We start from the raw sequence: 72,089 nt of genomic DNA, 5'->3' as shown, positions 1-72,089 counted from the left end.
AAATTTCATAAGTTGGGTTTTGTCATATATTTGGCGTCTATCTTCACTTGTCTGGCATTTCCAATTTTTAGTAGCTTCTTGATGCTCTCCCATGCATCAAATAAATCTATGATCAATCATGCTACACTATTTTGTATACATTCAATGTCTGCCATTAGCCTTATTTGTTATGGGTCATACTTAAGCAATATTCTAGAATGGGCCACACAAGTATTTTGTAAGCTATGTCCTCTATAGACTGATTACATTTTCCAGTATCTTACCAATGAATTGAAGTCTGCATTCTGCTTTGCCTACAAGTGAGTCTATGTCACCATTTCATTTCATCCAGATATTTGTATGAGTTGACTAATTAAAACTGTGATTATTTGATAATGTAGTCATACAATACTGTCTTTTATTTGTTTTGTGATGTGCTCCAATTTACATTTCTGAAAACTTAAACTCAGTTGCCTATCTTTGGACCAATTTGAAATGTTATGATCTGACTCAAATTTGTGCAGATTTTTTTCAGGCAATAATTCATTATAGACAACTCTATCATCCAGGAAAAGTATGAGGCTCCTTATAATATCATCTTCCAGAACATTAAGGTACAACATTAATGTAATGGTATAAATTACTATAACTGTATAAATAAGTTTATAAGTGTGTAAAATACATTGAACTATTTGTTACAACAAAACATTGTACTGGTATACTCAGCAAGATGTTAAATCAGCAGATAGCTACATTTTATGTTCAACATTTTGTGTACAGCATATATGCTGGAAAGGATTTATACCCAAATTAAATAAATCTGAAGAAATGGTAGGGTGTCTCTGGAAAAAAAATCCATAAAAACTCATACAGTCCAATTTGCTATTATGTCACTGTTACTGAAATATAATACAAAGTAACTGAATTCGATGAACATTCTCAGAGTGCAATATGCCTCAGAGTGAAATGCACAGTAATGTCAACATTATTTTTCATGGCTATGTTTGTGAAAATGGATGAAAGCAAACCACACATTTTGTTCTCAATCTGCAGAAGCATTATGCACTGTGAAACACTGTACTGCTGTTCTACATAAAAGCTGTCTCATTGCCAACATCTTTCCCCTGCTGGCTGTTCTACACTTCTCATCACTGATTCAACATGTTGTAAGATATTTTATGCTGTATGACACCACAGTCCAATCTGGTTAGGATAGCATAAAAATAATATATGAATTTCAGTATTGAAACTGGAACAGCAGAACAGCTCTCATCACACTGGATATCAAATCGAGGTTGGATTACAGCCATGGGTACATCATTTCATGCTACTCAACTGTATGTCATATGTCAGAGTTCATCAACTGTAGTGGCTGGCGACTGGTGGCATAGCCATCTCTTGGCATCCAGTGAACAGACGTTCCACACAGGTGACAGATTTGAAGAAAATGCTGGATACGGCAACAGTGGAACACTCTCTGTATCGAGGTAGCTCAGTACAGCTCAGGTGATGTGTAGTCTTGCATTATCTTGTTAAAAGATAACGTCACGGAGCCCTTGAGAATAGGGCACAGCGATAGGCCTTAACAAAACACAAATGCAATGGCTGCTGTCCAAATTACTGGCTATGTGAACCAGAGGTTGTGACATGTATCCAGTTGCACCCCATACCATCACATCACATGCTGGACCCGCATGGGAATGACAGGTACAATCTGGCCAGGTCTGTTGGCATCAGAGCCTCCACACACGAGTACATCAATTGTGACGATGTTGCAGAACCGAGACTCATCTGATACGATGACACAGTGCCATTCCTGTGTCTGGCATTGTTGTCAGTTGCACCGCTGTCAGTTCACCTCTCTCTAGAGCTGCATTAAGGGCTTGACAGTCTGTGCTGCTCCAGATGCCATCACATTGTCTGTGTGGATACTTGTCTCACTGTATACAAGCCCACTTCCTGACTAAATGTACACAACTTCACTGCAGGATCACGTATGCATGAGCGAACACTTGTCTGCCCTCTCAGGTGCTAGTTGGGTGGCACTACTGAGGCCCTGCAAGGCATTTAGCATGGCCCTCCTGAACCTACCAATTTTATGTTCGCACAAAATGAGATTCTGAGCAATGCAAGCAGCAATATAGTGAAACAATAAACCAGAGTCTCAGCAGACCATGAGCCTGCCACTGCCAAATCTGGAATGCTTATAAACATTTCTCCTTCTTCCATTATGCTTAACACGGTCTTCGTGTAAACAACCAACACTGAAATAGAATTTCTGAATGAGAAACCTGCTCCATAAGCTTTTCTTGCATACAGAATATGCATGGGAGTGCTGAAAAGTAATGCCTCTGAATTTTTATTCTGTTCTCAATATCAGTCGAGGTATGACACGTCACGCATATTACTTGGTCAACTTTCCCACTTCACTGACTCGTGGCACATCCCCCTCCCGCAAACAGATGGAGTCACAATAGGCAGCCAACTCTGACCAGAGATTGTGAATACGTTTACGGTGCACTTCGAGGAAGAGGCCCTGATGTCATCCAAATGGAAATCCATCTTCTTCTTCTTTTTCTTCTTCTTCTGTTATGTGGATAACACACTTGTCATCTGACCTCATGGAAGAGACAAACTTCTTGACTTCTTTGTACATCTGAACTCCACACGCCACAAAATCAAATTCACTATGGAGACCAAAGAAGAAGGAAGACTACCATTCCTGCACATCATAGTCAGGAGAATAACGGACAGCACCCTGTGCCACAGCGTGTATCTGACTCTATAAAACACATAAACTCAGTTCTCCCTATGGCACTGTGAATAATTTCAATAACAAAAAGTGAGATGAATGTTGCAGCGTACATTTAATTTCCACTTTGGCTTTGCATTCAAGATTAGTCTTACCTCAGAGTGCAACATTACATCTTTGGTTAATTTAATTATATGTTCATTAGATTTTGGTTATAAGGCACGTTTTGCTGCCTAATGTTTCATCTCCAAATACTGGAAACAATCCATATAGGAAGAGGAGTATGTAAGACATTGGTGGACCAGGTTGGAAGAATCTGTGAATTTCAATACTCTGTAGAAGAGCTCAATCATTTGAAATTAACTTTCAGACCTTGTGGCTATTCTAACAGATATACATAAGGCACTACATTCTAAAATATTTGCATCTTTCACTGAAAAACAAGCAACTAGAGGAAAAGTTCTCTTGCCATTTGTAAAAACAGTCGCAGATCGCGACCTCCGAGTGCTATGAAGAGAAGGTATTGACGCAGTGCTTAAACCAAACTGAAGACCACAACAGCAGCCATACTCAAGTAAATTGCTATGTAGTAGTTTCAGTGAATTTGACAATGATGTGGCTGCTTTCATGGTGGCCCAGTCATATTGTGGGGTAGGGAATGCCAGTGACAGGGCTGGAATTGTAGGTGACAGATGGATTTTTGGCAAAGCCTTGTATCAATACCTCCTTAATTATTGAGCTGAAAAACTGTAAAAAACATTCATACAGCAAAATCACACAAAAAAAATTCCTATTTCTGCAGGTATTGTGCCTTCTGTTTCTTTTTCATTACAAAAACATATTGATTCAAGTTTATAAAGTCACAACTATGTCACTGTGATTTGTGTAACACACATTCTGGAACATGTTCCAGGAATGTCATGAAACAGATAGCTTTAAATACTTACTCTAGCTCATCTTTCAAGACTTGCATGCCAACAACAACACCATCTATCCAATCTGTTTTTATTTCACTTTCATGTAAAGATTTCTCCACAAAGGATATCATCTGCCATGTAGGCAGTGCAAGAGGAAATTCCACACTCACATTTGGGTAATCAAGTGGATTCTGTGTCTTGTCAGAACCAAGTACAATCAACCCAATTTCATCTTTACCACTGGTAAATATCTGGAAACATATTAAATAGTAAAAATAAGTTTTGTTTATAACAAGTTGTATACCAATAAAAACATCACACACAGATACTCTTTATAAAATTATTTAATTGGATAAATAAAAAATCTACTCACCAAACAGTGGCAGAACACACACATAAAAGACTGTTGTGATAGGCAAGCGTTTGGAGCCAGTGACTCCTTCTTCAGGCTGAAGGGTTGCAGGGGAAGCAAGAAGGGTGAAGGAAAAGGACTGGAGAGGTCTAAGAAAAGGGGTAGATTTCGAGAAAGTTACCCACAACCGTGGGTCATGGGTGACTTACAGTACAGGATGATAAGGAAAGACTAATTGTTGGGTACTGCATCGGGCAAGATTCGGAAACCTGAGAGCTTAAAGGTGGAAGACAGGGTAATATGCAAGACAGAGATTACTACTAAAACTGTACATGAGTTAATAAGAGTGAGAAGCTAAGTGTATTGTATGCAACAGCTGTGGGAGGGGGCAGTGAAAATAGACGGGAAAGACAATGAAAGATGTAGAAAGCTAAAACGAAGTGAAGCAAAGAGTAATTACAGTGAAGAAAAGCTGAGACAGGAGAAATTAACGTAAATTAAGGCAAGGTGGGTGGTGAGAACCAAGGACACGTTGTAGTGCTAGTTCCCACCTGCGGAGTTCTGAGAAACTGGTGTCTGGCGGAAGAATCCAGGTGGCATGTGTGGTGAAACAAGTGCCGAGGTCACGTATGCCATGTTGTAGAGCATGCTCTGCAACAGGATATTGCGAGTTTCCAGTATATACACTATGCCTATGCCCATTTATCCTAACTGATAATTTGGTGGTAGTCATGCAGATGTAGAAAGCTGAACAGTGTTTACATAATAGCTGGTATATGACATGTGTCGTTTCTATTTTTTGCCTGATCCGCAGTTCTGGGTGACTTTCCCAAAATCTACACTTTTTCCTGGAACTCTCCAGGCCTTTTCCTTTACCCTTCTTCCTTCCCCTTCAACGCTTCTGTCTGGAGGAGCCACAGGCTCCGAAAGCTTGCCAATCACAACAGTCTTTTATGTGTATGTTCTGCTGCCGCTTGGTGAGTAGATTTTTTATCGATTCAATTACATAATTTTATCAATAATTTATTGTTTATGTTGTTATAGTTACTCTTTATAACCTACTTAAAATACATCACGTACCCTCCTCTCCACAATTCTTCGAACACATAGTTTTGCCTTTTGTAAAAAATCACTGCGTTTCTGTATAACATACTTGGAGTCAAAGTGTCCAACATCTATTACAATTATAAACAGAAGAAAGAAAGCCATTGTATTTATTGGCAGTATTACGCAATCAAATATTTTGAAAGAGTTCCAGTGGTATAAATTTACAGTATCTTACAAATAAATATATACGTTTATTCTCTAAATCAATTCTTAGCAATATCATAATAGTATAAATTGCAGAATCAATATAGCCAATTTTAATGTAATGACTGCAATACAAATACAAAATAACAGCGGTAAGTTATAACAAATGAGAGAGAGAGAGAGAGAGAGAGAGAGAGAGAGAGAGGCATTTAGACAATGTTTCATTACAGTGTGAAACTTATTAGAATTAAAATGAAGCCATAGTGAATTATTACATTCCAAAAATAATAATTATTCTGTTCTTTCACCCCAAAATAATACTTTCATTAGGTAATATATACTTTTAATTTCAGAAATTTTTACAACAGCTCTGGACTTCACTGCCTCGATGAATTTATTACATGTGTCAATGAATGAGGGTTGATAACACTGCTTTAGTCATTCAATTGTTCGTCATGTGATATTCGCAATGTTCTTAATAACTTCTTATGTAAAGTTCCATCACAAAAAGATAATCTACGTAAGTTTTAAAAGTCACGAATCTTTAAACAACAACTTGAAAATGGGTATATCAGTATTTTGTATACATTCTAGCATTGCTAGATTTACTTTTAAATTTTAAAGTATATGAGCAGATTGAGCGACTTTCCATCCAGAAAATTTGCTGTTGGCAAGGCCTCACTACAAAGAAAAATGGTCTTTCCGGAGTCAAATGCAAAAAAAATTCATAAATTGTAAGTGATACAAACAGGTATTAAGCAACGGGCATATATATCGTTCTGCTTGACGAGAAAAAAAGTAGGTAGATGAAAGAGTAAATTGGGTGCAAGGATTGAACATAAACTCACCCAAATTGCAAAGGTTAAAAAAAAAAAAAAAAAAAAAAAAAAAAAAAACAACAAGAGGGTCACTGCTCAAGAATTGAGAACTGCCCCCCCCCCCCCCTTCTTTTACAGGCTTGCTTTCACTTTTCAGATGAGACCATGTCCCGCATATGTGAAGAAAATAGCCAATATGTAAAGAGAATTACAGATAAAGAGTTTTCTAGAATGAGATTTTCGCTCTGCAGCATAGTGTGCACTGATATGAAACTTCCTGGCAGATTAAAACTGTGTGCTGGACCAAGACTCAAACTTGGTGATCGTAACCCCAGACCTGTGTTGCCGTTTTGGGAGGTAGATCTCGTATCTGGAAAGAGGAGATGACAGTTAGGGTACAATGGGCGAGCAGCTGCCATCAATTTTTGATGGTGCAGAACCCACAATAGTGGAACTGCTGCCTAGTCCAGAGGCACCTGTTACCAGTCTTACCCCACAATAGTGTATCGAATCCAGACGTAATGTCGAAGCTGATAAAAAGTCATATGAGAGATTCCTGTAATCTAGGTGTGACTGCACCAATGCTGCATACAGCCGTATCAAAGTAGAGTGGACCACACCGCGGTCGGTGTCGCTGAGGCATAGAAGAGCATTCAGGTGCGACCTACATGTCTGCTTCAGTTGACAAAGACGGGGAAGCCATGTCAACTAGGCATCAAAGACCGGTCCTAAAAAACACAATGACAGAAATGCATAACGTAGGTCATGGCAGCCAAAAAATGGATGCTATGAGTGAAAGCCCAGGATTGTGCTTGGTGTATTGCTCCCTGCATTCTGCCTCCAGCAATAGCCATCGCGGACGAACAAAAAAGATGGGGACACCATATGTCATGCAGCTGCCGCCAGATCATTGATAGCCACAAAAAGGAGAGCGACACTCAAAACAGAACCTTGTGCAAGCCCCTTCTCCTGCAGGGGGGGATGCTACAGGAGGCACCAACCTGTACCCAAAAAGTGTGACATGGAAGAAAGTTCTGGATAAAAATCAGGAGTGGGCCATGGAGGCCCCACTCCTTTAAGGTGGCAAGGACGTTATGGCACCATGTGGTATCATAAGATATATACGCAGATCAATGAAAACTGCAACAAGGAACTGATGTTGAGCAAAAGCTGTTCAGATAGCACACTTCAAGTGGACTAAATTATCTTCAGTAGAGCGCCCTTGGCGAAAAGCACCCTGGATCGAAGCCAAAGATCCGGGGATTCAAGGACACAATACAGCCGTCGACTAACCATATGTTCAAGTAACTTGCAGGACACTGAGTAAACAATCTGGACGACAGCTGTCCGTTTGAAGAGGCAATTTATCTGATTTCAAAATTGGAATAACGGCATTTTCTCGCTACTGGGAAGAGACTTCTGCATTGCACCAGGGATGGTTAAAGAAAGGCCAGGTACACTGCTGGAAAAATTTGCAACACCAAAAAATAATTAATGTAGAGTAATGAAATACCAGGAATATATTTGTTGAGACAACGTATGTAAAGTGATTAATGTTGCAGGATCAGAGATCAATGTTGTCTTGTGACAGCCAGAGCGAGAGCACCAGCAGCAGCGAGTACTGTGTGTATAAAGCATTTATTTTGCATTTTGTTTACGACCTTCCACTAAGGAAGGGATTCTATTTGTGTTTATCTGCTCTGCATAGTAACTAACAGTTCTTGATAAAACTTTACGTAGTTTTCGTGTTAGATTTCTTAGTGTTTTCTTGATCGTTTAGAACAGAAAGCGCCCTAAAACCGTCTTTTGTTTGTTTCGCGGCCGTTAGCCACTAGTCACTTGAATCAGCAGTTGTCTTGTGACAGCCAGAGCGAGAGCACCAGCAGCAGCGAGTACTGTTTGTATAAAGTGTTTTTGTACTTATTTGCTGCGCTTAGCTTTTAAATAGTTTTTCTGGGAAAACCTAGCGTAGTTTTCGCGTCTCGTATTTCAGTGAGTGTTTCTTGATTATCAGAGTAGCTCATCAGAAGATTATCTTGGGAATTTGTCACCGTATAGAGTAGGGTAAACATAGTCATGTGTAGGGACTGTGGTTGTTGTGAGCGGACGCAAGGAGAATTGGCCACTCTTCGGGGGCAGGTGGAGGCTTTGTCTGTTAGGCTCATCGAACTCGAGGCGCAGGCGACGGCTCGTAGTGGCGTTGGGGCAACTGTGGTGAGACCTATGCCTACTTCGGTGGCCTTGGAATCACGTGGAACCCCTGATGTCGCTGCGTCTTCCGGCAGTGAGCATCTTACCGGTCAGCCATCACTCCAGGGTGAATGGCGGACAGTGGTGGGCTCGCGCGTGCCTGGCCGAAAGGCGAAGGTGGGATCTGGCCGCGTGGGAGCTGCCTTACCCCTTTCCAACAGGTACGGGGTGCTTCCTAGTGGTGATGACATCGTTTCCGAGCCACCACAGGATGCCTCGCCTGTTGGGCCAGTGGCCGATTCTCCGGCAAGGTCCCGACAGTCACAGAGGGCGGGCCTATTAGTTATAGGGAGCTCCAACGTTAGGCGGGTTATGGAGCCCCTCAGGAAAATAGCGGGTAGGTCGGGGAAGAATGCCAGTGTGCAGTCGGTGTGCTTGCCGGGGGGTCTCGTCCGTAATGTGGAGGAGGCCCTTCCGGCAGCTATTGAACGCACTGGGTGTGACCGGCTGCAGATAGTAGCACATGTCGGAACGAATGACGCCTGCCGCTTGGGTTCTGAGGCCATCCTTGGTTCCTTCCGGCGGCTGGGTGATTTGGTGAAGACAACCAGCATCGCACGCGGAGTGCAAGCTGAGCTTAATATCTGCAGCATAGTGCCCAGAGTCGATCGCGGTCCTCTGGTTTGGAGCCGTGTGGAGGGTCTAAACCAGAGGCTCAGACGACTCTGCGACTATAATGGTTGCAAATTCATCGACCTCCGTTATTGGGTGGAGAACTGTAGGGCCCCCCTAGACAGGTCAGGCGTGCACTACGCACCGGAAGCAGCTACTAGGGTAGTAGAGTACGTGTGGCGTGCACACGGGGGTTTTTTAGGTTAGAGGGACCCCCCCTTGGGCGAAACGATAAAATACCTGACGGCTTACCAGAGAGGACATTATCATCGTTGATAAAGAACGTCTGTCCTCAGAGACCAAAAACAGGAAAAGTTAACGTAATATTGGTAAACTGCAGGAGTATCCAGGGCAAGGTTCCTGAATTAGTATCTCTTATTGAAGGAAATAGTGCGCGTATAGTATTAGGAACGGAAAGTTGGTTAAAACCGGAAGTGAACAGTAACGAAATCCTAGACACAGAATGGAATATATACCGCAAGGATAGGATAAACGCCAATGGTGGAGGAGTATTTACAGCAGTAAAGAATTCAATAATATCCAGTGAAGTTATTAGCGAATGCGAATGTGAAATAATCTGGTTTAAGCTAAGTATCAAAGGTGGGTCAGATATGATAGTCGGATGCTTCTATAGACCACCTGCATCAGCAACCGTAGTAGTTGAGCGCCTCAGAGAGAACCTGCAGAACGTCGTGAAGAAGTTTCGTGATCATACTATTGTAATAGGGGGAGACTTCAATCTACCAGGTATAGAATGGGATAGTCACACAATCAGAACTGGAGCCAGGGACAGAGACTCTTGTGACATTATCCTGACTGCCTTGTCCGAGAATTACTTCGAGCAGATAGTTAGAGAACCAACTCGTGAAGCTAACGTTTTAGACCTCATAGCAGCAAATAGACCGGAACTTTTCGACCCCGTGAATGTAGAAGAGGGTATCAGTGATCATAAGTCAGTGGTTGCATCAATGACTACAAGTGTAATAAGAAATGCCAAGAAAGGAAGGAAAATATATTTGCTTAACAAGAGTGATAGGGCACAAATCGCAGAATATCTGAGTGACCACCATCAAACGTTCATTTCTGAGGAAGAGGATGTGGAACAAAAATGGAAAAAATTCAGAAACATCGTCCAGTACGCCTTAGATAAGTTCGTACCAACTAAGGTCCAAAGCGAGGGGAAAGATCCACCGTGGTATAACAATCATGTACAAAAGGTACTACGGAAACAAAGAAAGCTTCATCATAGGTTTAAGAGTAGTCGAATCATAGCTGATAAGGAAAAGCTGAACGAAGCGAAAAAGAGCGTAAAGAGAGCAATGAGAGAAGCATTCAACGAATTCGAACATAAAAATTGGCAAACAATCTAAACAAGAACCCTAAAAAGTTTTGGTCATATGTAAAATCGGTAAGCGGATCTAAATCCCCTATTCAGTCACTCGTTGACCACGATGGCACCGAAACAGAGGACGACCGAAGAAAGGCAGAAATACTGAATTCAGTGTTCCGAAACTGTTTCACTGCAGAAAATCGTAACACGGTCCCTGACTTCAGCCGTCGCACGGACGCCAAAATGGAAAATATTGAAATAAACGATATCGGAATTGAAAAACAACTGCTATCACTTAGTAGCGGAAAAGCATCCGGACCAGACGAGATACCCTTAAGATTCTACAGTGATTATGCTAAAGAACTTGCCCCCTTTCTATCAGCAATTTATCGTAGATCGCTGGAAGAACGTAAAGTACCGAGCGACTGGAAGAAAGCGCAGGTCGTTCCCATTTTCAAGAAGGGTCATAAATCAGATGCGAATAATTATAGGCCTATTTTGCTTACGTCAATCTGTTGTAGAATAATGGAACATGTTTTGTGTTCTCGTATTATGACGTTCTTAGATAATACAAATCTCCTTCATCATAACCAACATGGATTCCGCAAACAGAGATCATGTGAAACTCAGCTCGCCCTATTTGCCCAAGAAATTCACAGTGCCGTAGACACTGGCGAGCAGATTGATGCCGTATTTCTGGACTTCAGGAAGGCATTTGATACGGTTCCGCACTTACGTTTAGTGAAAAAAATACGAGCTTACGGAATATCGGACCAGGTTTGTGATTGGATTCAGGATTTCCTAGAAGAAAGAACACAACATGTCATTCTTAACGGTTCAAAATCTGCAGATGTAGAGGTAATTTCGGGAGTACCGCAAGGAAGCGTGATAGGACCTTTATTGTTTACAATATACATAAATGACTTAGTTGACAACATCGGTAGCTCCGTGAGGCTATTTGCAGATGACACGGTTGTCTACAAGAAAGTAGCAACATCAGAAGACTCGTACGTACTCCAGGAAGACCTGCAGAGGATTAATGCATGGTGCGATAGCTGGCAGCTTTCCCTAAACGTAGATAAATGTAATATAATGCGCATACATAGGGGCAGAAATCCATTCCAGTACGATTATGCCATAGGTGGTAAATCATTGGAAGCGGTAACGACCGTAAAATACTTAGGAGTTACTATCCGGAGTGATCTGAAGTGGAATGATCACATAAAACAAATAGTGGGAAAAGCAGGCGCCAGGTTGAGATTCATAGGAAGAATTCTAAGAAAATGTGACTCATCGATGAAAGAAGTAGCTTACAAAACGCTTGTTCGTCCGATTCTTGAGTATTGCTCATCAGTATGGGACCCTTACCAGGTTGGATTAATAGAAGAGATAGACATGATCCAGCGAAAAGCAGCGCGATTCGTCATGGGGACATTTAGTCAGCGCGAGAGCGTTACGGAGATGCTGAACAAGCTCCAGTGGCGGACACTTCAAGAAAGGCGTTACGCAATACGGAGAGGTTTATTATCGAAATTACGAGAGAGCACATTCCGGGAAGAGATGGGCAACATATTACTACCGCCCACATATATCTCGCGTAATGATCACAACGAAAAGATCCGAGAAATTAGAGCAAATACGGAGACTTACAAGCAGTCGTTCTTCCCACGCACAATTCGTGAATGGAACAGGGAAGGGGGGATCAGATAGTGGTACAATAAGTACCCTCCGCCACACACCGTAAGGTGGCTCGCGGAGTATAGATGTAGATGTAGAATGTGAGTGTGAGATAAGCCACTGCAAATGTAAATGTTAATGCTGGTACGCTGTTGTACATGTGTCATGTGTCAGTTTGTGGGATGGAGTTCCATGCCTGTTGCACTTGGTTGGCCAATATAAGGACAGTTAATGATGTTTGTGGATGGGTTGAAGCTGTCATCAGATGATGTCCAATATGTGCTCGATTGGAGGTAGAGCTGGTTATCGAGCAAGCCAAGGCAATATGTTGACACAGTATAGCATGTTGGCTTACAACAGCAGTATGTGAGCAAGTGTTATCCTGTAGGAAAACACCTCCTGGAATGCTGTTTGTGAATGGCAGCACAACAGGTCAAATAACCAGATGGACATACAAATTTGCAGTCAGCGTTCGTGGGATTCAGACAGACAGTTTTGTCAGTGGAAAAGCGAAAGCCATTGTCGATGCTCCAGGAGTAAAGACAATCAAGACATTGCTGAAGATGCCACTAAGTGAGACAGGTTCATAGAGAACTGCAATAGAAGGCAATATCGTCAAAAAGAAGGGATCCGGAGATGCCCAGTGGGATACAGGCCATTATAGGGTTAATGGCGATAGCAATGAGAATGACACTCAGAATGGAACCCTGAGACACACCATTTTCCTGGATAAAGGTGTCCGACAAGGCAGACCCTTCATGCACCTCGAAAACTCAGTCTTTTAAAAATGTCTGAAGGAAACAGGGTAGGTGGCCACGGAAGCCCCACATGTGAAGAGTATGGAGGGTACTAGCTCTCTAGCAGGTGTCATAGGCCTTCTCCAAATCGAAAAACACGGCGACAGTCTGGGATTTCTGCAGAAAACCATTCTTGACATGGGTGGGCAAAATAATGAGACGGTCAACTGCAGAATGCTGTGTTGAAAGCCACACTGTGCATCCATCAAAAATTGTGAGACTCGAGCCACCATATCATCCGGGCATGAATCATATGTCCCATCACCTTGCGAACACACTGGTAAGAGAGATGGAGTGGTAGCTAGAAGGAAGAGAGAGAGAGAGAGAGTGTGTGTGTGTGTGTGTGTGTGTGTGTGTGTGTGTGTGTGTGTGTGTGTGTGTGTGCGTGTGTGTGTGTGTGTGTGTTTTTGTGTGTGTGTGTGTGTGGGTGGGTGTCAGAGAGAGAGAGAGAGAGAGAGAGAGAGAGAGAGAGCTAATTTCGGCAAGAGCTGGATTTCCATCAATAAACTGAGTTGAAGTCTGCTGTTGTGGTCTTCATCCAACTACTGCTTTGGTGCATCTCACCAGCCTATTCCAGCCTTTGTAAGCCTCTTCATCTCTGCATAGTATTTCAACCTAAATCCACTTAGAATGGTGAACCACCATTCAGAGAATAACTTTTTAACAACACAGTTTGACTTCTGTAAAGCTCTACCTCCAATCGAGCACATATTGGACATCATCTGATGACAGCTTCAACCCATCCACAAACATCATTAACTGTCCTTATATTGGCCAACCAAGTGCAACAGGAACTCCATCCCACAAACTGACACATGACACATGTACAACAGCGTACCAGCATTTACATTTACATTTGCAGTGGCTTATCTCACACTCACATTGATCTCTGATCCTGCAACATTAATCACTTTACATACGTTGTCTCAACAAATATATTCCTGGTATTTCATTACTCTACATTAATTATTTTTTGGTGTTGCAAATTTTTCCAGCAGTGTACCTGGCCTTTCTTTAACCATCCCTGGTGCAATGCAGAATTCTCTTCCCAGTAGCGAGAAAATGCCGTTATTCCAATTTTGAAATCAGATAAATTGCCTCTTCAAACGGACAGCTGTCGTCCAGATTGTTTACTCAGTGTCCTGCAAGTTACTTGAACATATGGTTAGTCGAAGGCTGTATTGTGTCCTTGAATCCCCGGATCTTTGGCTCCGATCCAGGGTGCTTTTCGCCAAGGGCGCTCTACTGAAGATAATTTAGTCCACTTGAAGTGTGCTATCTGAACAGCTTTTGCTCAACATCAGTTCCTTGTTGCAGTTTTCATTGATCTGCGTATATATCTTATGATACCACATGGTGCCATAACGTCCTTGCCACCTTAAAGGAGTGGGGCCTCCATGGCCCACTCCTGATTTTTATCCAGAACTTTCTTCCATGTCACACTTTTTGGGTACAGGTTGGTGCCTCCTGTAGCATCCCCCCCTGCAGGAGAAGGGGCTTGCACAAGGTTCTGTTTTGAGTGTCGCTCTCCTTTTTGTGGCTATCAATGATCTGGCGGCAGCTGCATGACATATGGTGTCCCCATCTTTTTTGTTCGTCCGCGACGGCTATTGCTGGAGGCAGAATGCAGGGAGCAATACACCAAGCACAATCCTGGGCTTTCACTCATAGCATCCATTTTTTTAATGCCGTGACCTACGTTATGCATTTCTGTCATTGTGTTTTTTAGGACCGGTCTTTGATGATTAGTTGACATGGCATCCCCGTCTTTGTCAACTAAAGCAGACATGTAGGTCGCACCTGAATGCTCTTCTATGCCTCAGCGACACCGACCGCGGTGTGGTCCACTCTACTTTGATATGGCTGTATGCAGCATTGGTGCAGTCACACCTAGATTACAGGAATCTCTCATATGACTTTTTATCAGCTTCGACATTACGTCTGGATTCGATATACTATTGTGGGGTAAGACTGGTAACAGGTGCCTCTGGACTAGGCAGCAGTTCCACTATTGTGGGTTCTGCACCATCAAAAATTGATGGCAGCTGCTCGCCCATTGTACCCTAACTGTCATCTCCTCTTTCCAGATACGAGATCTACCTCCCAAAACGGCAACACAGGTCTGGGGTTACGATAACCAAGTTTGAGTCTTGGTCCAGCACACAGTTTTAATCTGCCAGGAAGTTTCATATCAGTGCACACTACGCTGCATAGTGAAAATCTCATTCTAGAAAACTTTTTATCTGTAATTCTCTTTACATATTGGCTATTTTCTTCACATATGGGGGACATGATCTCATCTGAAAAGTGAACACCCAATTTACTCTTTCATCTACCTACTTTTTTTCTCGTCAAGCAGAACGATATTTATGCCCGTTGCTTAATACCTGTTTGTATCACTTACAATGCTGGTATTTATGTATTTTTTAGCATTTGACTCCGGAAAGACCATTTTTCTTTGTAGTGAGGTCTTGCCAACAGCAAATTTTCTGGATGGAAAGTCGCTCAATCTGCTCATATACTTTAAAATTTAAAAGTAAATCTAGCAATGCTAGAATCTACAAAATACTGATATACCCATTTTCAAGTTTTTGTTTAAAGATTCGTGAGTTTCAAAACTTACGTAGATTATCTTTTTGATGATAGAACTTCACATAAGAAGTTATTAAGAACATTGCGAATATCACATGACGAACAATTGAATGACTGAAGCAGTGTTATCAACCCTCATTCATTGACACATGTAATAATTTCGTCGAAGCAGTGAAGTTCAGAGCTGTTGTAAAAATTTCTGAAATTAAAAGTATATATTACCTAATGAAAGTATTATTTTGGGGTGAAAGAACAGAATAATTATTATTTTTGGAATGTAATAATTCACTATGGCTTCATTTTAATTCTAATAAGTTTCACACTGTAATGAAACATTGTCTAAATGCCTCTCTCTCTCTCTCTCTCTCTCTCTCTCTCTCTCTCTCATTTGTTATAACTTACCGCTGTTATTTTGTATTTGTATTGCAGTCATTACATTAAAATTGGCTATATTGATTCTGCAATTTATACTATTATGATATTGCTAAGAATTGATTTAGAGAATAAACGTATATATTTATTTGTAAGATACTGTAAATTTATACCACTGGAACTCTTTCAAAATATTTGATTGCGTAATACTGCCAATAAATACAATGGCTTTCTTTCTTCTGTTTATAATTGTAATAGATGTTGGACACTTTGACTCCAAGTATGTTATACAGAAACGCAGTGATTTTTTACAAAAGGCAAAACTATGTGTTCGAAGAATTGTGGAGAGGAGGGTACGTGATGTATTTTAAGTAGGTTATAAAGAGTAACTATAACAACATAAACAATAAATTATTGATAAAATTATGTAATTGAATCGATAAAAAATCTACTCACCAAGCGGCAGCAGAACATACACATAAAAGACTGTTGTGATTGGCAAGCTTTCAGAGCCTGTGGCTCCTCCAGACAGAAGCGTTGAAGGGGAAGGAAGAAGGGTAAAGGAAAAGGCCTGGAGAGTTCCAGGAAAAAGTGTAGATTTTGGGAAAGTCACCCAGAACTGCGGATCAGGCAAAAAATAGAAACGACACATGTCATATACCAGCTATTATGTAAACACTGTTCAGCTTTCTACATCTGCATGACTACCACCAAATTATCAGTTAGGATAAATGGGCATAGGCATAGTGTATATACTGGAAACTCGCAATATCCTGTTGCAGAGCATGCTCTACAACATGGCATACGTGACCTCGGCACTTGTTTCACCACACATGCCACCTGGATTCTTCCGCCAGACACCAGTTTCTCAGAACTCCGCAGGTGGGAACTAGCACTACAACGTGTCCTTGGTTCTCACCACCCACCTTGCCTTAATTTACGTTAATTTCTCCTGTCTCAGCTTTTCTTCACTGTAATTACTCTTTGCTTCACTTCGTTTTAGCTTTCTACATCTTTCATTGTCTTTCCCGTCTATTTTCACTGCCCCCTCCCACAGCTGTTGCATACAATACACTTAGCTTCTCACTCTTATTAACTCATGTACAGTTTTAGTAGTAATCTCTGTCTTGCATATTACCCTGTCTTCCACCTTTAAGCTCTCAGGTTTCCGAATCTTGCCTGATGCAGTCCCCAACAATTAGTCTTTCCTTATCATCCTGTACGGTAAGTCACCCATGACCCACAGTTGTGGGTAGCTTTCTCAAAATCTACCCCTTTTCTTAGACCTCTCCAGTCCTTTTCCTTCACCCTTCTTGCTTCCCCTGCAACCCTTCAGCCTGAAGAAGGAGTCACTGGCTCCAAACGCTTGCCTATCACAACAGTCTTTTATGTGTCTGTTCTGCCACTGCTTGGTGAGTAGATTTTTTATCTATCCAATTAAATAATTTTATAAAGAGTATCTGTGTGTGATGTTTTTATTGGTATACAACTTGTTATAAACAAAACTTATTTTTACCATTTAATATGTTTCCAGATATTTACCAGTGGTAAAGATGAAATTGGGTTGGTTGTGCTTGGTTCTGACAAGACACAGAATCCACTTGATTACCCAAATGTGAGTGTGGAATTCCTCTTGCACTGCCTACATGGCAGATGATATCCTTTGTGGAGAAATCATGGCAGATGATATCCTTTGTGGAGAAATCTTTACATGAAAGTGAAATAAAAACAGATTGGATAGATGGTGTTGTTGTTGGCATGCAAGTCTTGAAAGATGAGCTAGAGTAAGTATTTAAAGCTATCTGTTTCATGACATTCCTGGAACATGTTCCAGAATGTGTGTTACACAAATCACAGTGACATAGTTGTGACTTTATAAACTTGAATCAATATGTTTTTGTAATGAAAAAGAAACAGAAGGCACAATACCTGCAGAAATAGGAATTTTTTTTGTGTGATTTTGCTGTATGAATGTTTTTTACAGTTTTTCAGCTCAATAATTAAGGAGGTATTGATACAAGGCTTTGCCAAAAATCCATCTGTCACCTACAATTCCAGCCCTGTCACTGGCATTCCCTACCCCACAATATGACTGGGCCACCATGAAAGCAGCCACATCATTGTCAAATTCACTGAAACTACTACATAGCAATTTACTTGAGTATGGCTGCTGTTGTGGTCTTCAGTTTGGTTTAAGCACTGCGTCAATACCTTCTCTTCATAGCACTCGGAGGTCGCGATCTGCGACTGTTTTTACAAATGGCAAGAGAACTTTTCCTCTAGTTGCTTGTTTTTCAGTGAAAGATGCAAATATTTTAGAATGTAGTGCCTTATGTATATCTGTTAGAATAGCCACAAGGTCTGAAAGTTAATTTCAAATGATTGAGCTCTTCTACAGAGTATTGAAATTCACAGATTCTTCCAACCTGGTCCACCAATGTCTTACATACTCCTCTTCCTATATGGATTGTTTCCAGTATTTGGAGATGAAACATTAGGCAGCAAAACGTGCCTTATAACCAAAATCTAATGAACATATAATTAAATTAACCAAAGATGTAATGTTGCACTCTGAGGTAAGACTAATCTTGAATGCAAAGCCAAAGTGGAAATTAAATGTACGCTGCAACATTCATCTCACTTTTTGTTATTGAAATTATTCACAGTGCCATAGGGAGAACTGAGTTTATGTGTTTTATGGAGTCAGATACACGCTGTGGCACAGGGTGCTGTCCGTTATTCTCCTGACTATGATGTGCAGGAATGGTAGTCTTCCTTCTTCTTTGGTCTCCATAGTGAATTTGATTTTGTGGCGTGTGGAGTTCAGATGTACAAAGAAGTCAAGAAGTTTGTCTCTTCCATGAGGCCAGATGACAAGTGTGTTATCCACATAACAGAAGAAGAAGAAAAAGAAGAAGAAGATGGATTTCCATTTGGATGACATCAGGGCCTCTTCCTCGAAGTGCACCGTAAACGTATTCACAATCTCTGGTCAGAGTTGGCTGCCTATTGTGACTCCATCTGTTTGCGGGAGGGGGATGTGCCACGAGTCAGTGAAGTGGGAAAGTTGACCAAGTAATATGCGTGACGTGTCATACCTCGACCGATATTGAGAACAGAATAAAAATTCAGAGGCATTACTTTTCAGCACTCCCATGCATATTCTGTATGCAAGAAAAGCTTATGGAGCAGGTTTCTCATTCAGAAATTCTATTTCAGTGTTGGTTGTTTACACGAAGACCGTGTTAAGCATAATGGAAGAAGGAGAAATGTTTATAAGCATTCCAGATTTGGCAGTGGCAGGCTCATGGTCTGCTGAGACTCTGGTTTATTGTTTCACTATATTGCTGCTTGCATTGCTCAGAATCTCATTTTGTGCGAACATAAAATTGGTAGGTTCAGGAGGGCCATGCTAAATGCCTTGCAGGGCCTCAGTAGTGCCACCCAACTAGCACCTGAGAGGGCAGACAAGTGTTCGCTCATGCATACGTGATCCTGCAGTGAAGTTGTGTACATTTAGTCAGGAAGTGGGCTTGTATACAGTGAGACAAGTATCCACACAGACAATGTGATGGCATCTGGAGCAGCACAGACTGTCAAGCCCTTAATGCAGCTCTAGAGAGAGGTGAACTGACAGCGGTGCAACTGACAACAATGCCAGACACAGGAATGGCACTGTGTCATCGTATCAGATGAGTCTCGGTTCTGCAACATCGTCACAATTGATGTACTCGTGTGTGGAGGCTCTGATGCCAACAGACCTGGCCAGATTGTACCTGTCATTCCCATGCGGGTCCAGCATGTGATGTGATGGTATGGGGTGCAACTGGATACATGTCACAACCTCTGGTTCACATAGCCAGTAATTTGGACAGCAGCCACTGCATTTGTGTTTTGTTAAGGCCTATCGCTGTGCCCTATTCTCAAGGGCTCCGTGACGTTATCTTTTAACAAGATAATGCAAGACTACACATCACCTGAGCTGTACTGAGCTACCTCGATACAGAGAGTGTTCCACTGTTGCCGTATCCAGCATTTTCTTCAAATCTGTCACCTGTGTGGAACGTCTGTTCACTGGATGCCAAGAGATGGCTATGCCACCAGTCGCCAGCCACTACAGTTGATGAACTCTGACATATGACATACAGTTGAGTAGCATGAAATGATGTACCCATGGCTGTAATCCAACCTCGATTTGATATCCAGTGTGATGAGAGCTGTTCTGCTGTTCCAGTTTCAATACTGAAATTCATATATTATTTTTATGCTATCCTAACCAGATTGGACTGTGGTGTCATACAGCATAAAATATCTTACAACATGTTGAATCAGTGATGAGAAGTGTAGAACAGCCAGCAGGGGAAAGATGTTGGCAATGAGACAGCTTTTATGTAGAACAGCAGTACAGTGTTTCACAGTGCATAATGCTTCCACAGATTGAGAACAAAATGTGTGGTTTGCTTTCATCCATTTTCACAAACATAGCCTTGAAAAATAATGTTGACATTACTGTGCATTTCACTCTGAGGCATATTGCACTCTGAGAATGTTCATCGAATTCAGTTACTTTGTATTATATTTCAGTAACAGTGACATAATAGCAAATTGGACTGTATGAGTTTTTATGGATTTTTTTTCCAGAGACACCCTACTATTTCTTCAGATTTATTTAATTTGGGTATAAATCCTTTCCAGCATATATGCTGTACACAAAATGTTGAACATAAAATGTAGCTATCTGCTGATTTAACATCTTGCTGAGTATACCAGTACAATGTTTTGTTGTAACAAATAGTTCAATGTATTTTACACACTTATAAACTTATTTATACAGTTATAGTAATTTATACCATTACATTAATGTTGTACCTTAATGTTCTGGAAGATGATATTATAAGGAGCCTCATACTTTTCCTGGATGATAGAGTTGTCTATAATGAATTATTGCCTGAAAAAAATCTGCACAAATTTGAGTCAGATCATAACATTTCAAATTGGTCCAAAGATAGGCAACTGAGTTTAAGTTTTCAGAAATGTAAATTGGAGCACATCACAAAACAAATAAAAGACAGTATTGTATGACTACATTATCAAATAATCACAGTTTTAATTGGTCAACTCATACAAATATCTGGATGAAATGAAATGGTGACATAGACTCACTTGTAGGCAAAGCAGAATGCAGACTTCAATTCATTGGTAAGATACTGGAAAATGTAATCAGTCTGTAGAGGACATTGCTTACAAAATACTTGTGTGGCCCATTCTAGAATATTGCTTAAGTATGGCCCATAACAAATAAGGCTAATGGCAGACATTGAATGTATACAAAATAGTGTAGCATGATTGATCATAGATTTATTTGATGCATGGGAGAGCATCAAGAAGCTACTAAAATTGGAAATGCCAGACAAGTGAAGATAGACGCCAAATATATGACAAAACCCAACTTATGAAATTTCAAGAACCTGTATTAAGTGAGGTATTTAGGGATTATACAATAACCGCATATGTATCACTCCTATAGGGACCATGAAGGCAAGATTAATTACAGCATGCACAGAACCATTTAAAGAATCATTCTTCCCACAATCCACATGAGCATTGAATGGGGAAAAACCATAATGTGTGGTACAACAATGTACTTTGTCGTACAACCCACAGTGGTTTATACAGTGTGCATGGAGACATGGAATCAGTTGACAGTAGCTGGGTAATGGTTCATATTGATTCCCATTTCCCTGTTGCAGTAGGTGATCTCATGCCTCTAATTATTTTTTCATTGCTATCTTAACTTGCATTCTTCAATTCAGTTTATTAACCCTTCTCATCTCTTTGTATTAGGGCAAATGTACAGTTAACTTTTAAGGAATTTGTATTTTCAATTTATCAACTGGAGGTTTGTTTTATATGCAGCAGCAATGTTACAAATTATTTGTTTCAGTTTCTTTAGAATAATTTGCTGTTTCACAGGTGCCTCGCCCCCATCCCCGCTCCCACCCTCACCCCTGTCTCCACACTGCAGCTGTAAGTGAAGGAAGGTATATTAAGACAGAAGAAGTAAATTTTAGCTGACGATGCTAACAGTATCATAGTTTATACAACATAAAAAAGTATGCCTTGCAAGTTTACCAATTAAATATCTTATATTTTCCTCCCAAGAGAGTCTTATGAGACTCAAGATCTTTACAGTTTCTCTTTTTTTTTCTTTTGTGTCTTTAGTTTAAAATAAGTTTCCCCTATTGTGGTGTTGTTTTGAAAAAATACTCGATTGTTTGGAAAAATTATTCTTAATTTTGTAGTCACACTTTTGTTGTGTCTAAGTACTACTGGTTTCAGTAGCAAGTACCAGCATCAGTTCATCTTATTATCAAAAATTTCTTTGCAAAATAAAAGCTGACCACTGTGGCCAAGCGGTTCTAGGTACTTCAGTCTGGAACCGTGCTGCTGCTACGGTCGCGGGTTCGAATCCTCCCTTAGGCATGGATGTCCTTAGGTTAGTTAGGTTTAAGTAGTTCTAAGTCTGGGGGACTGAATACCTCAGACGTTAAGTCCCATACTGCTTACAGCCATTTGAACCATTTTGCAAAATAAGAAGCTTCTGTACAACTGCAAACTAGACATACCATTTTCAGGGTGCAGTTCACATCTATTGAAAGCACAACAGTGACCTTTACTTTTAGTAGATAAGACACCTACTGGGGTAAGTGACTTGATGACTGCACACAAGAAGTTGTCATTTATTCCATATGTAGCTACCATGCAGACTCATATTTTGTATTAGAGTGTCCTTACTCTTCCAAAATGTTAAACCTTGTCTCTGCAGCCACAGCTTCCTCTCTTCAGCAGTTGTCTTCATCTCCATGTGTGAAGAAAATCCCATTCATTGATCATATTGTTTAAGTAGGATGTTCTCAGTCATCCCCTTGTTTTCTTACCTACGATCTTGCCTTCAGAAATGTTTTTTAAAAGATTATCGTCTCCAGTTAAGTGTCCAGTGTATTTTGCTTTGCCCTGGCCTATAACTTTCAGTGGTTCTTTCTTCTCTCCTATCATGCTCCAAAAACCACTTAACTGTGTGTGGCAGGGGGTACGTCTCATGCCACCAACTGATCCCCTCTGCCTTGTTCCACTTGTGAACAGTGCTTGGGAAGAATGACTGTCAGTACGCTTCTATATTATCTCTTAATTTCAAATTTTCTTCTCGTGATCATTTCGTGAATTGTATATGAGAGAAACTATTATGTTGTCAGACTCTTCTCGGAAACTACTCTCTCGAAATTTGGGTAGTAAATCTTTCCGTGATGCACAACTGCTCTCTTATGGCATCTACCACTGGAGTTGCTGAGCATATCTGTAATGATGTCACAGCGACTAAATGATCCTGTGACAAAACACTCCGCACTTCATTGGATCTTCTTTCTCTCTTCTGTCAGTCCTACTGGGTAAGGACACAGAGGTAATTTACATTCGCTTAAGATTCTTCCTGTGAATCTTAGTCTGGCATCTGCTTTTCTATTGCTGTTTTATGTGGTCATTCCTCTTTAAGGTTGCTCTGGATAGTTACTTCTAGATATTTTATGGTAGATTCTGTTTCCAGCAATTTGTCATTAATAGTGTAGTTGTACAGTATTGACAGTATTGGATTTCTTTTCCTGTGTGTGTGTGTGTGTGTGTGTGTGTGTGTGATATGTTACATTTATTTATGTGCAGGGTCAACTGCCAGAGCCTGCATCATTCACTAATCCTCTGCAGGTCATTGTGCAAATTGATACTGTCTTCTGTTGTTGCTACTTTCTGATGGACAAGTGTAGTACCTGTGAACAATATTAAGGAGCCTCTGACACTTTCTACTGGATCATTTATATACATTGTAAATGTAATGGTCCTATCGCATTTCCTTGGAGTATTCCAGAAATTACCTTTTGATTCTTGTCATCTTTTCTTTGTTGTTGTTATTACTTCCTTGATGAACATATTAAGGAAGTAAGGTGATAGAAGGCACCCGTCTCTCACTGCCCTTCTGGTTTTCCTTCTTTCATATCCGGTTCAGTACTCTGACTTTTGTATATACTCAAAATTAATCATCTGGCCTTCCACTTTGGACATTACTTTAAGGAATGATGATATAATGGTAATCTGTTTATTAAACAATATTTTAACGATACACTATGCTTTCTGATCATATAGTGGCTTGATGATGGAATTTGATACTGAAATTAGTAATCATTAGACAAAATAAAAGTGAAGCTATAATTAAAGAAAGTAATATTTTGGATCATGTCAGTTGTTGTTCCAAACAACAGCACGTCAGGAATAGGTTCAAATGGCTCTGAGCACTATGCGACTTAACTTCTGAGGTCATCAGTCACCTAGAACTTAGAACTAATCAAACCTAACTAACCTAAGGACATCACACACATCCATGCCCGAGGCAGGATTCGAACCTGCGAACGTAGCGGTCATTCGGTTCCAGACTGTAGCGCCTAGAACCGCACGGCCACTCCGGCTGTCCAGGAATAGGTACTAAATTATTTGTCCGCTGATGACCTCACAGCTTAGAACACTAAAACACAAATGTTAATTGTTTGTTATATGCCCTGGTAGAGTTTACAACTGTTTACAGTTCACGATTGGCTGTTGGAGATTGGGCGTTAATCACATAGTGTATTTAGTGCACAGTGCAGAAAAAGGCAGAGTCCAGAAAAGTAAACAAGTGTAAAGGCAAAAGTTTCATGACAAGATGTTGTGTCACCATACTTTGAAGACAATTATAGCCAAAGACAGAAATTTAAAAGAAACTGGCTCATTTGAGCTGCGGAGACCTAGTCGAGGATTCTCAGTAGATAATTGTTAGCACAGTAGAATTTACAAAGAGACAATGTCAGTTCGTGTGAGGGAAGGTTGATTGGTAAGTACCTATCAGCTTTCTCATAAAACTCACAATTTGAAGAATACACATCAAGGAAAAGGTAGAAGTCCAACAGTGTCAAATATAGACAATAATATCGATCATCCAACAGTTTTGCAAAATCCCCAGTTGTACTTACTTTACTTACTTACTTACTTACTTACTTACTAACTTGGTTGGGTTAACATCTTCAGAATTCATCTCTAGCATTGTTGGTGAAAAATATGGAGACTGTGTGCTGATTTAACTGACATTTTCCAAGTCTCACACATATAAACGATAAAGGAGTACAGTCAAAGCTTTGTTGACATATTACAGACCTAATTGCCATATGGACTGATTTTCCAGTTCTGCTGGTGATTTCTGCATCTGTGACCTCATTATTACATATAAAGCTACCGAGATATGGAAATCTGTCAACATCTTGTAGTATCTTCTATTGCACTGTAATCGGGGAAGAGACGAGTAATTTCCACTTACTTTGCACATTCTGTTTGCCTTATCTCTATTAATTTTCAGCCCTACACAATAGGGCATTTAATGAGAAAGCAGATAAAAATTAACTTGATGCCTTCCAAGGAGACGGTCTCTACTAAGTCTCTACTCCTTCAAGTCTGACTATGTAAGTGTAGACCAGACATGGTTTAAGTTCAGAGAAATAGTATCGACATCAATTAAGAGATATATACCAAATAAATTGAAAGGATACCAAATAAATTAAAAGGGTGGTGCACAAAATATGTCAAAACTCAGCTGCAGAAGCAATGAAAAAAAGCACGTCAAAGTTTAAAAGAATGCAAAATCTCCAAGATTAGCGATGTTTTACTGAAGCTCGAAACTTAGGGTGGGTTTCAGTGCAAGATGTGTTTAATAGTTCCCATAGTGAAACTTCGTTTTGAAATCTGGAAGAAAATCCAAAGAGGTTCTGGTTGCATGTGTAGTACACCAATGGCAAGACACAACCAATACCTTCACTGCGCAATAGCTGTGGTAATGTTACTGATGACAGTGCTACTAAAGCAGGGCAACTAAACACGGATTTCTGAAATTTCTTCACCAAAGACAACAAAGTAAATATTGCAGTATTCAAATCAAGAACAACTGCAACTGTGAGTAACTTAGTAGTAGCTCTCCTCAGTGTCATAAAGCAGTTATGTTTCTTTCAGAGAATGCTGATACAATAGCTCCATTAGAAATCATATATAGCCACTCATTTGATAAAGATCCATACCTAGAGACTGAAAAGTTGCTCAGGTCACACCAATGCTCAAGAAAGAAAAGACGAGTAATCTACTAAATATCAGACTCATATCACTATTGTTGATTTGCATTAGGATTTTGGAACATATATTGTGTTTGAATATTATGAATTATCTCAAAGATAATGATTCATTGATAAATAGCCAAGATAGATTCAGAAATATCGACCTTTTAAAACACAGCTAGCTCTTTAGTCACACAAAGTAATAAGTGCTGTTGACTGGGGATCTCAAATTGATTCCATATTTGTAGATTTCCAGAAGACTTTTTGAAACAGTTCCTCACAAGCATTTTCTAATCATATTGTGTGCCTAGGGAGTATTGTCTCAGTTGTGCAACTGGATGTGTGGTTTCCTATCAGAAAAATTGATGGAAAATCGTCAAGTAAAACAGAAGTGATATCTGACATTCCTCGAGGAAGTGTTACAGACCACCTGCTGTTGCCGATCTACATTAACAATTTAAGAGAGAATCTGAGCAGTCCTCTTAGATGATGCTATCATTTACAGTCTTGCAAATCATTTACTGTCTTGTAAAGTGATCAGATGATCAAAATGAACTGCAAAATGATTTAGGCTACCTATCCATATGATGCAAAAAGTGGTAACTGACCTTAAATAATAAAAATTGTTATGTCATCCGCTTGAGTAGTAAAAGGCATCTACTAAATTTTGGTTACATGATAATTCACGCAGATCTAAAGGCTGTGAAGTCTACTGAATACTTAGGAATTACATTTACAAATAACTTAAATTGGAATGCTCACATAGATAATGCGGTGGGAAAGCAAACAAAAGACTGTGATTTAATAGGAAAACATTTAGAAGATTAGGATTACTAAAGAGACTATCTACAACTATACTTGTCTGTCCTCTTCTGGAGTATTCTGCATGGTGTGGGATCCTTACCAGATAGGACTGACAGAGGACATCATTTAAAAGTTCAAAGAAGGGCAGCTCATTTTGTTTTATTGGGAAACAGGAAAGTGCATGCCACAGATATCGCATGTGAATTGGGGTGGCAGTCGTTAAAGCAAAAGCATTTTGCTGGAGCAGGTTCTCAAAATTTCAATCATCAACTTTCTCCTCCGAATGCAAAAATATTTTGTTAGAGCCCTCTTACATAGGGAGAAATGATCATTGTAATAAAATAAGAGGAATCAGAGCTTGTACGGAAATATTGAAGTGTTTGGTTTTCCTCAAATGCTGTAGGGGGGTGGAATGGTAGATAAATAGGTTGAGGGTGGTTCTCTGAACCCTCTGCCAGCATTTAATTGTGAATTACAGACTAGTCATGCAGATATAGATAGTGTATATAGGCTTTCAATATTGTGCACTGATTCTCTAATTTTATACATTGCTCAAATACTTTCGTGGCGCTTTGGAGTGACCCCTTTAAAATAACACTTTACCAGTCTTCTTAATATGTATTTTGGTAACCAGGTTGATAAGAAGTTACAACAATACTCTCTTATTACTCCCCAGGTTTGGGTTATATTAATGAACAAAATCGCCGCAGTGTTCCATAACAATTACGGGCTGAAGTTTGCTGCTGATGGAACCAATATGATTTTCTGTGTTTCTGAGCATACAGGTTGTGTACGCTGTTTGGAGTCTGGTGTAAGCTGAATCAAATGTTTTTATTGTTGTGATCTTCCATCTGAAGATTGGTTTCATGGAGTTGCCCATGCTAGCTTATCCTGTGTGAACCTCTTCACCTCTGCGTAACTACTGCAGTGTACAATAACTTGAACTTGCTTACTGCAGTCAGTTTTTGGTCTCCTACAGTTGTTACCCCCATTATATTCACAGATGACCACATATTGTGGAAATTGCATATTGTAATGTAGGATGCAATAATAACGTACGGAAAGTTTCTGTTGAAAATTACGAATTATTTAGGAATAAAGGAGATGGCTCACCAAAAGGCAGAAGCACTGTCTCATCGATAGGCACACGAACAAAAGGTATGTAGAATGAGATTTTCACCGTGCAGTGGAGTGTGCACTGATATGAAACTTCCTGGCAGATTAAAACTGTGTGCCGGACCAAGAGTCAAACTTGGGACCTTTGCCTTTTGTGGGCAAGTGCTCTACCATCTGACCTATCCATGCACGACTCACGACCCGTCCTCACAGCTTTACTTCCACCAGTACCTCGTCTTCTACCTTCCAAACTAAAAGGTACGTTGCTTGGCGAGCTTCCAGAATGCACTTTCTTTTTCTAGCTGTAGGGAAAACATGCGCGCGCGCGCGCGCACACACACACACACACACACACACACACACACACACACACACACACACACACACACACACACATTCTCACATGCGCATGCATGTCTCCTTATGCTGTGGTCGCTCAACTGCCAGCTCTTTACTGGCCCACGGTGAGTGTTCTGGAGTGAGGTGGGGCTTTAGAGTAGGGTAGGATGGGGTGGGTTGAGGCAATGTGAGAGATGGAGAGAGATGGGAGGGGTTTGGAGGGAAGCATTTAGTGGTTCGTGGGAGAGTGGGGAGCCATCTGTGGGCTAGCTAGGGGTGCAGGTAGAGGGGTCAGGCGACATACAGCTGGGCACTCATAGACTAGGGTATGACGTGAGATAACAGCACACAACTAGCTGATTTGGGTGGGGCGAGAGGGGGGGGAGCGGCGTGTGTGTGTGTGTGGGGGGGGGGGGGGGGCAGGGGGGCTGGGAGTTAACTTGGATTTAGGCCAGGAAGCAAAGGATGTGCTGTAAGTATGGCTACGAAAGTTGAGTATTCTTAAATAAGATCAGCTGGTGCCAATGTATTGGAAAGTAACTGGCACACAAAGTGCAATTGTGGCTTCTTTTTCTTTATGAATTTTGAATAGTCTGCAGAGCAAATTGAATTAGGAGGATCAGGCATTTGTGTGGGTCTAGGAAAGTAAATTGTAGAGCCAGATAAAAGGCGCACAAGACAGGAGGGGTACTACTACTCATCACTGCTGTATCGTGCTACTAGTACGTGTCAGTGTGAGTGCACCGAGAGTGGTGTTGCCGTACATGCGTCTTTAAATTGGTCACTGACTGATCATTGCAGGCTGGCTGCTGGATTCCGCCTCTGGGAGCCAAGCGTGCGGCGCGGTCCCTGCCGTGCCATCTGCTGATGACTCGCACATATATAAGTGTGGAACAGTGCTGACTGACTCTCTGTGTGATTCTAGTTTGTAATGTGCACATCAGTGTTCTGTGTCTTGTTGAGCCCTTAGAGGCATATTGTTTGGAGATTATTATTAAAGCCATATTTGTGCGACTTGGATCACACTTCAGTATTTATTTATTTATTTAATTATTTATTTATTTCTTGTTCCATAGATCCAGTTAGTGAGTCAATCACAAGGATATAGAACGTGTCAAATTGTACAGGTTTCAATTTAAACTTACAATAAATACAAGGGCAATTCAATGGCAAATTGTACATAGTTTAAGACATACTATAAATACAGTAACAGATACACTGTCAGCTAGACAACATAACAACCGTTTGACAGAAAAAGGAGTTTCAAATAACGGTTAAAGATAAGAGCACAAAGTTAAATCAGATATTAGGCCTACAAGAGTAAATACATGTACAGCCAATCTGTTGTTGCAAAAAGTGTGCTAATGCCCAAATGCACAATAAAATCAATTGAATTACTTCTAGACACAATAAGTTTAGTGATGGTATACACTTTCTTTCAGGTATTCATCCGCAGTATAATAAGATTTCTCTGTCAGGTAATCTTTGAGAACTAGTTTAAATTTTGGCAGTTCTGTATGAACACATTTGATATGTAGTGGTAGAGCATTGAACAGCTTTATGCTGGAGTAGTAAACTCCTTTTTGTACCAGAGTGAGACGTTTCATTTCTAAATGTAGATTGTTTTTGTTTCTGGTGTTATAACCATGGAATTTACTGTTGTCTTGGTAGATGGAATAATTTTTGCACACAAAGGTCAGCAAGGAAAAAATAAACTGTGAGGCAGTTGTTAGGATACCTATCTTCCGAAACAAGTGCCTGCAAGAGTGTCTTTGATGGACCCCACACATTATTCTGATTGCTTTTTTTTGGATGGTGAAAACTTTTTTTGCAAGTGGTTGGTTCCCCCAGAATATGATAGCATATGACATCAATGAGTGGAAGTTGCCAAAGTAGGCAACCTTAATAGAGTCAACTTCAGCCACTGAAGAAATTGCCCGTAATGAAAATGTTGCCGAGCTAAGTTTTTTACATAGATGAAGAATGTGAACTGACCAATTACATTTACTGTCTATGTAAGCACCCAGGAATTTTGTGTCTTCAACTTTCTGTATTGGTTGATCTCTACATTTTATGTCAATTTCATCGGGATTACTTTGTGATGTATGGAACCTCATATAATGAGTTTTATCTGCATTGAGTGAGAGACCATTTGAGGAGAACCAATTTAAGATGTCATTAAAAACAGTATTTGTAGTTTTTTCAAGATCATCATCAATCAAATCGTCAATTAGAATTGTGGTATCATCGGCAAACAGGGTAAATTTGCTGTTTGTCTCAGAACAAAGAGGAAGATCATTAATAAAGATGAGGAAAAGCAGTGGGCGCAAAACGGAGCCTTGAGGCACACCACACGTTATCGTGCCCCATTCAGACGAGGCAGGTTCTCCAGAAGAGCCATTTAGCATTACAGTCTGCTTCCGATCCTGTAGATATGATTGTAGCCACAAGCCAACAGTACCACCTAAACCATAGTATTCTGCCTTTTTCCAAAGAATTTGGTGGTTTACACAGTCAAAGGCTTTCATAAGATCGCAAAAAATACCCACTGGAGACATTTTTTTGTTAATGGCTTCCAGAACTTGGTTGCTGAAAGAGAATATTGCCTGTTCAGTACAAAGACCGGCACGAAAACCAAACTGATTTTTGCTTAAGATACTATGGAAGTTGAGATGGTCTACAATCCTCCTGTGCATGAGTTTTTCTAGAATTTTCGAGAAGGTAGTTAATAGAGATATTGGGCGATAGTTTGTAACAATGCTATTATCCCCTTTTTTAAAGAGAGGAATCACTACAGCCAACTTAAGTCTGTCAGGGACAATCCCATCTTGTAGGGATGCATTGTATATGTTGCATAAGACGGGACTAACAAATTTATAACAGTGTTTCAGTATTTTACTAGAAATATTGTCCACACCAGCAGAATTTTTATTTTTTAATGATCTAATTACTCTTATGACTTCGCTTACAGTAACTGGAGATAAGGATAACTGTAGGATTCTGTTGCTAATAGCTTTCTGTAGGAGGGACAATGATTCTTCCATGGAACCATTACAGCCTGTCTTCTCTGCTGCTCTCAAAAAGTGGTTATTAAATATTTCTGCAACCAACTCAGGTTCCTTAATGATACTGTCCCCTGTTTTAATCTCTACCTGAGACATGTTCCCTGTTGTCCTGCCAGTTTCCCTCTTTATTACATTCCATATAGTTTTAATTTTATTTTCTGAGCTTTCAATTTCTGATTTTATGCACATATTTTTAGATTTATTTATAACCTTCTTGAGAATGCTACGGTAAAGTTTGTAGTGTTGTCGTTTCTTTGGATGATTACAAGTCCTGAGAGAACTTTATAACATCCTCTTTGTTCTACAAGATGTTGTTATCCCTGTAGTGATCCAAGACTTCTTGGCATTGCCTATATGACTATTTCTAACTACTTTTTTGGGAAAGATGGACTCAAATACAGACATGAATTCATTTAAAAATGAATTGTACTTTTTGTTTACATCTGTTTCCCTATAAACTCGGCTCCAGTCTATCTATTTTAGGCTATCATTGAATTTTTTAAGGCCCTGTTCATTTATTATCCTAAAAGATTTCCAAGAATGCTCGGAACTGTTGCACACACTGATGTAATTGAGCCTAAGCAATTGACCACCATGATCAGAAAGGCCAAGGATTGGATGTACAGTGATCTCATTCCATGTAGACTTATCTATAAATATATTATCTATCAGACTTTTACTGTTAACAGTAACCCGAGTTGGGAAATCTACTATTGCCATCAGATTATAAGACTCCATTAAATGTACTAAATCAGCTTTACTATTGCTCTCATTTAGGAAATCAACATTAAAGTCACCAGAAATTATCAAGTTCTTGGACTTTGAGTACAGTATGGATAATAAAGAATCTAAGTGCTTAAGAAATACATTCAAATTCCCTGAGGGAGATCTATACAGTGCTAACACTACAGCCGTGAAGTCATTTACAGTAATCTCAACACCACATACTTCAATTTGTTGCTCTATACAATGGCTCTTTAAATCTAATGCATTGTAAGATATGTTGTTTTTTACATAAATTACCACTCCACATTCTTCCATGATGGTTCTTGAGTAATGCGCTGCCTGACACACAGTATTACTTGGATAGTACATCACCACAAACATATGCACCGGGAATGTACATCCTTTGACAGTTTGCTACGTCTCTCTCTTCTAGGACTGACATGGTAGCTGCCTTGCATTTCTTAATGACTCTGACCTTGTCAACCACAAACCGAATCTTAGTGCAGTCATGATTTCCCTGAAGAGATTACATGACAGCAGAGACTTGTAAAATTGTGTTACCCATTTCTCTAGCCAGTGAAGATTCATTCTATACCTTCAGATACAGTGTCATGTAGGAGTAGAACAGCAAGAAATACGGAGCTCCTCTAACAGTAATGACAGTTTATCACCTCCCAACACTACATGTGCCAATGTTTCAGTGCATTTTTGAATATGTTTGTTAACAGATTCATCAACACAACAAAAATTTACGATCTCAGTAGCATCTTATTTCTTAACTCATACTTTCCTATTCATCAGAATCTTCATCGCTGCTCTTTGATTCGTCAGAGCTCCCTGCTGTACTTTGTTTTATTTCATAGTTAGAATTAGTTGAAATACCACCTACCATATTTACTCAAATCTAAGCCGCACTCAAACCTGAAAAATGAGACTCGAAATAAAGGAAGGAAAAAAAAAATTCCTGAATCTAAGCTGCACCTGAAATTTGAGACTCAAAGTTCAAGGGGAGAGAAAAGGTTTAGGCCGCACCTCCAAATCGAAACAAAGTCGGTCCATTGTAACATGAGACACAACTTAGGTCGAATGATTGACGATACAGCTACAGTAGTTTGGTTCGAGTCGTAAGCTTAGCAGTTAAGCTTTACCAGGTAGCCTTTGCTATGCGTCGGGCGCTCCGTCCGTATTTATACTGGTACCCTTCCTTTTTCACATGCTTCGTCTGGTTTGAATCGATTGCTTATTTTGCTTTGATCTGATAAGTGCCGTTTTCCTTGTTATAGGCGTTTATGTCACTCTAAGCTGAAAATGCATTACTGTACTGTGTCATGCATTGTTTGCCGCATTCTGATAGTGTGTGTTTGCGGACTGTCATCGCTCGCGGCATGGCTTGCTTTTGTGCACGCTACCGCCGCCTAATAAAAAAAAAAAAAAAAAAAAAAAAAAAAAAAAGAGAGAGAGAGAGAGAGAGAGAGAGAGAGAGAGAGAGAGAGAGAGAAATCATCTCATTAGCAGAACAATGGCAAGAGACTACTATTTCTTGTTACTTACACTGCTGCTTTCTTTGATAATGATCAACAAGAACCAAATAATAGACTGCGTATGATAGAACATGTTCTGAACGAGAGTTAGGCGAAAATTTTTCTCCATTTGAAAATCTATGTGGCCGCTTCTTTAGTACATCAAATTCTGCACAGAAATTAGATTCATCTTAGATTTAAAAATCTAGTCAGTTGCCGTGCTTCATTTATGACTGTATCACTATTAGGCATAAGAATAATACGAATATAAACATGACACGATATGTATATTCTTCCGTGTTTGCTGTTGTCTCACTCTAGTTTCGTAGTTTATTAGGCAGACAGGATTTAAATAAGATAGCAGCAAACACGAAAGAATACATGGCAAAATGTTTATATTCGTATTACTCTTATGATGAAGAGAATACTGCATGTGATTCACATTTCATCAGGTTCCTATTAGCAACCATCTCTTCTCACAGGTAGGAAAAAATTCAGAACGTAGAGTTGGCCATATTGACAAACATCCCAAACAGTCTTGCCAGTCGGATTTTCGTAATACATTGAAGTTCTGCTACATTCGAAGATGAACAATACGGAATTTGTATTTACTTCGTTGGATAATGTATGAAAATTGTCTTCCACCTTTTTTTTAAATTTATTTACTGACGCAGAGGTTTTGGCGCCAGTATTTATTTATCTTTGTGCCTACGAAGCATGCCTGTGTAGCGCTACATATATTCGACGGCAGAATTTAGTTGTGGCAGCACCTACCAACATTTTTCTGAACTTCCACTTGCTTTGCACTCGATTCTAAGCCGCAGGTGGTTTTTTGGATTACAAAAACCGGAAAAAAAGTGCGGCTTAGATTTGAGTAAATACGGTACATCCTCTCCTTTGGATTCAACTTCTTAAGTATTATCTTTCAAGTCAACACCTGCTAATCTGTGAGACCGAAATGATGAGCCATACTACTCTATTTCACTGTGCCTGTTAGTTTCATTTGTATAACATTTTATTCCAGCATAGATGCTGCACTTATAGTTTCATATATGCATTGCAGCAGCAGACACAATAAAAGTAGCAATCAGCAGTGCTTAGTTTGTTGAATGGGTAAAAAATATGCCATTGTCCCAGTTCCACATATCCCCAAAATTTGATTCTGCCAAATTCTGTACTCTCTGAAATCGAATGTTTAATCCAAAGATGAAAGTGAACAAGTTTGATGCAGTATTGCTAATATTGTTTATTACTCATCTTGCTGAATGAAATGCATACCATGTCCTTTCTGAAAGGTTTGCAGAAGTAATGCACATACCAGTTTTCTAAAAACTTACATTGAGATTGTGCTCTCCTTCCTCTTGTACAAATTAGTAGAGCCCTTCGGATTACTCCACAATATGCCTCTTGGAAAGGTGGTAACGACAGTATTATCAAATGATAGATTGGCACTCACTGTATACTGTAGATGTTGTGTTGCAGGCAGGGGAAAAAAAAAAAAAAAATACACCACCTATTAAACACGTAAGCTTTTGGTGCAAACCCCCCCCCCCCCCCTTCCCACACACACACACACACACACACACACACACACACACACACACACACATGCGCGCAAATGCAGATCACACATACATGACCACTGTCTCTGGCTGCTAGGGCCAGACTGGGAGCAACTGCGCATCATGGGAGAAACAACGGTCGTGTGTGTGTGTGTGTGTGTGTGTGTGTGTGTGTGTGTGTGTGTTTTTTGTCCACTTTGGAAGAAGACTTTCTGATCGAAAGCTTATGTGTTTAGTAGTCTTTTTGTTGTGCTTGTCTGTGACCTGACATCTCCTGTATACAGTGAATAGTAATGTATCTTTTTTATAATATGGTCATTATTCCAGCCTAGATTTTCTATTGTTTGATTCCTTATAAGACCTTATAAAGACAGTTACTGACAATTTCTTTTTTCTTATTGGAGAAAAGTAAAACCATATGGGGGCCAGACGTAGATTGTAAATGAATATGGAATAGAGTATTTTTATTTTCCCTGTATGCAGTGTCAATAACGTCACCTCACACACTTCATTTCTGGCAGCACCTCCTTCTCAACACATGACCGTCCCCCACCACCTCACCATAGTCTTCAAGTTATATCCTATAGCACTTCTGGGTGGACAAATAGATGAAGGATGTAGTTTAAAACAGTATAACTAAACTTAAAAGTCAAACTGCCCTTTTATAGAGACTGCCATCATTATTTAAACATAATAAACATAATCAAAACAGTCAAAAGAAATTTTTTTTCAAAAGAGCAGAAAATTGTAGTGAAATTCATGAAAGGATTGTTTTAAATTGTTATATCTTCAATCAATAAGTATGTCAGCATTTCCCAGGATTTTCTGGCTTAATTAAGACTAGGTCATGCCACCACAGTGGTCAGACAGTGGACTTGCCTTCGAGAGGACAACGGACCCGAGTCCCATCGGGCCATCAAAATTTGGGTTTTCCTTGATTTCCCTAAATGATTTAAGACAAATGCTGGGATGGTTCCTTTGAAAAAGATGACATTCGGCTGAGGAAGCTAATTTCTGTGGCACGTCTGATGACACAGTGCTGGTGGAAGCACGAGTATTTCAGAGCACACCATTCATTGCACACTGTTAAACATAGGGCTCTGCTGCAGACAACCCCCGTATGTTCCCATGTTGACAACACTGTTGAATTACAACTTCTGTGGCTCAGGAGCATTGAGATTGGGCAGTGAATCAATAGAAATGTGTCATCTGGTTGAATCATTCGTGTTTCGCATTACACCTGCTTGACGGTTTTGTGCACATACACCGTCAACAGAGTGAATTGGTGCTTGAAAGGTGCACTTTGCTACAGACGTAGGCCAGTGGGAGCAATATTATGCTATGGAGGACATTCACCTGGTCTTCTGTGGGTCCTGTGGTAGTAACTGAAGGCTCCATAACAGCTTTGTTCTGTGTGAACATTATTGTGCACTGTCCGCACCCTGTCTCTAATGAAGGTGACATGTTTCAACAATATGACTTTCAGTGTCACGAGGCCAGAATCAAATTCACCCCTTCTGAATCTGATGGAATACATCTGTAATGCTATCAGATACCAGTTCTGCACCCAGAAACCACTGATCTCCAATTTATGGGAATTACATGACCTGTGCTTAGACATGCGGTGCTGCATAATGCTGGGAACATACCTCACATAATGCTGGGAACATACCTGAAATTTGTTGAACTTGTCCCACACAAAATCACTGCTGTATTGTGTTCCAACAGTGGACAAACACATTATCAAACAGGAGGTCATAGTGTTTTGTCTCATCAGTTTATATATTCAATGCTTGAATGAAAGGTGTGCTCTTTTCCTTTTTTCTGCCATTGCGTGTATGTGTAAAGCAGGATATTCTACCATTTGGGTTTGTTTATATGAAGGCTGTCAGTATTACCACCTGCACAGATACTAAATGCTGCTTTTGTGAAGACCTTTTATCTTGAGAACACTTTTAACTTTGTTTCACAAATGGCAGCACAGTTTCAAGAAAGCTTCTTAATTTAATGTAATAGTTAAAATAATACCTTCAGCAAAAGATGTGTGCGTTGGAGTGGGGAAAAAGATTGGAGATGTATGTAGTTTAATTTTCGTAAATTGTTAAGAAGGTTAACAGCTTGGCATGCTAAGATAAATTCAGACAGTCTCCAAAAAGAGAGAAAAAGATTAATTTAACAGAATCAGTGAGGTATACAAATATAACAACAGACTTGTAGAACCATTATTTTGTAGGTTAGATTAGATTAGATTCAGCTTTTGTTCCAAGACCCAAAACATGAGATGATTCTCATGGGTGAGTAACATGCCAGAAAGTATAACATAAAAAATATAAAACATTTAAATACCCTGATCATTTGTCAGGAGATTGGCAAACTAGGTGAATACAATACAAACTGGAACAGCTAATATTTTCAGAATTGATACGCTGTCAGACTGAAATATTGTTATGCACTATTAATAAATTTATCAAACAAAAGGTACATAATCTTGACTGTTATGACAAAGTGCTCTCAGAACTGAAATCTAACAGACATTCTTAGTTAAGCTGGCCTAACAGATATTCATCTATAGAGTAGGATGAGTTGCCTATCAAAAAGTCTTTCAAACTCTGTTTAAACCATGCTTTATCTGATACCAAGTTTTTAATGGTGTCTTTCTTCCACAGATAAATTGTGTTGTAATGCGAGGTTTTAATGAAGATGAAGTGTGCAGTTTTGTGGAGTTAACAAAAGAGAAAAATGTTGATGTAAGATTTATTGAGTACATGCCTTTCAGCGGCAACAAATGGAATGATGGGAAGATGGTCTCATTTAATGAAATGCTCCAAATAATTAGAAAGCAGTGGCCTAATTTTGATCCTCTTCCCAATGGGCCCAATGATACCTCAAAGGTATGTGCAGTATTACATATGAACATACACTGACAATAATTTAATGTTTATGACTTACTACCAATCACAAGAATACTTCACATCTGCTGGTGGTATGAGAGATGGACTGGTTTAGTTACATATTTCTCATCCCATTCAGTAAGTCTGTCCTGGCCTGGGTTTCTCTGCAGCTTTTCTGCAACTCTCCCCATTTCCTAAACCTTGACAAGCCTTTTCTTTCTTCCCTTTTCCTTCCCCTTCATTGTTTCTGCCAGAAGAAGAAGCCACTGGCTCCAAAAGCTTGCACATTTCCATAACTTTAAGGGGAGTTAGAAGGGGAAAACATTCTTTTTCACTTTTTTGGGTTTTTATCTGATTATAAAATTTGCAATTTTCCAAATAAAATGATATGTATATTACTTATAAACTTGCGTGGGAAGTATTTTATTTTATTTTCTAAAATATAATCTACACCAGTTGAAAATGTTAAAATTTTTACATGCATTACTTCAAGACCTAATAAAATCGGTAATTTTTTATATACAGGGTAGTCCATTGATCGTGACCAGGCCAAATTTCTCACGAAATAAGTGTCAAACGAAAAAACTACAAAGAACGAAATTTGTCTAGCTCGAAGGGGGAAACCAGCTGGCGCAATGGTTGGCCTGCTATAAGGCACTGCCATAGCTCAAACTGATATCAACTGTGTTTTTTAAAATAGGAACCCCATTTTTTATTACATATTCGTGTAATACGTAATATCTTAGAAGAAAGATTAAGAAAAGGCAAACCTACGTTTCTAGCATTTGTAGACTTAGAGAAAGCTTTTGACAATGTTGACTGGAATACTCTCTTTCAAATTCTAAAGGTGGCAGGGGTAAAATACAGGGAGCGAAAGGCTATTTACAATTTGTACAGAAACCAGATAGCAGTTATAAGAGTCGAGGGACATGAAAGGGAAGCAGTGGTTGGGAAGGGAGTAAGACAGGGTTGTAGCCTCTCCCCGATGTTGTTCAATCTGTATATTGAGCAAGCAGTAAAGGAAACAAAAGAAAAATTAGGAGTAAGTATTAAAATTCATGGAGAAGAAATAAAAACTTTGAGGTTCGCCGATGACATTGTAATTCTATCAGAGACAGCAAAGGACTTGGAAGAGCAGTTGAATGGAATGGACAGTGTCTTGAAAGGAGGATATAAGATGAACATCAACAAAAGCAAAACAAGGATAATGGAATGTAGTCTAATTAAGTCGGGTGATGCTGAGGGAATTAGATTAGGAAATGAGGCAATTAAAGTAGTAAAGGAGTTTTGCTATTTGGGGAGCAAAATAACTGATGATGGTCGAAGTAGAGAGGATATAAAAAGTAGGCTGGCAATGGCAAGGAAAGCGTTTCTGAAGAAGAGAAATTTGTTAACATCCAGTATTGATTTAAGTGTCAGGAAGTCATTTCTGAAAGTATTTGTATGGAGTGTAGCCATGTATGGAAGTGAAACATGGACGATAAATAGTTTGGACAAGAAGAGAATAGAAGCTTTCGAAATGTGGTGCTACAGAAGAATGCAGAAGATTAGATGGGTAGATCACATAACTAATGAGGAAGTATTGAATAGGATTGGGGAGAAGAGAAGTTTGTGGCACAACTTGACCAGAAGAAGGGATCGGTTGGTAGGACATGTTCTGAGGCATCAAGGGATCACCAATTTAGTATTGGAGGGCAGCGTGGAGGGTAAAAATCGTAGAGGGAGACCAAGAGATGAATACACTAAGCAGATTCAGAAGGATGTAGGTTGCAGTAGGTACTGGGAGATGAAAAAGCTTGCACAGGATAGAGTAGCATGGAGAGCTGCATCAAACCAGTCTCAGGACTGAAGACCACAACAACAACAACGTAAAGATATATGAATGTTTTAGTTGGACCACTTTTTTCGCTTTGTGATAGATGGCGCTGTAATAGTCACAAACATATATCTCATAATTTTAGACGAACAGTTGGTAACAGGTAGGTTTTTAAATTAAAATACAGAACATAGGTACATTTGAACATCTTATTTCGGTTGTTCCAATGTGATACATGTACCTTTGTGAACTTATCATTTCTGAGAATGCATGTTGTTACGGCGTGATTACCTGTGAATACCACATTAATGCAATAAATGCTCAAAATGATTTCTGTCAACCTCAATGCCTTTGGCAATACGTGTAACAACATTCCTCTCAACAGTGAGTAGTTCGCCTTCCGTAATGTTCGCACATGCATTGACAATGCACTGACGCATGTTGTCAGGCATTGTCGGTGGATCACGATAGCAAATATCCTTCAACTTTCCCCACAGAAAGAAATCTGGGGACATCAGATCCGGTGAATGTGCGGGCCATGGTATGGTGCTTTGACGACCAATCCACCTGTCGTGAAATATGCTATTCAATACTGCTTCAACCGCACACAAACTATGTGCCGGACATCCATCATTTTGGAGGTACATCGCCATTCTGTCATGCAGTGAAACATCTAGTAGTAACATTGGTAGAACGTTACGCAGGAAATCAGCATACATTGCACCATTTAAATTTCCATCGATAAAATGGGGGCCAATTATCCTTCCTCCCTTAATTTGTTAACATCCAGTATTGATTTAAGTGTCAGGAAGTCATTTCTGACAGTATTCGTATAGAGTGTAGCCATGTATGGAAGTGAAACATGGACGATAAATAGTTTGGACAAGAAGAGAATAGAAGCTTTCGAAATGTGGTGCTACAGAAGAATGCTGAAGATTAGATGGGTAGATCACATAACGAATGAGGAAGTATTGAATAGGATTGGGGAGAAGAGAAGTTTGTGGCACAACTTGACCAGAAGAAGGGATCGGTTGGTAGGACATGTTCTGAGGCATCAAGGGATCACCAATTTAGTATTGGAGGGCAGCGTGGAGGGTAAAAATCGTAGAGGGAGACCAAGAGATGAATACACTAAGCAGATTCAGAAGGATGTAGGTTGCAGTAGGTACTGGGAGATGAAAAAGCTTGCACAGGATAGAGTAGCATGGAGAGCTGCATCAAACCAGTCTCAGGACTGAAGACCACAACAACAACAACAACAACTTAATGCCACACCATACATTAACCTGCCAAGGTTGCTGCTGTTCCACTTGTCACTGCCATCTTAAGATTCTCCGTTGCCCAATAGTGAATATTATGGCGGTTTAGGTTACCGCTGTTGGTGAATGATGCTTCATCGCTAAATAGAATGCATGCAAAAAATCTTTCACCGTCCCGTAATTTCTCTTATGCCCAGTGGCAGAACTGTACATGACATCCAAAGTCATCGCCATGCAATTCCTGGTGCATAGAAATATGGTACGGGTGCAATCAATGTTGATGTAGCATTCTCAACACCGACGTTTTTGAGATTCCCAATTCTCGCGCAATTTGTCTGCTACTGATGTGTGGATAAGCTGCCCCAGCAGCTAAAACACCTACTAGGGCATCATCATTTGTTGCAGGTCGTGGTTGATGTTTCACATGTGGCTGGACACTTCCTGTTTCCTTAAATAATGTAACTATCCAGCAAATGGTCCGGACACTTCGATGATGTTATCCAGGATACCAAGCAGCATACATAGCACACGCCCCATGGGCATTTTGATCACAATAGCCATACATCAACACGATATCGACCTTTTCCGCAACTGGTAAACGGTCCATTTTAACACGGGTAATGTATCACGAAGCAAATACCGTCCGCACTGGCGGAATGTTATGTGATACCACATACTTATATGTTTGTGACTATTACAGCAGCTGGCCGGAGTGGCCGAGCAGTGCTAGGCGCTACATTCTGGAAACGCGCGACCGCTACGGTCGCAGGTTCGAATCCTGCCTCGGGCATGGATGTGTGTGATGTCCTTAGGTTAGTTAGGTTTAAGTAGTTCTAAGTTCTAGGGGACTGATGACCTCAGAAGTTAAGTCCCATAGTGCTCAGAGCCATTTGAACCATTTTTGACTGTTACAGCCCCATCTATCACAAACCGAAAAAAGTGGTCCAGCTAAAACATTCATATTTCTTTACGTACTACATGAATATGTAATAAAAAATGGGGGTTCCTAGTTTTAAAAAATGCAGTTGATATGAGTTTGACCTATGGCAGCGCTATCTAGCAGGCCAACCATAGCGCTATCTGGTTTCTCCCTTCAAGCTAGACGAATTTCGTTCTTTGTAGTTTTTTCATTTGATGCTTATTTCGTGAGATATTTGGCCCGGTCACTATCAATGGACCACCCTGTAGAAAGCTGTGGATTGCTGTTATAAAGGTTAAATTATGTGTTTGTATTGGTAGCACTGTCAAAAATAGTATCGTATCTTTTCATAGTATAAACATGCTTTGTATATCGAAGTGCTAACGTTTTTCCGAGGAAAAGTGACGAATAGACTGGTAAATCTCTCAAAAAGTATGACTCCAAAATGAAGTGTTTTTAAGAAATGTGGGTTTCATGGTAATAAATTTTTGAATAAAGAGAAACATTGTGTTCAGCATGTGGTGTGTGAAGTTACAGACAATGAAATACTGGCAAACTCATGAGTATCTAGCGAAACACCCATTAGTGCTTCGAAGATTAAAATGAAACATAGTGATAACACAGTTATCTCAAAACAAAACTCATGTATACGGTAGGTTAGGTTATATTCTGATACATTTACACATCCTAACAGGGGTGTTATGTGAATGTGTGTGCTGTATGTATGTGGAGGGCCAGTTAGTTTACATGAAGACATTGAGGTATCAAATGGACTAGCCAGGAAACTTATCATTAATTCTGCCAGTTGTAAATATACTCATTCATTTTGGAGTTCTGATAAGTGTAAAGATAATTATTTTAAAATAAATATTAGGTGGTTTTATGGATTGAGAGCTATTGGCAAAGGACACACTGCAGCAGAAACAATGTGTGTCATGATGTATATGCCACGCCCACTTTGTAAAATGGACAAGTATGCAGGATTTATTGGATCTGCTGTGAGATCTGCTGCATGTGAGTCAATTAAGGGTGCTGCAAATGAAGCTGCTGAAATAAACGATGGTATGATTGACATATCAGTAGCTTTTGGGGCACTTGGTAGAAGCGCAGCTGCAGTTCTAAGAATTCTGTTGCTACAGTGACCAGTGTGGATACTGGAAAGCTAATAGATTTCCAGATTTTAACCAAACATTGTTATAAGTATAAATCAGGGAATGAAGAAGGGCATATTTGTGACAGAAATTATGAAGGACAACTAGTCGTACGGAGGCCCGTGCAGCTGTTGAAATTTATAATCGATCTGTAAACTAAAGGGGAGTGTGTTACACTAAGTTCTTAGGTTATGCAGACTCAAATGCATATAACAGTGTAGTAGCCACTCAGCCTTATGGTGAGAAGCTTGTCACAGAAATGGAATGTGTTGGTCATGCCCAGAAGAGGATGGGTACCAGATTGAGGAAGTTGAAACAAAGTTTGAGAGACAAGACACTTTCAGGTGGTAAGACCATATGAAGCAGGCTGACAGACAACATGATTGATGAACTACAACAGTATTATGAGATTGCCATTAGAAATAATACTGAGGATTTGTTGAAAATGAAGCAGGCAGTATGGGCTACCTTCTTCCAGAGACTGTCAGCTGATGATAAACCAGTACACCATCTTTGCCCTCCTGGATCTCATTCATGGTGCAATTACCGCAATGCCCAGTACTCAAACAGGTCATACAGCCATAAACATTCTATCCCAGCAGCAGTTGTGGATATCATAAAACCTGTTTACAGAGACCTGGCAATCCTGAATTATTGAAGAAGTGTCTGCATTGTCAGACTCAAAATCCCAATGAGTCGTTCAATAATCTTATAGTGTCAGTGTTATCGTAACTGCCGTCTGTGTCACATCTGCTGTGCAGCGAGCTACGCTAATTTAAGTATTAACTCTATTTTTCTTACTTGTCACTTCTTCTTCCATGTGTTTTTGCTTTTAGGAAGCTTTAATTGTCGAGTGCTAGTAATAGTGTTCCATAGATTTTGTGTTTGTTTTGAATACAGTCAGAGAGAGTCCGTTTAGTCAGCCATAGTGCCAGTAGTGCTAGTGTTTGTTTTGAATACAGTCCAGAGACAGGTAGTGCTATTTTCATTGTTTTCTACAGGAAGTGTCTAGTAACCACAGTTTAGTCAACTATCAGCCGCCTTTAGTGAATTAGCAGTCTAGTTATAAGTTGATTAACTCTCTACAGTAAATTGATTTCTTAGGATGGATAGGATGTGAGACTGCTGTGTACGGACACAGGAGGAGCTGGCCACTGTTCGCGAACAGCTGAACGTGTTGATGGCCGCGGTTAGCCGTCTTCAAGCAGTGGTGAGTCTGGTGCGTTGCATGGTACACCCCAGGTGTTACATGCTTCACCCACTGACCCTGCTGTCGACACATCTTTGCGGGTACCGGGCGCTATTGGGCCACCCTCTTCCCAAGGGGAGTGGCGGGTTCAGCGGCGTTCGCGGCGCACGAGGCGGAGGGTCAGTGTGGAGGCTGGCCGTGTGGCATCGCCCGTTCTGCCTGTGAGTGGACATGTGGCCACTCCTTCAGCAAGGTCCGAGCAGGCACATGGGGGGAGGGGTTTATTAGTTATTGGGAGCTCCAACGTTAGGCGGGTGATGGAGCCCCTTAGGGAAATAGCGAAAAGGTCGGGGAAGAAGGTCAGTGTTCACTCTGTCTGCTTGCCGGGGGTCTCATCCGAGATGTGGAGGAGGCCGTGCCGGCAGTGATAGAGAGCACTGGGTGCACCCGACTGCAAATTGTTGCTCATGTCGGCACCAATGACTCCTGCCGTCTGGGTTCAGAGGTCATCCTCAGTTTGTACAGGCGGTTAGCGGAGTTGTTGAAGGCGGAAAGCCTCGCGGGGTGGAATCTGAGCTAGCTATTTGTAGTATCATTCCCAGAACCGATAGTGGTGGTCCTCTGGTTTGGAGCCGAGTGGAAAGCTTAAACCAGGGACTCAGACGATTCTGCGGAGATCTGGGGTGCAAATTTCTCGACCTCCACTATCGGGTGGCGAAATGTAGGGTCCCCCTGAATAGGTCACGTGTGCACTACATGCAGGAAGCGGCTACAAGGGTAGCAGAGTATATGTGGAGTGCACATGTGGGTTTTTTAGGTTAGAGAATTCCCTCCCTAGGCCCGACAAGACACCTCCTGAGATGCGGCGAGGTAGGAGTAGACAAAATGCAACAGGGAATAACAATACTAATGTGCTAATAGTAAACTGCAGGAGCGTCTATAGAAAGGTCCCAGAACTGCTCTCATTAATAAGCGGTCACAATGCCCACATAGTACTAGGGACAGAAAGTTGGCTGAAACCAGATGTAAACAGTAATGAAATTCTAAACTCAGATTGGAATGTATACCGGAGAGACAGGCTGGACAGTGAAAGGGGAGGCATGTTTAAAGTGATAAGAAGTGCAATAGTATCAAAGGAAATTGACGGAGATCCGAAATGTGAAATAATTTGGGTGAAGGTCACGGTTAAAGCAGGCTCAGACATGGTAATTGGATGTCTCTATAGGCCCCCTGGCTCAGCAGCTGTTGTGGCTGAGCACCTGAAGGATAATTTGGAAAATATTTCGAGTAGATTTGCCCAACATGTTATAGTTCTGGGTGGAAATTTTAATTTGCCGGATATAGACTGGGAGACTCAAACTTTCATAACGGGTGGCAGGGACAAAGAATCCAGTGAAATTTTTTAAGAGCTTTATCTGAAAACTACCTTGAGCAGTTAAACAGAGAACCGACTCGTGGCGATAACATATTAGACCTTCTAGTGACAAACAGACCCGAACTATTTGAAACAGTTAACGCAGAACAGGGAATCAGTGATCATAAAGCGGTTACTGCATCGATGATTTCAGCCGTAAATAGAAATATTAAAAAAGGTACGAAGATTTTTCTGGTTAGCAAAAGTGACAAAAATCAGATTTCAGAGTACCTGATGGCTCAACACAAAAGTTTTGTTTTAAGTACAGATGGTGTAGAGGATCAGTGGACAAAGTTCAAAACCATCGTACAATATGCGTTAGATGAGTATGTGCCAAGCAAGATCGTAAGAGATGGAAAGAAGCCAGCGTGGTACAACAACCGAGTTAGAAAACTGCTGCGGAAGCAAAGGGAACTTCACAGCAAACATAAACATAGCCAACACCTTGCAGACAAACAAAAATTACGCGAAGCGAAATGTAATGTGAGGAGGGCCATGCGAGAGGCGTTAAATGAATTCAAAAGTAAAGTTCTATGTACTGACTTGGCAGAAAATCCTAAGAAATTTTGCTCTTATGTCAAAGCGGTAGGTGGATCAAAACAAAATGTCCAGACACTCTGTGACCAAAAAGGTACTGAAACAGAGGATGATGGACTAAAGGCCGAAATACTAAATGTCTTTTTCCAAAGCTGTTTCACAGAGGAAGACTGCACTGTAGTTCCTTCTCTAGATTGTCGCACAGATGACAAAATGGTAGATATTGAAATAGATGACCGAGGGATAGAGAAACAATTAAAATCACTCAAAAGAGGAAAGGCCGCTGGACCTGATGGGATACCAGTTCAATTTTACACAGAGTATGTGAAGGAACTTGCCTCCATTCTTGCAGCAGTGTACCGTAGGTCTCTACAAGAGCGTAGCGTTCCAAAGAATTGGAAAAGGGCACAGGTCATCCCTGTTTTCAAGAAGGGACGTCGAACAGATGTGCAGAACTATAGACCTATATCTCTAACGTCGATCAGTAGTAGAATTTTAGAACATGTATTATGTTCGAGTATTATGACTTTTCTGTAAACTAGAAATCTACTCTGTAGGAATCAGCATGGGTTTCGAAAAAGACGATCGGGTGAAACCCAGCTCGCGCTATTCGTCCACGAGACTCAGAGGGCCATAGACACGGGTTCCCACGTAGATGCTGTGTTTCTTGACTTCCGCAAGGCGTTCGATACAGTTCCCCGCAATCATTTAATGAACAAAGTAAGAGCATATGGACTATCAGACCAATTATGTGATTGGATTGAAGAGTTGCTAGATAACAGAACGCAGCATGTCATTCTCAATGGAGAGAAGTCTTCCGAAGTAAGAGTGATTTCAGGTGTGCTGCAGGGGAGTGTCGTAGGACCGTTGCTATTCACAATATACATAAATGACCTTGTGAATGACATCGGAAGTTCACTGAGGCTTTTTGCGGATGATGCTGTGGTATATCGAGAGGTTGCAACAATGGAAAATTGTACTGAAATGCAGGATGATCTGCACCGAATTGATGCATGGTGCAGGGAATGGCAATTGAATCTCAATGTAGACAAGTGTAATGTGCTGCAAATACATAGAAAGAAAGATCCCATATCATTTAGCTACAATATAGCAGGTCAGCAATTGGAAGCAGTTAATTCCATAAATTATCTGGGAGTATGCATTAGGAGTGATTTAAAATGGAATGATCATATAAAGTTGATCGTCGGTAAATCAGATGTCAGACTGAGATTCATTGAAAGAATCCTAAGGAAATGCAATCCGAAAACAAAGGAATTAGGTTACAGTACACTTGTTCGCCCACTGTTTGAATACTGCTCAGCAGTGTGGGATCCATACCAGATAGGGTTGATAGAAGAGATAGAGAAGATCCAACAGAGAGCAGCATGCTTCGTTATAGGATCATTTAGTAATCATGAAAGCATTACGGAGATGTTAGATAAACTCCAGTGGAAGACTCTGCGAGAGAGATGCTCAGTAGCTCGGTACGGGCTTTTGTTGAAGTTTCGAGAACATACCTTCACCGAGGAGTCAAGTAGTATATTGCTCCCTCCTACGTATATCTCGCAAAGAGACCATGAGGATAAAATGAGAGAGATTAGAGCCCGCACAGAGGCATACTGACAATCCTTCTTTCCACGAACAATACGAGACTGGAATAGAAGGGAGAACCAATAGAGGTACTCAAGGTACCCTACACCGTCAGGTGGCTTGAGGAGTATGGATGTAGATGTAGATGTAGACCAAAAAATGATTTTCTTGTAATGAAGACACTAAAGTGGGGGTCAGTCATGCTGTTATTGCTTTTAATGATGGCAACATTGGTAGCGTGAAAGTGCTACAACATATGGGAATTAATTCTGGAGCAAACTGCATCAGAGAATTTGAATGGATGGACAAGGTTTGCACTGGTAAAGCAGAGTATGCAGCACAGTTGGCCACTACGGAGTCCAGAAAGAAGAAAACAAGAAAAAACTTAAAAAAGATCAAGAGGATGCTATACAGTATGGTGCAGGGTGCTTCTGAGTGACTAAAAATAAAATGTTAAGCATATATTGAGTTACAGTCTATTAAAACTTTAAAAACTCTTCCTGAAAATTTACATTTTCTCTTGCATTTTTCCCTAAATCTCAGAAACTACTTCGAGTAGCGAATTCAAATTTTCAGGGAGTAATAACATACGTATCCTGAGTCTTCTTAACTAAAAGAAAAACATAATGTTATGTATAAATAAAATTATTTAGAATAACATACAAAAAAGTACACAAAATTTTAACTGTGTAATTAAAAAATTGTATTTCCAAAAGCAGTGGCTGAAATGCAATTATTGTAAGACTCAGAACATATAGTTTAATGTCCTGTAAAAGTTTCTTGTCAATGGCTACAGTTGTTCCTGAAATACGGGGAAGTTAAGTCACTAAATTTAACATTGTCAGGATAGGGCGTTCAAACTCCCCTTAACGCACGTTTTCTCCTTCCTCCACTTGGTGAGCAACACATTTATAGTATTTTCACAACAGCGGTAGCTATTTTCTTACAATTTCTTTTTGCAGGCATCCCATGTCCCGGGCTTCAAGGGATGCGTGGGATTTATTACCTCAATGAGTGAACACTTCTGTGGCACGTGCAACCGTTTACGGATAACAGCTGATGGCAATTTGGAGGTGTGTCTCTTTGGGAATTCAGAGATATCTCTCAGGTGAGTGATGAAACATAGAATAATCGTGTCCAAGTGAAAATTCATGCGAGGAAACCATAAAATTACTAGAAGACTGACAGACTGATCAGTATTTTACCTTCAGGAGGTGAAATTCCAAAACTTCTTATAGACACATTCGTTCCTCTTGTCCTCACATTCGTCGTGGAGTCCGAGTGACCTTTCAGACCTTCAGAAACTTATCCCCCTTTCCTCCCTCATGAAGGAACTGATAGTTCCAAATGCTGAGTATAGAATAATACTTTTAAACTGTTTGCCATGCACATTAGGTATGTGGTTGGTAATTGGAAGAGATAAACTGCAGTTAAATCCAGCAGGTATGAAATGAGTAATCTTTTCTTGAAGTTTTCAGCTTGCACCGTCCTCCCTCCCAGACATACAAACCAGATACCTCTAGCTAAATAATTTGTGAGTATATATAATTTGCCTCTGTCAACATCATGTTACACTAACCTATTTGTGAGATTAAATTAAAGGAAAGTAATCAGGACTGGAAATTATGTAAAGACATTTTTAGCTATGTCCCTAGGTTTTAATAAAGTTAACACAGCATTTCTGTCCCTGTGATGGTAACTATGATTTGCCAGCCACCGTTGCCGAGCGGTTCTAGGCACTTCAGTCCAGAACCGCGCGACTGCTATGGTCGCAGGTTTGAATCCTGCCTTGGCTCAGATGTTAAGTCCCATAGTGCCCAGAGCCATTTGAACTGTGATTCATGATTATCAGAGTCTATATGTTCCAAATAAAAATTGGAACTTCATGTGTATAAATGTACAAATTATTAGACAATGGGACCAACAACTGACACTTTTAAATTGATGACTAGACTAAGAGATTAATAATAGGAAAAATACTGCAAGATACTTGGCGATAAGTTTGTTTCAGGACAAGGTAAGGGGGGTGGGGGGTGGGAAGAATCAGCTCTCTCTTTGTGAGCATAACAGAAATCCTTTATCAACCCAAGGTAAAATAAGATATAAAAATACAGGGTCAAACAACTAATTTAAGTATCTTAAAAACCAAATGACTAATAAAATTGGAAGCTAAGAAAAGTAAGTTCGTAGTAAGTAGGGTGAAACACAGGGGGCTGCAACTTATTGCCATTGTTGTTTGACTTGTCTATCAAAGAAAAAAGAAATGGATCAAAACAAAATAGAAGTGAGAATGGAAATGTATCAGAAGCAGATAGGAATAAGCAAGGAACATATTCTTTAATAAATAAAAAAAAAAAAAAGAAACTGACATGTGAGGCAGATGTTCCTACAATTTTATGTTCAAAGCACAGCAGTCTGTGAAAGCAAAATATTTATGACATTGAAAAAAGAAAATCAGTGAGTGAAAAGTGTGTGTAGGTGAATTGTGGTGAAAGACTGGATATTGGAACTTCTGTTAGGCTGCCCAGTATTAGTTAACTTGGTAGTAAAGGAGCAAGTTTGCAAGGGCAGATAACTGTTTGGCTATGTAAAATAGAGTGGGAGTATGGAAAAGCTAGTCCAAGATAGGATGAAAAAGATAACAGCAACTTAAAAAATGAATTGATAAGTTACCATAAACCCCATTCCGATCTAGTGAATGCAGTGGTTGACAATATCTTGTGACATTCGCCTATAAGGCTCAAACAATAATTGCTAAATAAAAATACAAAATGTTGACAAGACTGTATCTAAGCTGTCACTCTCTTTTGAAACAAGGGTGTTTAAACCAACAAACACGCAGGAAAGCAGCGACAACTCGCACACTAGAGAAGGATGGGCAGTATCATTGAAGGAGTGAGCATAAACCGTGTGGAATATGTGTGGTACAAGAAATGATAGTAAGAAAAAAAAAAAAGAAGAAGAAGAGGAAAAATGTTGATCTGGAAACAAGGGAATAAAAATTTGCCACGTGAAGAGACAAAATGGTACTGTGCTGATGAGTGTGTACAAGTGGTGACATACAATATACGTTGATAAAGGAACTCTGCATTGGGCCCAGAAGACCACACAATGCTCTTCGAGAGATGTCCTCTACTATATATCTATGGAGAGTTAGGGGATCAGTATACAACTCTCCAGGCTGTTATCAACTTCCAGAAGTTGAAGACACTACTTCTCACTTGAGTAGCTCCTCAGCTGGAACTACAAGCAGAGTGTACCCTATTCCAGTCTGTCCACCGAGCAGAATTTCCCGGCTCTACAAGGAATTGAACCTGATCCCTTTCTATGGCACGCCTGTGGCATACTGACTCCATAGCTGTGGCAAGAGTCATAATATACACTTGTAAACAATTGAGTTATAACTATTCTGTTTATTGGGGAGAGAGTATGTATATTTCCAACGTGAATGAAATAGTTTAGTGTATCGTAACTGGAATGTATTCAGACCTCGTACTTGTTGTGTGAGAGCGCAGTGTCTTAGACACTTGTAGTGTTTGTCTTAGCATGAACTAACTGGTGAGCCTTACTTTCTAGTATTTTTAATTATATATCATTACTGGTGCCTCTGGCACTTATGTGTTGCAATAGCAATAGCTTGCAATAGCAAACATTGAGTCAACCATGGTTTTTTGATTAGAAGTAGAGGTCAGCTGGGTTGACAGTGGGAATAGAGTGAGGGGAAGTGGACAATAAGCAGTTATATTGAAGGGTGCATTATTTGATATGTTAAGGTTAATTACAAAACGTGGATTGGAGAATTTTTCACGTTGAGCAGAAGTAAGTTTACAGGACCAGATGTCAAATTACACATGATCAGTGTGAATCCCTATAGTCAGCATGAACACTGGCACACAGAATAATTTATAGGTAGTCTTGCTGTATATAAAAAATCAGATTTGTGCTGAACTGTCATGAACAAACTGTCACTTCTCTGGAATAAATAGACTCTGATTTGTTAATTACATATGTGTAAATGAAAAATATAGGAAAACATAGATTGCTGCTTACTGTAAAGGAGACATGTTACATTGTAGACAAGCACAATTAAAGAGGCACTTACATAAAGCTTTCGGCCACAGCCTTCATCAGCAAAAGAGATACAGAGAAACACACACATTCATACACACAGGCAAGCACATGTCACACACATATGACTGTCAACTCCAGCAGCTTGCCCCTAGCTGCTGGACTTGGCAGTTTTTTTTTTTTCTCTGTGTGTGTGTGCATGCATGCGTGCGCGCGTGGTAGGCTTGTTTGTGTGTTGTGCCTGTGTGCAACTTTGTTTTCTTTACGGTAAATAGTGATCTATCTTTCCCTGCACTGTTGATATTCCTACCTGGAATTTCCATTGTTTAATCAGTGTAAATAAGAAGGACACAGTTACATATATTCTGTCACTTGAAGACTAATACATGAAGTCAGTGGACATTATTTTTTATTGCAGAGGATCTTTGTCACCACTAATTATTAATTTTGTGTTCCAGTTAATTAGACATGGTTTCATCCTTTCCTGGATGTGCTCATTTTGTTAAATCTTCCTTCAAAAGATCTGATTTACTTCAAATTAATAAACCTGAGTATTCTGAAAAAGGAGGTGCAGCTTACAGCTGCAGTGTGACAGTTGATCACAGGGTGATTTTATCACTGCCATATCGTGGGTACCCATGGCTCGAGACACTTATTCTATAAGGGTATGTAGTCATTGGGCTTTCTTGTACCACAGTGTCAAAGGTGTACTGTGAGCAGATTTATTCAAGGAAAATACTACCACAGTCAGCAGAGTGAACTGCTATGGGCAACAGGATATCATTGACAGGGGTTACCACTGACTAGCATGGCTTTAGCAGCGAACAGGTGGGCCACAATGTAGCAAATGACTCACCAACTCAGTGACAGTCAATAAACAGTAACCATTCATGCCACTGGGAACTGTCACCTCTTTGTGGGATACAAAGATGCAATCTGCACACTGCTCGTCACAGTTACAAAGATTAGCATTGGTTCGGAACAGCACCAGGGGATGCTCGAAGCATGCAGGAAGGTCGTCTGTCTGATGATTTGCGGTACATATTGCCAAGGTGGCAGGGAGCAAAATAAGGAGTGATCAAAAAACTTCCATTTGAAGGCTGCATAGTTCAGATCAGTATGCCACACACACACACACACACACACACACACACACACACACACACTCACACACACACATATCCATCTGCACATATACCCTGCTTGTGTCTGTATATGTGCGGATGGATATATGTGTGTGTGTGTGTGTGTGTGTGTGTGTGTGTGTGTGTGTGTGTGTGTGTGTGTGTGTGTGTGTGCGAGTGTATACCTGTCCTTTTTCCCCCCCTAAGGTAAATCTTTCCACTCCCAGGATTGGAATGACTGCTTATCCTCTCCCTTAAAACCCACATCCTTTCATCTTTCCCTCTCCTTCCCTCTTTCCTGATGAAGCAACTGTGGGTTGCTAAAGCTTGAATTTTGTGTGTGTGTTTGTTTGTGTGTCTATCAACATACCAACGCTTTCGTTTAGTAAGTTACATCATCCTTGTTTTTAGATATATTTTTCCCATTTGGAATGTTTCCCTGTATTATATTATATATCAGTGCTTTCCTCTCCCACTACTATCCTGCAGACCTTGTCCACAAACAGATCTCCCAAGCAATACATTCCTCCCCACCCAACAACAATGTTACTACCCCCAGACCACACAGAAGTATCCCCCTTGTCACCCAATATTATTCTGGCCTCGAATACATCAACTAATTACTCCGCCACGGATATGAATTTCTCAAGTCAAGCCCTGAAATGAGATCATCCCTTGACAATATTCTCCCCACACCACCCAGAGTTGCCTTTTGCCGACCCCCTAACCTCCATAACATCCTTGTCAAACCCTACAATATTCCCAGACCACCTTCTCTACCCAGCGGTTCCTACCCCTGTAACCGACCACGATGCAAAACCTGCCCCATGCATCCCCCCACAACCAACTACTCCTGCCCCGCTACTGGTATAACATACACAACTCAAGGCAGGGCCACATGTGAGACAACACATCATTTATCAGCTGACATGCCTGCACTGCACAGCCTTTTACTTTGGTATGACGACAACTAAACTGGCTGAGCGCGTGAATGGGCACAGACGAACTGTCCGCCTAGGAGATGTCCAATACCCAGTAGCGGAGCATGCTCTCCAGCATAATTCTAGGGACCTAGGAACCTGCTACACCATATGTGCCATTTGGCTTCTCCCACCCAACACCAGTACCTCGGAACTGCGGAGACGGGAACTTGCACTCCAACACATCCTTTCATCCCGCCATCCCCCTGGACTGAACCTACGTTAACCAACCTCACTCCCATTTACTCTTTAGTCTTCTCCTCTTTCCCTTTCCTCTTTAGCCATTCATGCATCTTTTCATCCTACATAGTTGCGTTTATCTTTATACTATGTGCCTCTTTACTTCTGTATTCATCCTCCTTGGTTTGAAGCTGGCACAGTAATTACAGTAGAATATCTTTGGCTTCCCTCTGGCATCCATGCCTCCATCTTTGCTACCCTCCCTGTTTACCTTTCCCCTGTTGCTTCATAACCTGGGTTGTGAATAACTGAATCCACTTTCCCTTCTTCCCCTTTTTTCCCCTCTCTCCTCCCTGATGAAGGAACGAAGTTCCGAAAGCTAGGATACGTCAATTTTCTGTTCTGTTTTGTGTATCTATCGGCTGTACTGAGCTGAGGTAAGTACTGGTCAGGCCCTCTATCTCTTTGTTAGTATTTGTTTCGTATATATAAACACACACACACACACACACACACACACACACACACACACAGACAGGGTGATGCGTATTAACATTTAAAAACCTCCAAAGCACTGTAGATGACCCTGAGACAAGTAATTTAATACAAGACACATGGGATCACAAATGTTGGATACAATACAAATGTTGGGAAATGTGTCAAAAGCGAATGACAAATGTCACCAGATGACGTACCTTGCCATGCTTGCAGTGGTTGAGCCTCTCGGTCTGTCACACTTGATCATCCCAACCCAAGTCAAGTATTCATATCATTGTGGCTACGGACACACGTGTGTGACTTTAGTGATAGTGTTCAGGATTTGAGTCTTGCATCTGGCAGGCAGTATTTTTTCATTGTGTTAAACAATTATGTATTTATATTGAAGTTTATTATTTTATTTACCAGTCTTGCAGTTTCCTTGATTTCTTGCAAAGTACAGTACAATGAAAACCTACCATATTGCATAACAAGTAGATGAGTATAAACTTCAGCATAGCATCATCGCCATTAAATGACCTATGTTTTCTTTACTAACTAATGTCTGTAAACAAAAAGAGAAGGGACAGAAGCAAAAAACACAAAATCAGAACTGCTTTTGCTTGATTACAGCAGGGACAATAATTTTGTAACATCTACATTTACAACAGATCATATTTACAAAATGTTTTCGAAATTTGCTCTGTTTGCTCAAATGAAAGTATTGCACTGCTCAATCATTCCTTTACACTCAACCCCAACTGCTGCACATGCTGTGGGGTATGTCATCTGGTTACGTCATATGTTCAGTGTTTCTCACCAATTTTTGGGGTATTTTGAAATGTACAAAAAGGCAAATGCAGAAATTTATCACATTTTGCTGCACATTACCTGCGTCACAGAAAAATAAAGTATACAAATCTTCTCAGATTTGCCACTGAATAATTTTGTGCAAACCTCACAATATTTCACCAACACAACTGTTCATCATCTTCAGGTAGTGGTGGGTCCTGTCATCACTGCTGCAAGATGTGGCTGGTGATATTCGCACAGCAGAATTGAAATTTGTCAGGCTAGAAGCAGGAGTACGAATGTGTGGACAGGCACTCCCAGTTGGATGGAAATTCCATTCATAGTAGCCTTCTGCTTATGTGTTGTGGGCAATGACTGCACTTCTGGACACTCGTGTGGTTAAAAGCTGAATTAACTCTCTGCAAGGTGCTGCATCAGGTCATACATCGGAGGATCTGGTTTCTACTGTTTTAATTTCATGGCAGTCAGTGCTGGATTCTGGGCAGTGCTTAATCAAAATTCCATATTCCTGTTGGTAAGATTGCCCATCGTATGGATACATGCCTCATTCTTAAAAACACAATCCTAGAGTGATGATGCTAAGGATAAAATTTCAGTCCTCTTGGGAAACGTGTGGTGCCCTATATTCAGGCAGTGCTCTGCTACCACTAATTTACTGGGTGGCATTTTTGTCAGCGCTGTTGAACACAGTGTTCTTGCACAATGTGAGGTGTCTGCCCTATATAAGATTTGCCATAATGGCATCAGATCTTATATATGATCTGTGTTTTCTAAGGTCAAGATTGTCTTTAACTGAACACAAACAATTCCTTAGTTTTGCTAGTAGACGAAAAACACACTTGATTCTGTTTCTCTTAGCGATTCTTTCTATTTTTGAAAACATGCCACTGAAATATGGCAAAAAATCCATTTGCAGTGCTTGTCTAAGTATCTTCATTTACATCCCTACACTGAACTTGCTTTGCTCAGAACACATTTCAGATCTGTTTACAAGAATAAACATTCTGCTGGAACACTGTTCTTAGGTGTTACAGTTCACCAGGCAGACTGTCGGTATCTGAGATCATGTGTGCTCTATGTGCCAGGGAGTGTAAGACACTACCACATTGTGCAGGGTGACGGCAACTTTTGGACCGCAAATATAACTCTGCATGTATCAGTTTTCAGTAGAGACTATGCCCCAGTGTTCTGTCAGCTTTTCTTCTAACCGTGACATCCAGGGATGGTAAGCTGCTATCTTTTTGTACTTCCACAGTGAAATGAATATTCAGATGGAGCGAGTGCAAATGCTGCAGGAACATAGGTAGTGTCTGTATTATGTGGGCCACACCACAAATGTCTCTTCAGCATTCTGCCAGAAGGAGGAATGTTGGATATTTACTAAGGGAAATAGAGGATCTCCCATGGGAACACTGTCCACTTGATCAAAGTAGTTTGTGTTACATAAGAAATAGGATGAGGTATGCACATGTTTAAACAGCACCACAATTTCTTTCTCAAACTTGCTGCTAATAACCTCTAATGAGGGCTGCAGGGGCACTTTTGTAAGTAATGATATAACATTTGAGCTAACTAAAAGATCTGAAAGTTCTAGTTTAAGCATCTTCAGGTATTCTATGAAATCCTCTGAATTCTAAATATGATGGTCATAGTCATCCACATGATAAATTTCAAAGCTGTCACGTGGAAATTGCCAGTTGCATCTTGCAGCAGTGATGGTGGAAATCACCACCACCTGAAGATGCCAAAATGTTGTCACTGAAATATTGAGGGAGGGACTTGCATAATGTTATCTGGTGGGGAACCCAAAGTGTTTTTGCAACAGATCTATCAGGCAAGCCTGAAAATTCACATATACTCCAAGCAGTAAGTACCTGTTGTAAAATGGTCACATTAGTGAGCTTGGCAATTAATTAACAGAGTATCAATAAATTTGGCTTCATTTTGCAAGAAATTGTGCTGTGTTCCACTACTCCCTCTTCAACAAAACTAATGTCAGTTTCTGCTCCACCTCTTCAGCCCGAGATCCTATGTATACTCTTGAGCATTTGTGTAAGATACCTGTTTATTTATAAAAATAAAAGTAACTTCTATCATGACTTTCCCATTCTTGTCCAGTGGGTTTGTTATCCTGCTGTTGCCTACTGCAGACTACAAGATTACTGTTGAAGATATCTGCAAAGTTTTTCTTCCTTTTTACTGTACCAACATTTCACTGTGTGGTAATTGCCTGGTACTGTTTAACGGGTGTTTTAACTGTTGTTTCAGAGATGCAATACGAAGCAAATGCAGTGAGGATGACTTGCTTGCCATGATTGGGGCAGCAGTGAGAAGAAAGAAGAAACAACATGCAGGTAAGATACATTACAGCAAATGTAACTCTATAGATAGAAAGAAAATTTCTGCTTAACAAGTCATAGCAAACATAAGAGCAAAATAGAACGAAAAACAACAGTGATAGAACCTGTGTTTTTTGTGTAAAATTGGATTTAATTTTTTATTTAGTATTCATTCTGATTAATGCCCATTGGTCAACAGTACATTTCAGCCCTAGAATTTGGTTCTGCAAGGTCCACCAGATAACCATATATGGCTGTTGTAACTCCTTTATTGGACTTCAGAAGTTTTCCAGCAACAAATCTTTTTTTCTTTCTTTCTTTCTTTCTTTTTTTTTTCTTTTTTTAAAAAAAAGCTAAAATGCAGAAAACATCATAAAGGAAACACTCACAGAAAAGCATCAGTGTACTTGAAACAATGGAAACTTCAGTAGGAATATAAACAATGTTGGAAAAGACAGATTATTACTTACTGATGAAGGCTGTGGCTGAAAGCTTTATGTAAGTGTCTTTTAATTCTGCCCATCTGCAGCCTAAGGTATCTTCTTTATGGTAAGTAACAGTCTGTCTTTTCCTTCATTATTCATTGGTGTTCTTTGTTTTTATTGCTGTTTAGCAAGCATTGTGCGGTATATAAGGGATGCGAATAGCGTCAGATGTTGAATCATCACTCTGGAGGATATGAAGGTGCTGCATATTGGTGTGAGACAGCATTATCTGATGAGAGTTTGAAAGAAACCTCATTGTGGATGTCCATTTGGTCGCCTGGTTAAACCTTGCAACATCTGTATTTTTAGAGTATTTGGATCTGACAGTGGCCTGATGTTGGAAAGTAAGGGCATACTCATCATCAATGTTCCAGTTGACTACATCAGACCACTACAAGGGAGCATCACTGTGTAGTGTACTGAGTACATTGTAACCTGTTCACGTCTGTGACTGCCATCTGAGAACAAGTACAGTAAACTCTCGTGCAGCTACACTTTTGGCTAGCTAGATTGACACTTGAAAGTTTTAATTTGCGTGCACCTGGAGCCAAGTATTTGCTGGTGTTTTTTGGCAATCTACTGCTAATCAGTGCACTGGTGCGTGTCAAAAGTCCAAGTATCGTCAATTCGTGCGTGTGTTGGTTGAATCTCTAGTGTGTTTCTTATTCGTATTGCATGGTTTCATGCCACTGCCATCTATTGGAACTCCTTGGAAGTACAGTACATACAGTATTGTTCTATGCAGCGCAACATAGCCCTGTCGAAACCGACAATTAGAGTGCGATGCCTAACACTTTCCACTTGTTGTCGGTACATCAAAGCTGAGTGTTTAACAGTGAACGTACAACACCCTGTTGTGTTGCCACATGGGCTTGGGTAGAACAGAGGAAATGGCATAGATGTATCGAATGCTTTCATTTGATGGCTGCCACAGCCTGGTTTCAAAAGTCAAAAGTTTGTCTAGTGCATCTCGAGTGTTGTCAAGTTGTGCATCTGTGTGTTTCTGATTTGAGGTTTTGTGCTCCCACTATGTGCCTTAAAGTGTCCAGAGATAAAAGGGGCCAAAAACCATAAAGGACTCAGTCGAGTGTCTGTAAAAAGAACACTGAACATGACTACAGGCACGAAACATAAAACGAATGTGATCTTGTTGGAAAAAGAGCTTCACTCTTTGCAGAGAATTGATGCTGGTGAGCCACCCACAGAAGTTGCTGCAGAGTAGGAGTACAATTACTGATCGGAAGACAAATCGATCAGGAATTGAAAAATTTTGTTCCATCCAAACATTGGGCAGCGCACTGAAATCTTGAAAAACAATGAGAAAAGGTGCACATCCTCAGTTAGAAGAGGCATTATTTTTGTGGCACGAATAAATAAGAGCCAAAGGTGTGTCAGTTTCAGGTCCTCTACTTTGTCAAAATGAGCTGATGAGCTGATTGAAGGAAAGAAGCAAGAATTCCTCGGAATTAATGGCCGGCAGGATCGTTTCAAGAAGCGGCATGGCATCCATGAAACTGCCATCAGTGCCAAATCATTATCTGGGGATGAAGCTGCTATGCTGATTTTAAGAAGAAACTGCACACAATCATTGACAAAGGAGGTTATACTGGCAATCAACTTTACAAATGTGATGAAATTGGGTTGAATTACAAAATCCTGCTAACGAAAACCCTTGCCTCTAAAGAAGAAGAAATGGCTTCCGGATCCAAAAAAATCAAAGATATATTTACTGTCCTCGCTTGCAGTAATACCACTGGCAATCATAAACTGTGTCTTACTTTAATTGGCAAATCTAAAACACCAAGAGCATTTAGACACCAACCAACCAGCTTTGCCACTGAGGTACACGAATCAGTCTTAAGGCATGTATGAACAGTGCCATCTTCAGAGAGTGGTTCCAGGCAGAGTTTGTTCCAGCTGTAGTAAATTACATGGCAGGAAACGGACTTCCTTGAAAAGCGCTACTTCTTGTGGACAATGCTCCTTCTCACCAAGGTGATCTGCAAGATGGGGATATCAAAGTTGTATTTCTCCCACAAAATGTCACATCTCTATGTCAACCGATGGACCAAGGTATTCTTGAGGCGATGGAAAAACATTACAGACGCAAGATGCTGGAATACCTAATAGGTGTGATTGATGCTGCAGATGATTTTGTGGAAGCTCTTAAAAAATCGATGTTTTAAGTGTCATTCATTGATTGCTGAAGCTTGGAGTCTAATTCCTCCACTTCCTCTTGTTAGGTCTTGGAAAAAACTCTTAGATCGTAAGGCAACCTAAGTGGTGGGAAGGAGGAGGCAACACCGAAACTCAAGCTGACATAATTTTGGTGAATTTTCTGGAGAAGCTGGTTGTAAAGACACACACTTCGAAGACATTGAAGAGTGGATGGAAAATGGCATTTTTTCATGTGACTGAGGATGAAATCGTCCAAATTGTGACTGATCATAAAGCGTCAGAAGACTACGTTTCTGATGATGAATCAGAGAAAAATATTCCTCACACATTCTGTTACAAAGTGATCCAAACTGCCCTGGAGTACATCAGCCAACAGGAGGAGACGATTTATCCTGAAATAGTTTGATTTCAACGTTGGAGATGTATTGTTGCAGCAATAGTTTCTCAAGCAAAAAAACAAACAAAAAAAGACATTTGTGACTTCGTTACCAAAAAATAAACTCTAATGAAGCATCCTAGAACTTCTATGTCCATAACTTAAAAAGTTTTTTTTTTTTTTTTTTTACTTTTCTTGAAAGTTCCTCTAGACAGACTTTTCGTTCCTTTGAGTAATCTCTAGATTTGTTTCATAATTTTGTTCAGTAGTTTATTTTTTATTCAAAAGGTAATAAAATTAAAACTCCTGTTTTTTCCTGCTGCCAAATAAGGGAGATTTTTTCTGTAAGAATGCAAAATAAACGAGCTTTGTTATACAGCATTTAAAAACTTTGAGTTTTCAATCACAGTTTGGTGCCTTTTTAACATGTCAACACAATTTTTTCAGTAAAAAAGTGCAGGGTTATTTGCAACCGTATCAGTAACGTTTTACATACCCTACGCACGTGTTACGATCGTATTTCACAATATTGACGCAATTTGGAGTGTTCACATATGAAAACAGGGGGACTTTGATTTATCTGAAATTTTCGTTATCAGAACCGGCCACCGTCCCGATCATTTCGGATAAACAGGAGTTCACTGTAACAGACTCCTTGCAACATGCTGTGTCATGCAGCTAGGAGCAGCCAGACTATGGAATTGCCGTCCTGCGCATAGGCTGCCATTAACACCCAAGCAAATGACTGCATGTGAAGTGGTACCACGATCGAGAAGTACGGACTGCTAATGAATGGCGTCACATTATGTTCACTAATGAGTCCCAGTCCTGCACTGCTCCAAATGACTATCGTGGAGAAGTTTGACAGTGACCCGGGGAGATGGGGAGAGGTCCCATTCTTCCACATTTTGGGGGGAGGGGGGTCACAAAGGAGTCCCATGGTGTGGGGAGCCATTGGGTATGACTTCAGGTCACGGCTTGTAATGGCTGAGGGAACTCTGATGGTACAGCAGCGTATAATAGTATTGTGGTGCTATTTTTCAACAGGCCAGTGCTTGTCCACATGTAGTATGTGTCTCTTTAAATTGTCTGCGTGATGTTGATATACTCCTGTGGCCAGCAAAATCCCCATATCTGTCCCCAATAGAACATTATGGGACCAACATGGACGTCAACTCCATCCCACTGCCTGTATCCATGATTGCAATGTCCAGTTACAACAGTTGTGGATCACCTTTCTCAGGAGGGTATGCAGCAGCTTTACGACATCCTCCCGCACTGTCCAGGCCAGACAGGGTGCATTGCTGTATTGATAAGTGATTTCAAACTGATAAGTTCTGTGTAAATTTGACTCTGTTTTGTTATCACTGAAATAACATCACATACCCTCTAAATTCGCTATGTTTCAATTTGTTTTCTCCCCACCTTCTGAGTGTCTCACTTTTTTTCAAGCAGTGTAATTTAAGACAGACATAAGAATATGAAAATGGGATGGCATATCACATTGCTATTCAACTATACCCCTAAGAAAATTGTAAGATAATGGAGAAGAGGAGGTGCACTATTACACTGACTAGAACGTAAACTTAAAGATAGAATTATATTGTGTAACCTATACCGATGACATAATACTAATTGACAAAAACATCACTGATGTGCTAAAGCAATTTGAAATATTAAGGGAGCAAGCTAGGAAAATTGGACTACTAATTTCACCTGGAGAAAAAATTCTTGGCTGATACCAAAATGGCACTGGGTGAACTTATATAGGCAATGACATAGTATTCGGTGTTAAAGAGTTTAAATAGTTAGGTGAAAAAGACCACTGAACATCATAATGAAAAGAAGGCCATACAATCCAGACTTCAGAAAATACAAACTGTCTCTCAGTTAACTAAAAGTATTTTTCCTGGAACTCTAAAATCTAACATTGTACAACAGTGATCAAATTAGAATTTCTTTATGCATGAGAGAGACTCTTTGTCCAACACAAGACATGAAAACAGCAAGAATGTAAAATTGTAGTAAAAATCTTAGGTCCAAGAATAAAAGATGGAATACATCACACAGAACCCAGTGTGAAATCTCCAGGCAAATTCCTAAAAACTCTTGTTACAATGTGTCTCCAAAGAATCCAACTTGTGGGACATACAGAAAGAATGTATCCAAACAGGCAGCTCATTGGATTCCCACATACTTGAAAAATAAGATCCAACTGATGAAAACAAACAGGAAGAGACCTTAAGAAATTGGAATCACCACATTTACAGTATTCTGATGTAGTGATGAGTCACACAGAGTGCAGTTTCACAGTAGCTTGATCAATGCTTGTACTTGTGTGTGTAGTATATGCAAGTGTGTACAGCGTCTCTTCAGGTGTACTCACGATATGCTAATTTAGTGGCCGAGCAGTAAACCGGATCCCTACTTGGTTCCAGTGTGCTGTGCTAATTATTCTTCTTCACTTGACATTTATGCTTGGAGCTGCAAGAGAGGCCATTTTCCAGATAATGCCACAAAAACAACAAATTCTCAGGTATCAGTTTAACTTACACTCTTCAATATCATAGACAACATTTCAAATTTAATATGTTGCAGAACACTTATTTCATTGGCTAAGTTAAATTTCGAGTGTGACATGCTATTTCGTAAAAAATAGCAAACGGTAGACATGGATGTTATTGTGACTCTTTCCTAAGGCAACATTTGTGTATTACACTTGTAGAAGTGCACTGCAACATAATACAGTAGACCGTAAGTTCAAACAATGGAAACTCCAGGTTGGAATATCAGCAGTGTAGGAAAAGATAGAGTGCTAATTACCATAAAGATGGCACGTTAAAATGCAGACAGGCACAGTTAAGACACTTACACATAAGCTTTTGGCCACAACCTTTATCAGAAAAAGAAATAGAAATACACACCATTCATTCACACAAGCAAGCACACCTCACACACACATGACCGCCAACTCTGACATCTCAGACCAGAATGCTAGTCTGCAAGTTTGCTACACAATAAAATAATTATTCTGAGCTACAAGAAAAATGGATTCAAAGAACTAAACTGCTTGAAGAAAAAAAAGGGAAGCTCCCTAAAGCAACGTAGTTTCACGAGTGTGCATACCAGTGGTAAATTATGAGAGTTGCAACTCTCTGAAATGGATACAAAGGCCACCAGATTGCATTAGCTTGTTTGTGTCTCGGATTGTTACCATGAATGGTAGGAGCTATAAGAGATGTGAAGAGTGTAAGATGTTGAGTGATCCCTGTGAAGGACACAGATGCCCTGTACTTCTGTGAGTCAGCATTATCAGTTCGTAACAAAATTTGAAGGGGCCTAATTGTGTGTCTCCATTTGCCAGGCTGATTGAATTATGCAATATGCAGATTTGTGAGACATTCAGATGTGGTAGTGTCCCCATGTTGGACTGCTTGGGAACGTAAGGGCAGCATGCTTGTCAGCAAGCTTCCGGTTGACCGTGTCTGACGAGCCCATGGGAGAATTGCTGTAATGTACACCGAGCACATTGTAACCCTTTCACACCTGCACCTGTCATGTGATCAGCAGTGAGTCACATTCTGCAAGACCCGCGATGACAGTTGTCAGTGAGTATGACAACGACATAGGGACAGGGCGTGTGGGGCAGCATTGGATATGACTTCAGGTCACTCTGACAGCACAGCAGTATGTCATGGACATCCTGCATCCTCATTTGCTACCTCCATGTCCAACGGAGTTACAAGAGACAGAGCAGTGAAAACATATCCAGTTGTTGACTCACAAAACGGTTTTGAGCTGTGACGCATGTAGTCTTAAGTGAATCATTCATACAAAAAGAAAAGAAGAAGAAGCTAAAGTCAGAATGTTAAAAAATTGGAGAATGGAATAGATATTTGAAGACTTCACACTTGAAACTCCCAGTTTTCCTATTGTGAAAGTGCCTTTATGACCATATGCATTTCACTGACGATAAACTTTTTTTTTTCCCTCTGGGTCTTGGCTCCATATTTTTTCATCCAGTTGAGTCAGAATACTTGCATAGTATTTGTGAGGTATTGTTTCAGTCTTGCAAGCTAATCTAAAATACAAATCCCTTTTGCATCCTAGAAAACAATGAGCACTCTTTCTCTCCGATGAAGTCACCTTGGCTATTTTTGTGCGACTGCTATTTCATTTCGGTCGTCTCTCTTCCAAGGGAACAGATTGGTGCATAGAATCAATTGTGTGTCAGATTGTCCCAAATTGTTTTTCACATTAGGTTGTAGTCAGGCTTCAACAGACATGCCACTCGCTTTCTGGTACGGCCACGGCATCAACTGTTTTGCACATCTTTTTAATTACTGATCTTGCAATATCACACTGTGTTCTTTCTCAGCATTTTCATATTTGATTGTAATTCTAGGAAGTTGTTCATGAGTCATCTTACAGAGACATATGCCACATATCAATTCAGCCACCCATTCCTTAACTGTTGACTACGAAGGAACTCCCCCCATGAACCATGGACCTTGCCGTTGGTGGGGAGGCTTGCGTGCCTCAGCAATACAGATGGCCGTACCGTAGGTGCAACCACAATGGAGGGGTATCTGTTGAGAGGCCAGACAAACATGTGGTTCCTGAAGAGGGGCAGCAGCCTTTTCAGTAGTTGCAGGGGCAACAGTCTGGATGATTGACTGATCTGGCCTTGTAACATTAACCAAAATGGCCTTGCTGTGCTGGTACTGCGAACGGCTGAAAGCAAGGGGAAACTACAGCCGCAATTTTTCCCGAGGACATGCAGCTCTACAAGTTGACTAGAAGAAGAGATCGGTTGGTAGGACATGTTTTGAGGCATCAAGGGATCACAAATTTACCATTGGAGGGCAGCATGGAGGGTAAAAATCGTAGAGGGAGACCAAGAGATGAATACACTAAGCAGATTCAGAAGGATGTAGGTTGCAGTAGGTACTGGGAGATGAAGAAGCTTGCACAGGATAGAGTAGCATGGAGAGCTGCATCAAACCAGTCTCAGGACTGAAGACCACAACAACAACAACAACATGAAGGAACTGACTCCTAATAAGTAAGATGATGCCTGTAGAAAAGTACAACAAAACAGTAATCTCAAAAAAGTTCAGGATAGACAGTACATTCTGTAGGACATATTAAAAATGATTGGTAAAAGAGACTTGGTGTATTAAATGCAGCTTTTGATTACATGATAATTGAATTGGATAGATAAACAATCTACTTGCTAAGTGGCGGCAGAACACACACATAAAAGAAGATTATAATTAAGCAAGCTTTCAGAGCCAGTAGCTCATTCTTCAGGCAGAAGGGTTGAAGTGGAAGGAAGAGGGGTGAAGGATAGGTCTAGGAAAAAGGGTAGATTTTGAGAAAGTTACCCAGAACCGCAGATCAGGGGAGACTTTCCAGATGGGATGAGAAGGAAAGACTGATTCCACATCTACATACATACTCCACTAGCCACCATATGGTGCATGGCAGAAGGTACCCTGTCTCACTACAATAGTCTGAATAAAATTACTTGATAGTTGACATCAATCACTTGCTGCAACAATGTTGCCACATTGGCTACCAGCTACCGTTTGGTTACAGGTGACAACAAACAAGCGGTTCACTTCACAAATTATGTTAAATGTTTAGCACAGAGCAATTTTTCTAGTGGCTGGTGCAAGGTATGTCAGAAATGTTGGATACTCTGTCGACTATTGATTTAAAGTGACCAGTGACTGAACTGGGGCAGACGACCCGTTTTGTATCCCTGACTGTAAACTTGTGTCCTAACCCAGCCGAGAAAATTGTGGTCAACAGTCTGCAGCAGTACTAATATCATGATCGCTTTGTTCATGGTGATTAAAGCTAACCCCTAAGGGTAAACTCAAGACAACAAAAACTCAATTTCAGGGCTGAAAGCAAATTGAAATTTCTCCATGTCATTTGTTACCTGTAACTATCCTTACACTAGCTGCTCATGCTGACATGTTAGAAACCAGTGAACAGCCCGTGTGGGCACTTGTTCGTGGATTATAGATGACTGAGGCAGATTCCAAATGAAGAAATAATGACAGGAAGACAAATAAGACCAAATAGAACAGTCAAAACAATGATGAAAAATGATGCAGCAAAGTATTAAAAATAAAAAAATACATTTAAACCAATTAATTGAATGAAAATAATAATCACACTCTTTTGGTTAGATTTAGAAATAAAAATTTTGCTACATTGATGAGATACAAACCTATGACATGCTACACATTAGATTAATCTGCCAACCATTGTGCTAAGCCACAGCACTGCATGAAGTATTTATACTGTATATGTGAATGTAGTGACCCAGTTGCAACTATGAATTGTAACCTTAAAAATTTCAGTTTCACGCAGTGTAGTGAAAAGCTTATCTAATGTAAGATGATCTCTGTGAATATGATAACTATATGTATGATACTGAATTACACCTTGTGCTGAGTTATTCGGTAGTGTTTGGTTAGTGCTATGAATGAAATGTGTGTCTTTCATTAGCATTGTTAATGTGTGTGGTTTTTGGTGTAGTTATCGCATGTCATGAAATACATAATAAAAGTGTCGGGCTTGTAATTCGGGATACAAATACATCAAGAAAGAATGCTGAACCAGGAATTGGAAGTGACTGGCCAATTTTGGTGGAGTTTGGCAACAGCAGACAGTTCAAGTGTGACGCTGACTACTCTTATTGGCGTTTGAAGTGCCAACTATCAAGTAATTTTAATTCGACTGTAGTCAGTTCCTTTCCCGTTCCATCTGCCAATCGAGTGAGGAGAAAGTGAATGTCTATATGCCTCTCTATGAGTCCTAATTTGTCGTCTCTTATCTTCGTGGTCCTTATGCGTAATGTATGTTGGTGCAAGCAGAATTGTTCTGCAGTCAGCACAGTGTTCCTCAAAATCCCTCCAGGGCTTCCCATTTGAGTTCCAGAAACATCTCCATAATACTTGTATGTTGTGGTTTCAACCTACTGTTAACAAATCTAGTATCCTGCCTCTGAATTACCTCAAAGTCTGCTTTAATTCGACCCCTTGCGGATCCCAGACACTCAAACTGTACTCAAGAAGAGATCACACTAGCACCCTATATGTGATGTCCATCACAGCTGAGCCACACTGTTGTAAAATCCACCCAACAAACGAAAGATGATTTTTCGCCTTCCCTACCATGACCCTCACAAGTTTGTTCCATTTCATATCACATTGCAACATTATGTCCAGATATTGAAACAATGTGACTTCTTCATTCATGACACTACTAATGCTGGATTCTGGCATTATGGATTAGTTTTTCTAACTCATCTGCAGTAACTTATATTTTTCTACATTTAGGGTTAGCTGTCATTTATCACACCAACTGGGAACTTTGTCCAAGTCATCTTTTATCCTCCTAAATCACTCAACGATGACACCTTCCATACACCACAACATCATCAGCAAACAACCACAGATTACTGTCCACTTCGTCCATCAGATCAGTTATGCACATAGAAAATATGAGTAATAGCGCTCCTATCACGCATCTCTGGAACGATCCTAATGATACCCTAGTCACTGATGGACACTCACCGTCAGGATAATGTAGTGGGTTCTATTACTTCAGAAGTCTTTGAGCCACTCACATGTCTGGAAACCTATTCCATGTGCTTGTACCTTTGTTAAGAGTCTGCAGTGAGGCACTATGTCAAATGCTTCTCGGAAATCAAGAAATATGGAATCTGGGTTTGTGAATTTTGTGATGGCAAAGTTAGAGGAGCAATGCATCTGCATTAAATTTTGTGTGAAACTCAAGAAAACCTTTACAGAGACACACCAAATGATGCAGGGAGCCTATAGCGATGAGTGCTTAAGCCATACTCGGTGTTACGTATTATTCACACGTTTTAAAAATGGCTTTACAAAAGTCAAAAATGATCCTTGTTCAGGACACTCTTAGATGTCCCCTGATGACGCTTGTGTCAGGAACGTCAACGAAATTGTGTGTGCCAGTCGAAGATTCACTGTCCGAGAGATTGTAGAAGAATGTAACATTTCAATTGGATCATGTTATGAAATGACACAGCATCTTGGAATGCATTGTGTTGCCGCCAAGTTCATTCCACGGCTCATGAGTCAAGACCAAAAAAACTTTTTGGATCTCACAAATGAGAATGAGATGTTCCTTGCGAGAATAGTATGACCCTGCAGACTTCTTTTTATTTCCAAAGTTGAAAAGGATGAAGTTTTGCAATGGTAGATGAGATAAAAGAAAATTCGCAGTCGGCACTTTATGCGACCCAGCAAGAGGTGTGTCAAGACTGCTCCTGGAAGTGGAAATTATATTGGGAGCAGTGTATCAATTGTGGAGGAGAGTATTTCGAAGGAGACAATCCATAGTAACTAAAAGATAAGCATAGAAAATTTTGTGGACAAAGTTCTGGAATTTTTTGAACAGACGTCGTATGACAAAAGAGCATGCTGAGTTGCCCATGAGCAATGCTTTGTACTGATCTGTGGACATAAACTTATTGGTCTCTATGAAACTGATTAGATTCAAACCCAGAATATGTTCAAGAATTCTGCAGCAAACTGATGTTACGGGTATTGGTCTGTAATTTCGCGGGTCTGTTCTTTCGCCCTTCGTATATACAGGAGACGCCTCTGTAGTTTTTTCCCGTTGCTTAGGTCTTTCTGCTGGGTGAGAGATTCACAATAAATACAAGCTAAGTAAGGGTCCAGTGCCATATAGCACTCTTTGTAAAACCAAATTGAGATTCCATCTGCAACTGGCGACTTATTTGTTTTTAATTATTTCAGGTGTCAGGGATGCTTACGAGGGTGGCTTGAAAAGTTCTTGAAACAGAATAGAAAAAAAGTACTTATGTCACTGAAACTTTTTTGTTTTTCAATGTACCCTGCTTGTAGATTAATTCACTTGGTCCAACAGTGTTCCAATACCTTGATCCCATCTCGACAATGATTTTCCTCCAGGCCTACAAAATAGTTGTCAACTCAGGCTATCAATTCTTCATTTAAGTGAATCTTCATCCACAAAGAAAAATTTTCAGTTTAGGGAAGAGGCACGTGTGGCAACAATTCATACCTTAGTTTGTGTAAGTTTACCATGGCATTGGCACATGCGTGCGAGCGTGCATTGGCTTGATGCTAGATGACGTTCTTCCTTATTAAACCTGGCCTTTTTTGCATATCTTTTGTTGCAATTTGTCCAGAAGGTTAGCATAGTATTCTCCACTAATTGTTTGCCCAGTGGGGAGATAATGTACAAACAGAATCCCCTTCTCATCCCAGAACACTGATGCCATGATCTTCCCCGCTGAAGGAATTTGGTGGTGCATCCCAGAACACTGACGCCATGTCCTTCCCCGCTGAAGGAGTTTGGCGGCGGAGATTCAGCATGTTTCCACTGCTTTGATTGTTGCTTTGTCTCTGGGGTATAGTAGTAAACCAAAGCTTCCTCGTGGTCACAAACCAGCACAAAAGATCTTGTTTGTTTCTCCTAAAACAGGCCAAACATTGTTGTGATATGTCCATTCTCATGCATTTTTGACCCAGCGTCAAGAGTTGCGGCACCCATCTTGTGAATACCTTTCAGATGACATCTGGCAAGCGAGAGCAATTTCATGCACTCTAAATTGGTGATCCTCCTTGATCATTATGCGCACTTTTGCAATGATTTCTAGAGTAGTGACACATCTTGGCTGACCTATTCATGGATGATCATCATCTAAGCTCTCCTGACCAAATTTAAATTCATTTATCCACTTGGCAACAGTTGAAGACAGAGGAGCAGAGTCCCCTGGTGTATTCCGGAAATTGGCATGAATGTCCTTCGCTTTCATACTTTTCTTTATGAAGTACTTAATCACTGCTTGAATCTCGACCCGACCCCCCCCCCCCCCCCCCCCCCACCTGTCACGTACCGTCCCATCTTTGCAGATCACTACACAGGAACAACAACAGAGCCGTGTCACTGCCACAGCTCTCTTCCAAGAGCACTGACATGGCACGTGTTTACAGGCAACAGTCCAACGAATACCATGTGAACAACTTGCACTAGCACTGGCCTCTTGTGGTGATTGTTGTTAGGTGTCTTTGTGCTATTGGCAAATGACAGTATGTTTATATGATTCTCTTGCATGAATGATTTCTTAAATGCAAAATTTAAAACATTTATCTCCTACTGCCACACCAGACTGGTCAAGTGACTTGATGGAAACCTTTGACTCACTTAGTGATTTTACATAGGACAATAATTTCCCCTGCTTCTCAGCCAGATCTTTTGCTGAGGTATGACAGTGGTAGTAACCTTTCCTTGTTGCCATTTGGCATTCTCTTTTGAACCAAGAGTGCAGTAGCTTTTCCTTCCTCAGTATTTTCTGAATTTCATTGTTAAACCACAGTGGCTCTTTTGCATCCTTAATTCGTTTACTAGGTACAGACTTGTTGAGAGTGCAATTCACGATCTGTTTAAGCTTTGCCCATAATCTCTCTACGTCCATCTTAATGGAACTAAGTGATGTCAGTTCTGTCTAAGTGAGATGCTAACATCTGCTTATCTGCTCTTTCTGGCATGAACATTTTCCTAGCCTTCTTGACTGATTTATTAATTTTTGTAACCTTAGTTGTTATGATGTTATCATGATTATTAATCCCCATCTCTATGCTGAAGTCATTGATGATATCTGGCCTGTTTGTAACTACAAGGTCTAAGATATTTCCATTGCATGTGGCGTGCCAAACTAGGTGCTCAAGACAATTTTCGAAAACCACATTCAAACGTGCTTCACAAGATTGACTGCACCCCCTGCAATGAAGCCATAGGCTACCATCTATACTCAGTAGGCTAACTTCACTTCCAACTAGTATTGCAAGATCTAGGTATTTACGTGCTACTGTCTGTAGACTTTCTTTGAATGGCTCCAAAACTGTCATAGCAGAACCGGGTGGCTGATTAAAACATCCATTAATTAACGTGATTTCACGTAGACTTGTTATACGCAACCAGATAACTTCACTGTCACAATCAGCTTTGACCTCAATAGAGACAATGAACACTCCCTCTCCTACAGTGTCTAACCTGCCTTTCTGATATATATTCCATTAATCACTAAACATGTCAGAGCTTTCTACTCTGGGTTTCAGCCAGCTCTCAGTCGCTGAGAATAATTTGAGTGCGAGACTTTCCTGGATGGCAGTAAATTCGGAAACTGTGTTACAAGTACTTTGACAACTGATAAAATTTTGACAATCTACACTGGAGTGAATTCAAAA

General features: G+C 40.3%; 1 protein-coding gene across 1 annotated transcript; it reads left to right on the top strand.

Moving 5' to 3' along the window:
* Positions 1–15,923: 15,923 nt before the first annotated feature.
* LOC124722807 (molybdenum cofactor biosynthesis protein 1-like) lies at positions 15,924–59,460 on the top strand. The gene is made up of 6 exons (XM_047247936.1): positions 15,924–16,052; positions 17,234–17,314; positions 37,673–37,897; positions 48,735–48,880; positions 57,683–57,768; positions 59,360–59,460. Exons 1-6 carry the CDS (start codon positions 15,924–15,926, stop codon positions 59,458–59,460), a joined length of 768 nt encoding a protein of 255 aa, XP_047103892.1.
* Positions 59,461–72,089: the final 12,629 nt, after the last annotated feature.

The sequence above is a fragment of the Schistocerca piceifrons genome, chromosome X, assembly GCF_021461385.2.
Source record: "Schistocerca piceifrons isolate TAMUIC-IGC-003096 chromosome X, iqSchPice1.1, whole genome shotgun sequence".
In the NCBI taxonomy this organism is placed as follows: domain Eukaryota; kingdom Metazoa; phylum Arthropoda; class Insecta; order Orthoptera; family Acrididae; genus Schistocerca; species Schistocerca piceifrons.
This window is presented reverse-complemented; position numbering and strand designations above follow the sequence as displayed.

Coding starts and splice junctions, on each gene's coding strand:
- LOC124722807 (XM_047247936.1), top strand. CDS start 15,924: ATGGCTTTCTTTCTTCTGTTTATAATTGTAATAGATGTTGGACACTTT. Junction 37,898..48,734: donor GGCCCAATGATACCTCAAAG/GTATGTGCAGTA, acceptor TTCTTTTTGCAG/GCATCCCATGTCCCGGGCTT. Junction 57,769..59,359: donor AAAGAAGAAACAACATGCAG/GTAAGATACATT, acceptor ACATGACTACAG/GCACGAAACATAAAACGAAT.